This window comes from Gymnodraco acuticeps, unplaced genomic scaffold (assembly GCF_902827175.1).
Source record: "Gymnodraco acuticeps unplaced genomic scaffold, fGymAcu1.1, whole genome shotgun sequence".
In the NCBI taxonomy this organism is placed as follows: Eukaryota; Metazoa; Chordata; class Actinopteri; order Perciformes; family Bathydraconidae; genus Gymnodraco; species Gymnodraco acuticeps.
Genome location: NW_022989890.1, coordinates 2886604 through 2958692, shown reverse-complemented (window position 1 = coordinate 2958692; position 72089 = coordinate 2886604). Strand labels below are relative to the sequence as shown.

The window sequence follows — 72089 nt, the reverse complement described above, 5'->3', positions numbered from 1 at the left end:
AAACATCCTCGAAACCCCCTCATCAGCGGACAGCACAGTGGAGAAGAAGCAAAAGCCCTCCGTGCTTTTTATCCGCTCTCTTACCATTCTTTCATCCCTTCAATGCTCATAATGTCGCTGAGATTAGTGCTGGATGTGTTAACTAAACTTTTCATTTGGCTGAAAGGGAGAAGACTCCTGTTGGACAGAATTACTGCGGGAAAAAATGAAAAGAGAGAATTTTCAATGTGGATGTTTAGAAGATGAAAGGGGGGATGATTCAAAAAGGAATTTCAACAACATTTAAGGATAAACTAAAGAAATAAGTATGTCTTTGTACCAAATTACACACATTCAGAAACATATGCACTTCAGCAGCAGATGTTCCCACTCACCGCTGGCCAAACAGTGCACCACATTAAAGCAATGAGTACGTTTGTAAGATTCCAATACATTTAAATTCAATTTCGCTCGTTGTTCTTGCATTGACAATCTTTGACGCCTGAAAGAAACACATTCTGAAGGAGAACATTCCCCCTTTTTTTGCATTAGACTGCACTTAAGCTGACATGTTTTTTAAGTACACCTTCCAGACACTCCACTCTTCATCACTGTCTGCTGATTCATCATTGTATCTGACTGCTCATTAGACCATCTCTTTTTAAAACTGCTTGACCTGGTATCAACCTCCATCCTCTCTCATATTTTCATTTCTTTCTCCGATTTGCCTCTCTTCTCCAACCCTCCATTTTTGTTCTCTCGGATGCTTTTCTCTTCCTTCTGCCTGAGTAGGTATTTCAGCACCCTTGATTTTAGAGTAATTACACAAATCATGACTCTCCCTGAATGCATCGCTCCCCTCTTTCTGTCAACCCATCACCAAAAGGACCCGGGGCAAAGCAATCAGTCACTTCTTCTCTGCAGGAGGGATTTTAAATCTCCTAAAGTAAAGACAAAAATATGTTTTTATTATTTCAGAGTAATTACATGAGAATAAGTCTCCTGAATGCATCCCCCTTCTTTCTGTCAGACTGACAGTAACAGGACCTGGGGCACAGCAATCACTCGCTAATGCTCTGCAGGAGGGAGTTGCAATCTTTTAAAAGTTTGAAGATTCTTTTTTTTCTCCTCTGCTTTACATTTTCAATCTCTACTTAGTAAGGATCTTCAGCTGAGCATGCATGCCTTTTTTCAGCACCATACTGTGTCACATTCATACGGTTATATAGATTCCCACCTGGGAGTTGCCAAGGGCAACTGCATTCCGCTGAGCAGAACTGCTGGGGATTGCTCATAGGTACTTCAACTAAAGGTGTGTAGAGGGACAGCTAATTTACACCTGACCCAGACTTTCTCACCTGCACCTCCGTTTCAATCCTGACAAGATACATTTAAGCTTAAGTATGCTTTTCATAATTCCCAAGGTTCTGTGGTGAAATAAAAAATGGGAATAATGTAATACATTCTGTTATGTGTGCCATGTGTACAACTCAAGAATATCAAGTGAAGGGCTTTTCACACCAGCCTTTTGACTTACCTTTTTGTGATTCATGTCTGTTGTTCTGCAAGTCCAAGGGCTATGTGAAGTATATCATTGAAGCATCAAAAGCCAGCCTGATCTTATGTTTGATATCCAGCAGGTTAACAATAACAACTTGAGATTCTGAGCAGGTGAGGGACATCTGTGAGTGATGCATTTGGCCCATGGTAGAGGATACAAAAAGAGTCCTGTGAGGGAATTTACAATGAATTCAGAAAACAAATAACAGGCGCTCTGTCACATCTCTTCTAAGGGACACAGCTGAGCTCTCTGGGGTAGAAGCCCACTGCTGCCCCAGCAGAAGGCCTCTCACCAGGGCCTTGATTTAATCACTGCCCAGCAAGGGGAGAGAGCACCCAGGCAACAAAGCTGCCCTCCAACCTTCCATCCTACTGCCATCGCCGCTCCCCGTAGGTCGACCCAGGAGAGGCCATCCCTCACCCTCCACCCTCCAACCCCGGTTGTTTGAAGATGAGAGGAGTGAGCGTGAGGGGAGGGACGGTCGAGAGGAGGAGAGGTAGATGAAACCCCGGTTGTTCTCTTTGAACTGCTAATCACTGTGTTTAAAGTTGACCTCGCTTCCTGTCTATCCTTCTGTGTTTGGCTCATTAAAATATGCACCGTGATAAAGGCTCCAGATGGGAGATCACTATGAAACACGATTCCTCCTTTCCAGTCAACCACATGCATGCCTCACGTTATCCCACAAAGATAACATAATAAGCAGCTTTAAATCACATATCAAGGACTGGTTCCTTTCTGCTGCTCAACCCAAATGCCCAGAGGAATACAGTTTGCATTTTTACAGAGTGATTTTGACTGCCCTGCACACACCTGGCAATAAAGTGTGTGCTTTGGTGATGTCTTGTTAGGTGGCTCTAAAGGCAAACCATGTTTTTGAGTATTGGATTACCCAAAGAATATTCCCTGTACAACTATCATAAACACATTTGTATCAGAGGAAAGGTGCTGTAACAACAACAATATGTACAGACACCTATGTGTATCTTTTTTTTTCATCAACCTTTGTAGTATGCAACCAATTACAATGTTATTAAAAGTAAAATCCAGAAGTAGTGTTAGAAGTTTGACTAAATCTATACCATGCCAGCTCAATCCTTTTCCCTTTTTTTGTGAAGGCATAGCAATGATAGGTTGTTTTTGTAAAGATCTCCATCCTCCCTCAAAGGCCAAAACAATGTAACATATTCAGTTCATCACTCAGGGGGTATTGAATATTAATAAACATTACTGTAAGTATGCCAGAATTAGCCAGGAGGGGCAACCCGATAGCTGAGTGGGTTTGTAAATGCCCTGAGCGACGAGACCTGGGTTTGACTTTTCCTGTCTTTGACTTTTCCTGTCTTTCTCCACTGATGAAGAAAGAAAGGCATACAATTCTCAGAAAATCATATTTAAAAACAATACAGAAAAGCTTTGTAATGACAGACATAAGCAAAGACAGAAATGAGCAACAGACATCTTTTTCCTGTAGTTCTTTCAAACAAATTGTGGATTCTGTTTCAATGTAGATGAACAGAAATGTCAGTTCTTGTCATTTACACATATGTATTTATGTTGTTGTCCCGTCCCTATTTTATGATTTCAGTCAGAATAATGAAAACACATACAAATAAATGTTTATGGGAAGAATGATTGAAAACACACTGTTGTCATTTTTGTCATTTCCAAAAGGTGTATCCATCCATACCAAAATGATGTCGCTATATTCATCCTGTCTGAAGAGCGGTTTGAGATTTTGCTGGTGTTTGAACTGCAGTCCATGTTTACTGCATCTTGATCCAATTTGGCTACATTTGCACTGAGGATACTAGGACTGAACAAGCCCAGAGAGACTGCAGGGAGGAGGGAAGGCTGGGTGTGGAAGGATGACATGATGAGGCGGAGGAGAGAAGGAGAGTAGGGTAGCAGGGGATCAATCAATCAATCGCTCCTGTTGGTTTATATTGACTCTGCAGTCCCACTGGGCTTCCACGGTCAATGTGCTTTCAGGCATTTTGCGCGGGTCGATGAAGGAGCGTGCCTGGCGTAACACTCACCTTTTAGGGATACGTGCATGTTTGTTTGTGTAATATATTAGATGATGTTATGCATAGTGTATCAACAGATTTGTACAATAAATGTGTGTGATGTGGAAAGTGTGACCATTATTGTATGATAAGTAAATACATGTATTAGAAATTACAGCAAATACATCAAGTATCAACATAACCACAGTGTGGCCACTGGGCATCACACTCTGCTATTTGCTGAAAATTGAGCTCTTTTAAAACTGTGTTGACCTTGCTACCAAACTGCATCGTGCCCAAAGGAGACTTCCCATAAACCGACAACAACAAGGTTGGCAGTGGATGATCGACTGTGCTTAACATTCATTCTGTCCGATAAATAGATAGATGAAGGGTTATCTACACCACACGATGCAAATGTGTAATTCTTATCATATTTACAGTGTAGAACCTGTGTAACCCGTTAGACAACACTGAGGTCTTGTTTGAACTACAATGATTACAATCAATAATGATTGCCTTGATCAGTTGATTGGATGTCAGCAGATTTAATGGAACTTTATAGTTTTAGAAATGATGGCAAACATTTTTCTCAAATAGGTCAACCTAAGACATAATGTTGTTGTCTTCACAATTGTAATGCCCTTTGTCTTATGTGTAGAAATATGTTCTAAATGGGTTTGGGTATTATGGATAAGATGTTTTATCATGGTATACGTACATACATTTTCTAGTACAATGATATTGATCCAATGTGATATGGTACATATTCTGGAAAGCCATTAAAGACAATTTATTGTAGCTTTTGGGTAATAAAGTCAATAACATAAATGCAAAATAATGGTAATCAATTACATGTTTGCATACCAATCATTTCTAGTTCTTCATGGTGCACACTATTCATCTCTTTTGAAATCAATTCCAATTTCTTAGTTTTAATACTTATAATGCATGTTTCTTTGCTTTGCAAAATGGATGATGAACAATTACTAGAGAAAGTGGAAGTGAGTAGTAATGTCAGTCATTCAGAAACATCATGACTGTGTTTCCAGAGGAACAGTTTGTAGTTAATAGTACAGTGTATGCCCAATCAAAATCAAATTTGTTGTTGCAAAATAACTTAGGCTGAGGAGTCATTATGGAGCCCATAATGTCCCTTCTTATATTCATTCAGTGAAATATTGTTATGTAACCGCTAACAGAGCGGCAACAGCTAAATCACTGTCACTGGTCAAGGTCAGCATGATCTTCCCTCTCCCACTACACCGATGAGAACATTAAATGAAACACAAATGAAAAGAAAATGTACTTTATGCACAAAAGTATAAAGTATTATCAGTTATCAGTGATCTGTTTGCAAGAGAGAATAGTCAGATGATATCTTGGACATAAAAACGAATAGATGTCAGGCAGTGAGATATTGTTTATTTTGACTGATGGTGCAGGTTTTAGAATATTTGAACGTAATGTAGGTTGATTTAGCTGAACAACTAAATGTAATTCAGATACGATTAAAACTTAATTTTACTTCACTTAAAACTCATCAAATGCTACACCTGGATTAGTTTGTCACTTCACAAGCGCTGGTAGTCAATAATTACTGGACTCTTTCCAGGAAACTCAATTTACACATGTCACCATTAGTTACCGTGACTGATCTTTTTAGAGCATTTTAAATGAATACAAGTCAGCGATGATGTTAGATAACTATTATCCCTGTCTGTCTGATTTGCATAACAGCTGTTTATGTAACTTTACAGACAAGGTCATTTAATATGGACCGCACCGGCTGTCTCTTTTGTAGACCATCTCTTAGCTATCAGTAGCTCATTCGAACACAAAGTAAATAATAACATGACTAGACACACCGGTTTAATTATGACTCACTGTGTCACACTGGTGTGTAACAGTAGAATATATATGTTGCCACAGTCATCTATTTTTTAGTGAATGAGTTTTCATGAACGTGCGTGTTGAGTATTTGTTAGAAAAAAGATTGTAGGACACGTTTTTTTAACCCAACCCGTCATCAATCACCTAAATGATGTGATGCCATGAGCATGTACTGCTGAGTGATGGATGATTGACAACCCATGATTACCTGAGCTGAGGGGTGTTTCTGGTCCTGAGGGTAAACCTCTCCGGGGCTTTTACCTTGTTGGTTCAGATTGCAAGATGACTTGAGATGGACTGAGAGGAAAACACATTTAGATTAGATCAATCTAATAAATCGATATATTTGCAAACAACGTGCATGTCTTATACGAGGTCTCATAACTATCTGTTCACTCTTAATAAGCACGTTATAGTTGAATTCTTAATTTAGAAGTTAGAAAACCTTTCTGAATCATTGAAGGACTGCATTATTCATAACTCTGAAAAGCCAAATAGGGTGCTGAACGGATAAGCGGTGCTTTTAAAAAGTGAAGTTCTATCCACACTCAGTTGGTCACTGACAGCCACCGCACAATGTTCTGCATTTTAAATGTAGTCTATTTTAAGCTTATCAAACACATTTTTGACAATGAAGTTATATTATTATGAACGCTTAACTGTCAAAACTAGTTGTTTGTAGTTAAATGTGCAAGTCATTTGTTTTAGGAAAACACGATTGTTTAAGTCGGAAATGAAACTTTCATATTTGTTCCCCCATGGTCATTAAAACAACAATAAATAGTGACAACTACTTTGTTATCATAGGTAGATTTATGACTTTTTCGTTACATATTTAGCCAGATAGCATACTTGTCCAAAATAGGCTAACTCATATTTTCTGATATCAACCTCAAGTCACCCAAAAGAAGACATTTGTATGTCTTATTTACTGTATATTATTCAGCCTTTTAGAGCTAAGAAAATCTTTTTTTTTTAAATTGATAAAATGTCTTAAGTCCACAGATTTAAAAGCCCACAAGTGGTAAATGTCAGTAGGAAGTGCCATACTTGACAGAGGCATTGTGGAGGTTTGCTCTTAACTTCATACTTTATAAAGTGTACTTTTTCCATCACCCAATTTGCTGAGCATCTCTGACACCGTGACCCTTCTTTTATGAAGAGTCGGAGGAGTGTAAGAGTGGACAACGTTTCTTCGAGCTGGCAGGCCCACTCAATAGACTCAAGGTAATAAAGACGGGATTGAGAGAAAGGCTGAAAACAACGAGAGTTGGATTGAATTGCGCAGTATCAGGTGAACTGGCCAAGAAGTGAAAAGGCTTCTTTTTTTTCTGACGGGTTATTGATCGGCTCAAACTTCCAAAAAGGAACCTGCATTACTTTTAAAAGGAAGAACGGATACTCAAGCAAACGCTCCTCTTTCATCTTCTGTGCTCTTTCCTCTAAACACTTGACATTATTTGAAATCTTTATTGTATTTCAGACAGTCAGAAAAGATGAAGATAAGTGGAGTACACAAAACATAAAGAACTGGCACTGTAAGACAACATAGTTCTTTGGTGATTTCAGGCTGCAGACGTTATTGGGGTGGAGATGGGAGCTGAACATTGTGTCTCTTCATAAAGAAATAAACAAAGCCTGCGGGTTAATACTCTTTTCTTCTAACCATGTTTTGACTGAAGGAAATAAATGTCATACCAACGACATATCTAATAGCCTGATATAGCCTAATCCTGCTGATTTGTTGAGCTTAATATTTGAATGGTACTGGTTATAATGTTGCAAAAGAAGGCTGAAAAATATATGAATAGAGGATCATAATAAAAGGTCTCTATATTATCTCCAAAAATATCAGGCTAGCTTATACCTGTAGCCAGTTAATACTATACACATCCCATATTTTCTCACATGTTCTTTGTCCCTAAGTTAAATTGCAAGTAAATTGCTTTTATCTTTAAAATAAAAAAACATTTCTGACTGACTGAGTTGTTGTTGATCTGTGGTATTTGGTATGTGCTATTTTGTCTTTCTTTCATGTTCTGTATGAAAATCGTCATACTGTAAATATCATTGTCTATGAATAGGTAACGCTCATATCATTATAAAGGATGATGCAAGTAAGACTGATATGAAAGCTTTTCAGGGAGCGGCTGAATGCGGGCCCTGAAAAGACTCATGAGAATGACCATTATTGATCTTTAATATTTGGAGTCATGAAGCTATATTTCCCAAGTGGCAAAGAGAGGATACCAAACTGCCACAAGCTACATGGTTTGTACCGAAGAGACAACGTTATTTATAGTCTAAGCCAAATGAAAAAGCTGGGACCGGCATCATGTCAGTACAGTGGTAGTTGGAAAGGTTAGAACACAGCACTCTGCAAAAACAGCTGGGTGCTGCTTCTCTTGAAGTTTACGGTATATTAAATGTAAATGACGTAACAAAGTTGCCTTAATTAAAAAGAATAACACAATTAATTTAATAGTTAAATTCAATAAATAAATACTTTATTTCATGTAATATTATAATCGTTAAATATGGCATGATTTAATACCGTTTTTTTTAATATGTTACACCAATATGCGTAAGTGTTTGCTGTTTCTTGTGCCTAGGAACTAATGTTTATTCATGCGCTGGTACTGCATGTTTTGTTGATAAACTGGACAACTCAACGTGGGTTGACGTCTTTATTGAAGCTCTGCTGCAGTCACAAGTTATCATTGTGACAAAGTTATTCAGAAAAGGAACTTTAAAGATTAATCTCCTTTCACGACAAGCGGCCAACGAGGTATTTGTTTTATGTTTTCATGTGGGCGTCATGTCCTATTTTCCTTTATATATTTTCATTCATATATGTGTAGCACAATATGCTAATGTGTTTGGCTATGTATACGTGTTATTCGTTGTTGTATTTCTCACGGCGTAACGGAAGAGGGGAGGCTACAAGATTAAAACTCAAAGAAATAAACGCCCGTTTCAAAGAACCGACCTGTGTCTGTGTCATGAAGAGAGCTACAATTGACATGCATTAAGCATATTTTCAACAACCTCAATAACCTCCCACATTAAAACATACAGTACATTCTGTATATGCAATGCACTCTCATATGGTTAAAAAACGTACATGCAGAGAGTCCATTAAAGTTCCATTATAACCTTTCCTGCAGTCCCCATTTGGTCTTCACAAATCCCATTTTCCTCTTGACACATTTCAATTAAGCTGCCTTCGATTTGATGGGTGTGTATGTGGAAGTCTGTCTGTTAAGAATGATAATTGCCTTTTGGCATTACATGTGAAAATAAATGAAGTTGTGAATTTGAAAACATTATCAATTTCTAGTCTTTGGAGAATAAATAAGAACATGTGACACCTTTGACGGTCCTGTCTTAATTCACGCTCAGGTTCCAAACTCAATATAAATACAGTTTTTCCCGCAATTTTGAGGGGTTAAACATGAACATAGAAGATGAGGAAGATGAGGATGTTTCAATATACAGTAGGTGCTCTCCTTCAGAAACCATCAAGAAGGATTTTTTTAAGCAAACAGTAGATACAGAAAGGGGTTTCCTTGTTGCATCATGCGATAAGCAAATTGTGTATTCATGTATTTTTGTTATCTTAAAACTTTAGATAGAAAATGTCCACTCACACAGCCTAAAACCCTCAGGTAAGTCCCAGTGGGATCAGTGTAAACAGTAGAGGCTGGAGTAATACAGTATGTACAAGAGAGTTATCACTGTATGAGTGATGTGAAACTTCTATTTAAGACTGAGCAGTCTATTGGCGCAAGTCCCAGACTACTTTTATTCTTGAGACCTCTGACACCAGGTCGTAGCTTTGGTTATTATTGTTCTACAGTATAAGATTAAACGTGCAATGTCTGATACAACTCGATTTTTGAGCTGCTGTGTAAACTGTTTTCAGTCGAAGAGGTCAGGTTCGCCTTAGCCTATGATTAATGGCACAGGACCAACAAGAAAGTTGAAACGAATTGGATGAAATAACATGAAGTAAGTATAAGCCCAGAAACCTGGTGGTGATATAACGTAGTTTCTAGGTTCTAATGTACTTCTTATTGATGCAGAGAGTGTGTGTGCAGTGGCTCGTTTCTGAGCAGTCAAAGGCATACATTGATAAACATTTGTAAATTCCCCAGCTAAAAACAATCTTAATGAAACGTCCAGGCCTGCAACATAAGGCCTTATTAAAATACCATCAAAGATAGTTGTAATAAAATGCTTGCATGGGTGAATGCGGCTACGTTAGCATACTTTACGAGTTCGGTCTTTGATCACTCGTAAAAAAAAGTCTGCTAAAACATCATCCATCGCCTCTGATTAGAGCTTTGTTTGGCAGAGTTGCATGCATGGAGCGTAAGCAAACCCCACACACACACACACACACACACACACACACACACACACACACACACACACACACACACACACACACACACACACACACCACACACACACACACACACACACACACACACACACACACACACCTCACAAAAACATGTCCTAACTCAACTTATCTCACAACTCATACATAATCAAAACTAACACTCGTTGCAACCCCCTCCCCTCCCCTCCCCTCCCCACTTCCCACCTCCCTCCTTTCTGCTCTCACATCCCAAAATACCAGGCTACTGAACACCAGACTCTCCCTGTAAGCCCCAGGCCAATTAGTGTGGTGTTGCAGCATTGTTATCTGCCAGTCATGGTGGGTTTCTCCTGCCTTCTTTCTGCTCGTGGAAACACAAACCGCTGCTGCTGCTGCCGAGGGGTCAAAGGCGTCATGAGGACATGTATGAGGATGGGAGGAGGAAACTAAAGGGTGTGTGAGCAGTGGGAGGAATCATCCTATTTAAGTTTATAATATTGTGCAGAAGGATTTATCCAGTCAGGCTTTCTTTCTATGCTAGCGTACAAAATGACACACAGCAGAAGGAACAGGTTACTTCCCAGATGAGGGGCCTTCAAAGAGTTATCTTTCTCTCTATCATCATTGCATTACACTACATAGATAATCCTCATGTTCTAGAGGTGATAATGAGACCATGAATAAGGATGGGGGTTAAAGTGGTGGATTAAGCCATTTTAAAAAGCATAATTGAGCCAAGTATGAATAAAGATAGGTTTGATTGTGTGTAGAAAGCAGCATCATATCTCAGACAGCAAAGTATAAAAAACTAAAGTACTTAACAATGCAGTGGTCTCACCAAAATCTCATTTAAAACCCATTTCTTGCCCCTTGCATTTACAGACCAGGTGACACTTGTGCTGTTAAATGTGGGTTTTTATCTTACTAGTGTTTTGTATTGTTTTACGTCATGTATAGAGTTATTCAGTCTGTGGCTTCTGATCTGGTTTCATTGTCTCCTGTTTTACATTTGTTTCATGTCCTGTCTGTTTCTTATATATTTATGCTATGTTTTTATACAGTAGTTGATGTACAGCACTTTGTTCAACTCTGTTGTTTTTAAATGTGCTGTAGAAATAAAGTGGATTGGATTGGATAAAAAAACACTTATAACTAACAAGGTAAAGCAACAGTAGGGAAAGAGAACAGGCAAGATGATTCTCACGCATTCAGAGTGTTATGCCGACAACAATAGCTTCAGCAGTCACCAAGAATAATAATGATGTGTGTAGATAGCTGCTACGATTCCTTTTACTCTGAAGAATAACACCAACAAAATGACTGTGAAACAGAGGAAGTGTGGACTCTGTGGGAAACACTGTGATGGTGTTAACACACGGATGTTGTCGCTGGAAGGTTTAGCGGAAGAGCAATATTTTTTCTTCCTTTGATAATGAAAGGCATACTAAAAAAAGATATACCACATTCAGTGTAAAAATAAGTCATCCAAATATGACAAAATTACACAGACGAGCACAGTTAAGGCACATACAAGCTGATACGACCTCTTATTTAATGAAGTATTTTGTTAATGTAATAGAGATATGAAAAAGTCGTCAGATAGAATAACAATACAAGATAACATGCCTCAGTCAAAGCTCCTCTGCTCTTAGTTTAATGTGATTGTATTCTATCAATCCTTGGTCTCAAAAGCAATGACAGACTTGTTTTTAATTAGTACTTAAGAAGCTCTGATAAAAAAGACGTGGCTTTCATGGGGATTGTCTAATGGAATAACAAGAAAAGAAATATAGCCCAACAACTGTCTAGAATGTAATTCTGATACGAAGCGAACTTGAGTCCCGAAGCTCTTACTTGAACTTTGCTTTGTCAAGAGACATTTGTGCTGCTTAAATTTCACACCCAGGCATTTTCGCAACATGCACAGAGGGTAGAGAAGAAGAATACTGATGATTATTCGTCCGTGCACATGGATCTGATGTAACTGTGGTGTTAAGGACGAGAGACTTTGGAGGAAACTTGCTTTCATGTTGAGAGATGGGATGAGAGTTGATACATTAGAGCTGGCACTTTCTGTTGCCATTGGTGTTATCATGGGTACCTCCCCCTTAAGATACTTTCATCTTTTCTGTTTCTGTTTTCGTGTTTTAAGCATATGCCCACACAAACTCCTAGAGACTTTGATAAACAGAGGCCCACTTGTTCACATCCCCCATCATTGTTGATCAGACGTGCAATCATCCACAACAGAGGCCGACATTAAATCAGAATCAGGACACACGTGGGACAGGAGCGTAGCTGCGTTGTGTGGTTGGGAGTCGGACAAGACGAGGCTACGTTTTCGTCTTGGGAGTGGATGAAAGTTAGAAGAACATTTGCATGTCATTATAAGTAAAAATAAATCGGGTCTGTAAGCTATTTTAGCACAGTCTAAGGATGTATAATCCTTTGTTAAACATGAGTTTGGAATACATTGGCCAAAGTTGCATGAAGTTTAGCATGATCAGGAGGGGTAAGGGAGTCCCAAAGAAGAGGCAGTAGCAGTTTGAAAACATTTGAAAATGACCAAGGGGGAAACGTCAAAGGTGTAGGATGGTACACTTTTACTGCATTCTTCATAAAACAGGAACTGTATGGAAAATGTGATGAATTCCTGTGAGTCTGGGACAATAGCTTTTCCGCTGCAACACTAAGTGATTCATTCATTTCCATATGTTTGACTCCAACATCCCTTCTTTCTTTCTTTAAGTTTAGTTTAGTTTATTTGTTTATAGTGTCGTGGACAATCCCCATTGATCAACTGTCACAAAAAACAGGATATGGTGCAGCTTTAGCAAACATGGCTAATTTCCAGCTGTTGTCCCGACACCTTTAAAATCACAACATATCAAAAGCATTATTTATACAAAAAGGACGAAAGACAAGTAGATAGAGGCGAAAGGATACAAGAGAACAATAAACAACACACGTTACTACATCCAGTACATGTCACATATAGCACATCACAAGTCTCTGTATGTCCTTGTTGGCCCCATCTACAAATCTTGAAACTCATTCACACATGGCATACAAATCCACGAAGGGCCCTCATCCATTCCTGTCGTAGCAGGGTGACTCTAGCGAGTAAACAGAGGGGCTGAGTGTTGGACAGTAATTCTGTTCTGCTGCTGACAATCTCTGGTGGGAGTGGGACTGCAAGTTGCTTTCATTTGTCTGCTTCAGTTCCAATTCTCCCTTAGCTGTCTTAACATACACCTACTCAATAATAAATTGGTCCTGACTTCAGCACAAGTTTCAACTCCTACCACTAGCTCCTGACTCATAGCTCCAGAAACTAATTTGTGCTGATGCCTTCTGATCTCTGAACATGAGCAGCAGGGTGTGTGTTGCTGTTTGCCATAATGGGAGCTAGAGTTGTAACGGGAGTGATGCCGTTGGAGTTACTGGGGCATTCTGCATGCATTTTTATTTGCTATGTATTTCCCTTAATGTTTTTTATATACCTGTGCATATCGTTCTTGAAATATATGTTTGTATGTTCATTTTAATTGTGTTGTTGCTCTCTTTTTATGTGCTGTCTTTCTGCAGCTAAAATCACCCTCTTGGTAAAAAACAGCAATTTGTTCCAACTGTTTTCTAAGATAAAACACTTCTAGTCAAAGTTCAACAGGAAGACAATTATCTTTCTCATTTACTCACCTGGTCTACACCTCTTCATTACCGTTTGTTTGACACATGGGTTACATTCACAAGCTTTTCTGTTTCTTTACTGTCAGTGCAGTGTATGACGCCGTGACCCTCGACTTTAGCACCTATACTTTTGTCAAGGACTCATCAATAACTCCACAGAAGGAGGCCACTTGAAAATGCATGAAAACAACTTGTTGATTGTTATCAGTCCCAATGGTAAAACATTTCCGTGTACTGTGAGTTGCTGTGCTGCCATGGAAAAAAGAGTAATTGCATCCTGGCAGGATATGTCGGAGGTAATGGGTACAGGTGGTAACTGGCTGGAGTTTTTGCTTTCAACACTTTTTTGGCAAACCTTGATGCTTCTCTCCGGAAATGTATTTTCTCAATGGGGGCTGCTTTGTGACACACAGGTGTGCTTGTGTGATGAACAAAATGGCCATAGTATTGTTACTCTTGCTTTGCATCAGTCCTGTTTTTTAGGGACTGTTTAGGGCTCACTGTGAAGATTCCTAAATTGCAGGTCAGTGCATTATGATTATTTGGATATATGATTTCTCAGACTTAGGCTGCCAAAGTCACCAAAATAAACTTTTCTTCACAGTGTGTGGGAGAAATCGGAGGAACATTCCGCTTATTTTAAGCAGAGGTGTAAGAGACCCATGAATAGAAAGCCTCATTACTTTGGTAAATGGGTAAATGCCCTGTGGCCGGTACCACCTACTGTATTCCAGCTGCAGGCGCAAATTGGTCTCCAGGGATTCATAGACAGCTGTGTGTGTGCGTGTCAGAAAGTGTCAGAGCGAGAGATATAACGATTGGCAGAGAAGCAAATACAAAAGAGTGAAGTCAAATAAACAAAAACACATTAACTTGCCAATGACAAAATAAAACACTGACCTCCTGTGTGACTCCCTTCCATCCATGCATGAAGCAAACAGCAGCTCTGTAAGAAAAAAGGATATTTTTCATTAACTTCAAATTTGGAAACCCTTCAATCTCTCTGCAGCACTGTCAGAAATAGTTGGCGAGAAAAGACATGTTACCTCACCGCTCTTTAATTGAGCTCAACTTGTTATAGCATTAATGTCGTGCTGTTAGGTTAGTTGATGAGTCAGCTTTTCCCCTATCCTTAGCATACATCCATATCCATAAGATATCCACGGTTATTTGCTAGCCTTCACAGTAATACAGTACTGTTAAAACAATAGCTGTTGATATACAGCTATGAAGTGAGCTGATTTATTCACATACAATGAAAAGAAAGGAATTCTGATATTTTGAATAAGTCATTGAATATGGTAACGTCTGTCCGTCAATTTGTTTTTTGTCTGTGATCAGCATATCTTGAACTTTTACATTTGGTGTGCACACTTACACTCCCAACAAAAAAAGTCAGTTCAGTTCACTGTCAAAATCAGTTTGACTTTGACAGTGTGAACTCCTGCAAATGCTTAAAATATTCCAAATGAGCCGTTATATTAGTAATAGAACTTGTATTTAATAGATTACAGAACAGTTATAAGAGGCTAAATCATAATTTCCTGAGCCAGCATCATAATCACTTAGTATAGCTAAAGCAAAGTGGATTCCTACATTTTTGTGTTCCTAGAATTATAGCTCCATTGGATAAGGATGGTCTATAAATTAAAACTGAAAAATTAAACAAATTGAATTAAAGACAGTAAATACATTTCTCAGAAAGGCAATAAGTGTAATAAGCTGTTCAGAGATAAAGATTGTCAATGAATATTATCTACATTTAAATATAATAATAACAATAATTATTAAAACAACCATACATAAATACTAATTTAAAAGGTTTATCTTTCACAGTACCTCGAGTTATGAGCAGCAGTGTATCCAAGGAAGTCTTTTGTATATGTTGTATTTTTGCTCTTTGTGCTCTATAAAGTGTTGTTTGGGTTGTCGCAGTGTGTCTGGAAAAATAATTTCTTCACTTGGCCTGGTTAAATGTACGCCGCTCAGTACCAGTTGCTTTTTCTACAGCCGACTCTGATTCTCTGTCAGCCCCGGAAAGTTTGCCACCAAGGTCAGGAAGTACAGTCAGCCTGAGCAGATATATACAGAGACCAACAAAAGGGATGAGAGAGAGAGAGAGAGAGAGAGAGAGAGAGAGAGAGAGAGAGAGAGAGAGAGAGAGAGAGAGAGAGAGAGACCTATTTTCTGTATTAAAAAAAAACGTTCCACTCCTGTGAGCCAGACACAAAGCGGAGCCACCCAAACAGACACACTAAGTCTGTGCTTTTTATGAAAGGTGAAAGAAGTCACATAAAGAAAAGCACAAATAAATACCTACCCACTGGGCCTCAGACATAAACAGCAACTCACACACAAACACACACATTTGTTCTCATCCATGACACTGAGGTGGCCTTCCCCTCCTGAAGTGTGTGTGATGAGTCGAATCATCTTCTGGAGCTGAAGGCCCCAGTCAATGGCAGGAGGCAGTGAGATCACAGCTCAGTTTTCGATACATTTCATTTATTTATCCGTCAACCATAGGCTGGGGGCTACAAAGTAATTGGTACCATTTCCAATATGTAATGGCAAACATTTGTGGACCTCAAGATGGTTCTTAGATAACTGAAATTGAACATTGAATAGATGATTGTTTTTTCACACTATACTGACAATCATGGATAATAATTTAGGTGTGGAATTCATATGAAGGAATAACACGGTTAAAGAGAGCCTCATATTTTATTGAGTGAACTTTTCTGATGTTTTTCTTGATAGTTTTTAATTTAATCTTGAATTAATTAATTTGATTATGCTTCTAAAATGTTTATTTTCATCCTTTAATGTCCGACAATTCACCACTATACTACAAATGCCACTTTATGTAATGAAGGATTTCACTATCATTTATTATTATTTCCTTCGGTAGTGATTACATAGTGATTACATCTATCAACTGTTAAACACGAAAAATAAATGATGCGTCTATGATTGAGAACTTTTAGCAAAAGGTGACAAAATGTATATATTATAGAACACACATTTTTGGACACAAATGTTCATCATTCCAATCGTGTGTTAGGGAAGGACCGACCTTCTATCAACACAATTTGCTTGTAAAAAAGGGTTAGACACCACTGCCCTAAAGCCTAACAAAAACTGAATTAATTCTCTGTGTGCTTTAAGATATAGGTTTTTGCACGCATCTGATCTCAGTGAGAGTTTAGGTGTGTCAGGGTGTGACAGAAGGGCTTGGTGTCAGGTGTGAGTGTGTAATCGGTCGACAACCTCTCATTTCCTTCAACTGTCTGAATGCAAAGTGAAGTTAACAATTAAAGATCGTGATTTCCCAAAAGTAGAAAGCTCAGACTAAATCAATAGCTATTGCCTGAGGGACAACTGCCCCATTTCTTTTAATCTGGCAGACAATTAGGTTGCTTTTATTTTTCTGTTGGCTATTCTATTTGTTAACGTCATGTTGTGGGCCACCATTGGACTGACTGAATACAAAACACTTTCTGTCTAAATGAAATTCCAACACAAACCAACTTACTTTAAAAGCTTTTTGGTAAAATAGTCGGCCGTAATATTGTGATTAAAGAAATACTTTTTAATTTGGCTCTATGCTTGCCAGCTGACAAGCTTTTTGCAATTTGCAATGCCAAGTGGGAGATATCGGAGCCAACATAAATTCCCACACATCCTGCTTGTAATTAGCACTAGGAGGTTGACATGCCCATTTTTTCCCAGTTGGTTTCTCACATTTATGGTAAATTTGATATGACGTGAATGCAGAATCAGCATCAGAGTGAAGATGTCAGCAGAGAGGCTATATCCGAATGCCAGGTTCCTTCATTTCTATTCAATCCACGTCTTAATGGGATTTTTAGGCTGTAATCAGCTTCAGAATTCTTAAGCACTGATATACCTCTGTCAAATATGGATCCAATTTTAGTCTTGTCCTGGGGTTTAAAAGAAGCTTTGAATGTAGAGTAAAATATCGTTTTGAAAATTGTGTTCCTATTCAGTTTCCATTATTACATTTTTGTCAATTAAAATACCTAGACAGTACCCTTATCAAATGTATATGTATCCGATATAAGAACATTACATTACATTACATTGCATTTAGCTGACGCTTTTGTCCAAAGCGACTTACAATAAGTACATTCGACCAGGAAGACACAACCTTGAAGAAAACAGAATCATATAAGTATATCAGGTTTCATAGAGCCAAACATTTCAAGTGCTACTCCACTGGCTTTAGGTAATCCAGTCCTTTATTGGTATAAAAGTGCTTCGTTAATCGTTCTAACGCTCGAAGTGGAGTCGAAAGAGATGAGTTTTCAGTTTGCGCCGGAAGATGTGCAAGCTATCTGCCGTCCTGATGTCAATGGGGAGCTCATTCCACCATCTTGGAGCCAGGACAGCAAACCCACGTGTTTTCGCCGATGGGAACTTGGGTCCCCCTCGCAGCGAGGGCGCAACGAGTCGTTTGGCTGATGCAGAGCGTAGTGCACGCGCTGGGGTGTACGGTTTAACCATGTCCTGGATGTAGGAAGGGCCAGATCCATTCGCAGCACGGTAAGCAAGTACCAGTGTCTTGAAGTGGATTCTAGCAGTTACCGGAAGCCAGTGAAGGGAGCGGAGGAGCGGAGTGGTGTGGGAGAATTTAGGAAGGTTGAAAACCAGACGAGCCGCTGCATTCTGGATGAGAAGAACATCACATTAGTCTACTGACAAATGTGTTTTAAACTGTTTTTAAATGACAGAAAGTGAGTAGTGATCGACAGTGTGTGGTATTTTCTGAGTTTTGTTGGAATTGGTTGTTACTGAAATGTTGGGAACCTTAACAAAGAAGTTACCCTAATGCAAATAAATGTAATGGTACAATGGCCAAACAAAGCACATAACAAACATGATTATTTAAATATATACTTGAATAAGCACAACCAATTGTCCAGTGAAGCCATTTAAAGGACAAATATTTGAAAAATCTAGCCAAGCAGCTGGAACGGAATAAAGGTGGCACACCTTTGCAAATGAAGCATTTCAGTGTTAATGCATATTCAGCCGAGTGATTTAACAAGAGCAGCTTTTGTTATAGGGCTATAGATGGTGCCCTCTCTCTCCCCTGCTCACACAATCTCTCACGTTGCAAACACACACCCGAGAACACACACCTATTCACAAAGACACTTTACTAGCTAGTTGTCCTTGATGTGTCTCATAAAGACAGGCTGAGGAGGCCAGGGTAGTTTCAGGCAGTAAAAGCAGCCTGTGAAATTACATCGCATGTGAATTCACAACAGATGGCTCCGACTGCTTCGTCCTCACTGACACAGGAACGACACTCTGAACGTGAGAGGCACTTTCTGCAGCTACGCTTCCCCGAGTGAGGACATGAAATCTTGTTAAAGACAAGGTTGCATATTGAAAGCTATACTCAACAGATGCTTATTGTGCTGTAAAGTGAAGAATTAGAATAACATTAAATGAATAAAATGACAAGTCCCAGAAGGGGGCAGAATTGGTCCAGAAAAAATAGACGAGGGAGGAGAAATGAATGGGTAGAAAGTATGGATCTGGCTAAACAACAATACAGGAATGTCACATGGTTTGCTTCTAGTCATGATTAGAGGCAGGTGGATTCTATAGATGTTGCTTTTATCTCCATGGTTACCAGTGTTTTTTTTTCTTCTTCAGGCTTTCAACTAAAACATACATTTCTCCTACTAAAGAGTTAGGGAGGGAAGGGGATGGATTATGTCTGTGTTGTTCAATGGATCAGCGGCCTAATTGTTCCTCTGGGGGGTTGGGCCAAAACGGGGAAAAAAGTGAAGGATGGAGAAGAAAGGGGATGGCTGAGATGACACGACAAACCCACTTTACCTAATTATCTTAAGTGAATTAGCTCAGTCATCGCTATTCTGTAGCTGAATATGCATCGGGCAAATAATGATTATGGAGACGATGAAAGCACCTTAATGGCCCAGTCGGGTTTTCAAGCGCCAGTGCTTTTCAGCATGGCCAGAGAAGAAGAAGAACAATAAGAAGAAGCACTTAAACCCTCCAACTGAAGAGGCATGCTGGGTAGAGCTTTAAGGCAAAACAAAAAAACCTTGAATCTCTACAGTACCTTGTACTTTGCAAATGCATATTAGACTAAGTAGAATATTCAGTTTTCATTAAATGAAATGTGGAAAACGTTCACAAATATATAGGATTACTAAAAGAGTAGTAATTGTTCGATATTTGACATTTTAAACATGGTTTTTCGGTAATCACAACAAGAGGAGGCAGTTGCCGTTTATTTTCTAAAAATGTGCAGGTATTGATAGTCCAAATCTATTCCTCTCCTGATGAGCTTAGGCCTGTAGAATTAGGGGGGAACTGTACAATTTCAATTCAATTTAGGCATGATAATCAATAACTCAGGGAGAAACGTAGAAACACAGGCAGAGACAGAAACTATAGCATCATCTCTGTATTGTAATATCTTTGTCCTCCATCAGAGGACTGAGATCACTCTAAACTCGAAAAGCTAAAAGAGACGAGTGAACAATTGTGAAAAGTGTTGGAGAGATTTTTGGACGTGGGAAAAAGGAATCTGAACCTAATGAGCTGATGAATGAGATTTCCTCCTGAAAAGTTGAAAGGAAAAGGTGTCATCTTTTTAGAGGTGAGAGTGTTAGGTTGAATGTGTGAACTTTTGAGGATAAATGAGAAAAGCAGAAGGATATTGCAGACATCTGCCTCTGCTACGAGACCTCATTTATCTATTATTACCTGCATTTGATAACCACCTCTCTCATCCTACCACTCTTCCTTTCTCGGAGTTCAGAAACTCAGGGAGCTTAGAGTAAGGTATCGAGAGAAGCTAAGAAAAAAGTATAAAAGGTAATTCTACTGTGAATGCTAGAGTCATTGATTCCCATGAAAAACTTAATTGACACTGTGCTGGCTTGCTTGTGTACATTTTCGCACTTGAGGAAAATTCTAAAGGCTTTTGAAAATGTGATTCGGATTTGCATTAAGCAGCCATGAGCCTTTTGGTGAGTGCATGTTCTGTGCCAGCAGCAGGGAGATTTAGACAAGGACACCGGTAATGTCAAAACCTAGAATAATAAACTTGCTTTAATTAGATGTTTGTACCCACACAAGGTGTTGTATCGAATGACATCTAAAATTGCTCTTCTTTTCTTTCATTCCTCTGACTGTGTGTCATTATTTAGCTGCAACACAGGTGTTAGCCCCGCAACCCAGTGATATACAGCCTGGAGGTGGCACTTATTAAATATAATGCCATCAAATCAATAGGCTTCTTTACACCAAGGAAGGTTAGACAGGAAGTAGCGCTACTACTAAAAAGAGATACAGAAAAAACACTTATTTCTTTGCTTAATGAGGAAGCATCAACTTCGCTGAAGTGTTTTTGAGCTAAACACTACATTGCCAAAAGGGTTGCTTTATTGTTGATGATTACATTCTCCCTGCAAAGGGCCAAAATAATTAACTAATAAACAATGCAGGTATAATTACAAAACAATGGTAGGGGATACTTTCGCATATGCAGTATCGCGCCTGCCTTGCTATCTTTCCTCAGTGGATAGTCACCTAGTGACCATTTTGGAAAGATAAGCGTCATTAGATGTTGAGTTGAGGAAAAGAAGACTGGAAAAACAACCAAAGAATGTATAGAGCCTTTTGGGATGCAGATCCTAAAGTCCACATCTGTTTGTTGTTTTTCAAACTCAGACTTGCTGAGAGTGTTTTTATGCAGTTTGTGCATTTCGAGTGGATTAGCTTGGGAGGCATTTTGTTTTTAATTGTGCCATCTTATTAGCTCTGAGCCTCCAAAACACACTGACATAATGGCAAATACATTAACTTTTTTTGATGGAACTAAATGGTAGCAAGATTGCCAATTTGAAACAGGAAGCACAAACAAATTACAATTCTGTCTTCACATCATCCGTTTATTGTTTGCATGTGCTTGCTTTTGCTCACTCAAAAGTCGGTTTGCTATCCTGGCTCCAAAATGGTGGAATGAGCTCCCCATTGAAATCAGGACAGCAGAAAGCTTGCACATCTTCCGGCGCAGACTGAAAACTCATCTCTTTCGACTCCACTTTGAGCAATAGAATTACTAACAAAGCACTTATATACTTATATAGCACTTATATACTAACAAAGGACTGGCTTATCAGTTGAGTAGCACTTCAAATGTTTTGGCTCTATGAAACCTGATGTACTTTATGATTCTGTTTTCTTCAAGTTTGTATCTTCTTGGTCGAATGCACTTATTGTAAGTCGCTTTGGATAAAAGCGTCAGCTAAATGCAATGTAATGTAATGTTAGGGGACCTACATTTGCCTTATTGTAGTGAATTTGCATTGTTTGATAATAATCTAGAAGTGTAGGAGTTGTGGAGCCCTAGACATTGCTCCATCTGGTCTTCAATTCATGCAAGGTATAAACACAATCAACATTTTTACACCACTATATAATAAGTCATATTATTTTAATGTAACACAGCGAAAGGGCAATTCACTAAGAATATAAATTCCAATTGCATACACCCTCTATGGTACGTAAGGCTGATCACACATCCTACTGTTCCTTCTGTGTCACTCTTGAAGCTGAGAACCCCGGCAAACCCCAAAAGACAAGTGTATGTGTAAGTGAGTAAGATGATAGCCTTGCTGCCTTGGGGCAAAGTATCTTCAAGTTCCTTGTTTACAAAAACCTTTTTTATGGCAGAAATATCCTTCAACCAGAGACGGATATTACACTGCATATGCAAGACGAACACCGACATGCATGCCCACACACATGCACACATAAATACAAATAGCAAGAGGAACCAAAGGCTGACTTCATAGACTTGCTTCTGCCTGTTGGGATTCAATTAAAGGAACTTAAATGATGTTAGGATGACTGCCTCATAGCGTTATGGGCCCATATTTACACATCTCCTCTTCTTTATTATATTTAATTACAGTTTCAACACATTCCTTAAGAGAGGGGGGATGGGGTGGCACAAAGGGGAGTGGGGGAGAGGACACAAGAGATGGGAATGAACATAGGTAAGAATGATTAATATAGTTCACATTAAAAACACTCAAAGTAAGCGCTTGATTGTTGGTCGCATCATGAGCATTGTTTTAAGACAAGAAAAAAACGCAGCATTTTCCTCCCCCTTTGCTCGAAACCAAAAACAAACCAACCGGGATTCGAAACAAATATGAATCACTTGATACATCATTATTTAAAGCATTGGATTGATATTTTTGTTATTGTGGTACCCTGGAGAAGGTGAGTGTCTCCCCATGTAATGCCAGACTACCTCTCTATTAGTGAAGGACAAGAGCAGAGAGATGAGATGAAGGCATAAAAGGAAGACGGCTTTATAACAACACTGCTGCGTATCTCTTCCATCTCTCCCTCCCCAACACCCCTCTTCCTCTCTTTCAACCTCCCTCGATTCCCCTGGTTGCTTTGTAATGAAGTTATGCCACAGCAGAGTTCTTCTAAGCCCAAGCTGTCTTGAGACAGAAGAGGAATGGTGGGAGCAACAGAGAGGTAGAACTATCAAAGACAACAACCAGGAAAAAGCCTGGGAACAATTTAAGGGGATGGGGAATAAGGGAGGGGGCGGTGATGGAAGTTGAGCTGTGACAACAGGCAAGAATTGAAAAGACATACTCAAGCTCCTCGAGTGTATCTCTCAGATTCAACAAGTAAATTAGTAACTAATGCTAATCAGTGGAATACCCAGCAAGTGTGTCAAAAATAATTGTTGGCTTAATCCTTTCTTCACACAACAAGAAAGTGTCTAATCATGGATGGACACCATTGATGTTACAACCCTAAAATGTGTTAATCTATGTGCTGAAGGGTAATGATTTGAGAAATATTAAGGGGATCTGTTCAAGCAAAGAAAATAAATAATGTTTGTTAAGATTAGAATGTTGTTTTGGAATTGGCACTATAAGTAACACTTGGTAACAAATGGAAGAAATAACCCACGGTTATCAAGGTTCAAGGTTCTTTATTTGTCAAACGAACATAGCTACAGTGTAGTTATGTCGATGAAAATCTTGTGTCACAGGCTTCTCCAACAATGCAACGCAAAACACAGATAAACAGAAAAATATAGTGCAAGTAAAGAGTAAATAGTAAATACAAGAAGAAAATAGTTTAAAAAGGTGAAATAGTGCAATAAGAGTCTATATGCAAGTCATTGAAATATGATATATTAGGTAAATGGATAATTCATTTTTAAGTAGCAGCCAGATGAATATTGTGGATTTTGCTTCAACAGTTCAGGTGTTTAACAGTCTTATTGCCTGTGGGATGAAACTGTCCCCGAGTCTGGTGGTTTAGTCCGGATGCTGCGGTAGCGCCTGCCAGACAGAACAGTTTTGTGGCTGGGGTGATGGGGGTCTTTTATAATCCTGAGGGATTTCTTCCTGAGCCGCTGGGAGTAAATATCCTCCATGGATGGCAGCTCCGTCCTGGAGATGTTCTATGCAGTTTTCACCACCCTCTGTAAAGCCTTACGGTTGAGGGTGGTGCAGCTGCCGTACCAGGCCGTGATGCAGCCAGTCAGGAGGATCCTCTCTATGGTGCACCTGTAGAAGTTGCAGAGTATTCTGGAGTCCATGTTGAACCTCCTCAGCCTGCGGAGGAAGAAGAGCCGCTGTCAAGCTTTTTTGGTGATGGTGGTGGTGTGGAGAGTCCATGTCAGTGTAACCGGTGTGGTTAAGCGGTCTCTGCGTTGTGTTGATAATGGATGAGACCCGAGCCGGCGTAAAGTTGAGACGATCTCTGTTTAATGACTGACAAGACAACAGATAAAACGATCAGCTTTACGTGAATTTCCCTCACAGTGACTCCTCTCACGTGGAACGTTTACAAAAAGGGACACAATTTATAGGGGGGAAAGTCCTCACAACAATAATCTCCTGAGCACAGCGACCACACTTCAGAGCTTCCGCCCACTGATCTCCGACCTTGCCAGGTATTTAACATTCAATAAAATGAAGAACACAGAATAAAATAATATAAAACACAGAATTTGTGTGATTATACAAAATGTAATTAAATAAACCCCACTGCATATTTACATCTGTTACATCAGAGGCCTGTACTACGAAGCTGGTTCAACCTAACCTGGATATGTTTGAGTTAGCCGGTTGGCCTAATCCAAAACATACGCGCTCTAAACGGTACTACGACGCGGGTATCAAGTGGATCACTCAAGCAGCCTGTGTGGCCTATCTAGTTAGGTGCGCGTTCACATGAAAGGGGTGGTATTTGGAGCATTCGACCAATCACAAACATGGACAAGCGTACTGACAGCGCAGCGTCATACTTCCTGAATGAAAAGTCAACTATATAATTAGACAAATATGAAGACGTTAAACTTTAAACATCCATGACTTAAACACTTTATCCAGGATAAAAGCCACATAGCTGCACCTGCAAGGTGAATACAGCTGGTAAAAGAAAAAGCGTTTGAATGCGTACATTAACAGGTTTATGATATCACTGCCCCGTCTAAAACACGAGTGGATCTGACTTTAATTACCTTTGACTCGAGTGTTTCGTCAACTTAATGTGTTGCTTAAAATAATACTTCTGCATACAGTATCACTGTGAGTGTTGCACAGCCAGATACTGCTCGGCTCACTCAGATAAGGAAATATATGATACATTATGATGTGATATGAACAGGGGTGGACTGGGGGGAAAAAGTGGCCCAGGGATTTAATTGACAGACAGGCCCACTTAATGTGCGGCATGTATCGGCCGGCCGGCGACGAAAGTATGTTACTTAACAAAAAACCCTATGCATTTTATGTTATTTTGGACAATTATTCATATAGTAATCACATTACCTGAGCCCTTGAGTTGCCTAGAACAAAATAGTTACGGCATATATTTAGTGATTTTAATGTTAACAGATCATTGATGCAATAACATTTTGACCCAATTTGCCTGACTTGACACATGGAATAAAAATGGGCGTAGGAAGCATCCTCAATGTGGGTGAGACAATTTAACAGGGGGTGTGGGGCAGGTGGTGGACCTCACCTCCTCTAGGGGGGGTCCGGGGGCAAAGCTCCCCCGGGAAGATTTGTTTTAAATGTTGAAGTTAAATGCATCAATCTGGTGCACTTTGAGAGCAAAATTAGGGACTAAATCTATGGCAGTCAGTAGGGGCTTAGACTGTGAGCCGTAGGGTCGCCGGTTCAAGTCCCCGACCAGACCTATTTGGAGTGTGGACTTCTACTTGGAGAGGTCCCAGTTCACCTCCTGCCGTGGTGCCCCTTGAGCAAGGCACCAGACATCCCCCTTTCACTCCCATTGCTCGCGGGCGCTGTACAATAGCTGTCCACTGCTCCTAGTACTAGACTCCTGGTACTAGGATGGTTAAAAGCAGAGAACACATTTCACTGTGTGTGTGGGTGCTGAATGTGGGACCATTAAAGAGGGTGAAATAAGAAGGTATGAGGAGAGTGATAGTTAGGAGGGGGAGGAGGAGGAGGAGGAGGAGGAGGGAGAGGAGGAGGAGGGAGAGGAGGAGGAGGGAGAGGAGGAGGAGGAGAGGAGGAGGAGGGAGAGGAGGAGGAGGAGAGTCTTCTTTCTTCTTCTTCTTCTTCTTTTCTTCTTCTTCTCTTCTTCTTCTCTTCTTCTTCTCTTCTTCTTCTTCTTTCTTCTTCTCTTCTTCTTCTTCTTCTTCACCCATATAAAACAGAACTGTAAACAGATTAACTTTTTCTTTCAACATTTATTTGAACAGCAAGTGGAGGCAAAAGTGACTGCACCCAAAACAATAAACCTGCTAGCTAACTAGCCTAAACTTAGTAACAGAATGTGGGCAACACGTTCTTCTCCACAGCCGCGCGACCTCTGAGTCAGACGTCACTTCCCCCTTTTCTATCCTACGGGTACAGCCGTACAGCCACTCCCCCTGAACCCTGTTGTAACAACATAATACACTTTTTGGGGATGCAGCTTGGGATGTGAGGACATGGCTTAGAAAGGGCGTGTCGCCTTCTGTCCTGCCAGTGTTGGCAGGACATTAATTAAAATGTCGAACTCGGTCTTCATTTTAAGGACATTTCGGCTAGGGATTTAGAGCTATATTTGTTTAAGCACTGGATTGGCAAAACAGGAGAGTGTGTGCACCAGTCTGCCTTGATCTATGTATTCATGTCTGTGACTCTCACAGTATCTGCTGCCCGCAGCTGTTTTATAGAAGGAAAACCTCCTTCACTTCATGAAATCTCTGCAGCACCAGGAGGCAGCGGGAGGGTTAACTCAGCCTCTGAGAAGACGAGCGTGCACCGCCTTTCACGCACCGCCTTTCACGCACCGCCTTCACTGTGTTTACCTTCAGAATCATTAGAAAGGCTAAAGAGCGGTGTGGCTGATGTGCTTTTAACCACACACACACACAACCACACACACACACACACACACACACACACACACACACACACACACACACACACACACACACACACACACACACACACACACACACACGATTTAAACGCAGACTTTTGTTCCTCCATGTTACGTTGTTATTGTTTCACTGAGCGGACCCGCACATTTTTTTCAAACGCTCCCCTTTTTGGTCCATCGCGCGGTTTTGTGCGCTGTGATGATTCGGCTGTACCTTTAGTAATGAATATTAAATGTTGTGAGGAAATCTTTCCACCAATAATTCCAATAAGTAATCCAAAATGTATTCACTTCAGGTTTACGAAAGTAACTGTAATCAGATTACTCGTTTTTCAAATGTAACGCGAGCTGAATACAGTTACTTGATTTTTGTATTCTGATTACGTAACACCGTTACATGTATTCCGTTACAACCCAACCCTGGCCACACCCCACTGGGCTGGGCTGGGCCGGAACACTTACAAATGTGGGCCGGTAGGATTTAGGTAAGCAAAAAAAAAAAAAGGGAGTGGCCGGAACACTTACAAATGTGGGCCGGTAGGATTTAGGCAAAAAAAAGAAATCTTATTTTTTTGTTTTATAAACTTTTTTTTTTTTTTTTTAGGCCCTCCGGCCCACACACCGCACCGGCCCACCGGGGAAACTCCCGGTATTCCCAATGGCCAGTCCACCCCTGGATATGAATGATAATGGGACACATCGACGTCTGCACTCACAGTGCCGCGGACTGTAGGCTACGTAATGTTACTTTGATCTGGTTACTTATGTTGTGGCAGATATTTAATTAAGCTTTTAAAAATAATAGTATAATGATAGTTATAATAGTCCGATTGCTCTGCAGATGGGAGGTGATGTTCTATTTCATTTTCCACGTTCACACAGTCTGTGATTTTGGCCGGCCGTCTTTCCTGCAAACCGCAGTTTTAAACTGTATTTCCTCCGCACACTGAGCTCTGATTGGTCAAGTAGGCGTGGTGCTTTCGCTGAGTTGATCTCTTATCCTGGAACATATCCTGCTTCGGAGCACAGACTAGGTTCCAGGATAAGTCACCATGGAGATCTAGCCCGCTAAAAAGTGGAACCAGCTTCGTAGTACCGGGAAATCCCAGAAGTTATCTTGCAAACGAAATCCTGCTTCGTAGTATACCCCAGGTTAGCCGCACAGCATAAGTTACCATGGAGATCTAGCCTGCTAAAAAGAGAACCAGCTTCGTAGGACCGGGAAACCACGAGTTTTCCCTGAAGTTAGCCGGCTAAGCGAAAATCCTGCTTCGTAGTATACCCCCAGGTCCTCAGTGATGTGGACCCCGAGGAACCCTGAAGCTACTGACTCTCCACGTAGTCCCTGATGGCGATGGGGGGCGTGTCACTCTCTCTGCTGCTCTCCTGTAATCCACAATCAGCTCCTTGGTTTTGCTGATGTTGAGATGGAGGTTGTTATCTGGCACCAAGATGTCAGGTTTTCGACCTCCTCCCTGCACTGGTCTTGTCGCCGGTCGGTGATCTTGCCGATGACGGGTCGTGTCGTCAGCAAACTTCACGATGGTGTTGGAGCTGTGTATGGCCATGCAGTCGTGAGTGAAACAGGGAGTAGAGGAGAGGGCTGAGCACGCAGCCTTGAGGGGCTCCAGTGTTGAGGATCAGGGTGGAGGATCAAAGGAAACATGGGTAATGCCATTAAAAGAGAATACATAAGTGGTATGGCCTATAATGTCACCCGCTCGCACAAACATGCTAATAAGATTCATCAGATGTCTTCCCTTTGTTGGGCCTGTTAGGAACATTTCTTGATACAACATGGTGTCAATGTCATCCCATGCAAGTCAGATGATGTGAGTAGAAGACATCTTCAACAAGCGAGAAGCCAATCACAAAAGTGGTAAGTCTGTGAGTCACTGTGAAACAGACATATAGTGAAGAAAAAAAAAAGACAAGTACTCAGAACTCATTAACATGTCCTCCCGTACAGACACTATCTTTAACAGGATGTTCTGGACAGGTTTCGATATGCTCTAGGGGAAAACGAATACATTAACTTTTACTCAGGAATACACCTAGCCCCTTTTTCGACTTTGTGTTGCTCACAGTAATGGTTGCTTGAATAGATATAGCTGAAGACTTTTCTAAGCAAAGCCTCCGTCAAGTGTATTATAGCATCACTATGCTAGACATCTCCTCAAACGTGTGGGCCAAAGCACATTAGGCTACAAATTGAGGGTTAATATGATAAAAAAATAATGTTAAAGAGTCATTAAAGTGCAAAGGAGCTAAGGTGATGTACTACTATGTATCAGGGGTGGGGAACCTCCGGTCTCCAGGCCGTATACGGCCCGCGAGAACATTTGGTACGCCCCTCGAGGTAATTTATTAACATACGCAAAAAAGAAAAAAATTAAAGAAATCTAGACCGCAAAAAAAATTAAACAAGCGAGTACCTGTTTTTCCTGGCCAAGGTCAGGGTCATTGAACACAACACGAGCCTAACGTGTCATCCTTATATATACAGATGGTGTCATCACGTGGTATACCTCTCGTCTGACAGGGGTGCAGTTCTGACGGAGAGCACCAGAACGTCGCTCCGGCACTTCAGAAACTGCAGTATCCATAAGGAGCCGTACACATGCCGCAGTTTCTGCGTTGGCCTGTTCTTTAGTTGAAAGCCCAGTGGCGATCTGCTCATCTGTCATACTGATCATACAGTCAATAACTTTGTTGTTATTAGCATCTGGTTAGCTAGCTATGCTAACGAATATAAGAAGCTTTTTTCTACAACCAGTGAGGTAAAGGACAATCTTTATATGACCATTATAGTTATAACAAAATAAGAGAATATAGTAAACAGGTATAAAATACTATATGACCGTAAAAAGAGTTAATAAACAAGAATAGAGTTTAAAAGGGAGTGATTTGTAAAATATCCATAAAGAAAAAGAAAATCTGCTTCCAGTTCTGTTTCATATGGGTGTTGAGAGATGTTTCCATAGATCTCTTAATGTTGCTCTCAAAGTGCACCAGATTGATGCTTTTAACTTCAACATTTAAAAACACATCTTCCCGGGGGAGCATGCCCCCAGACCCCCCTAGAGGAGGTTAGGTCCCCCCACCACTTAAATCATGTCCACATGAAACTAATACATTTGCACACATCTTGTGTCCATATCTTTCTGTTTTGGTGGTAATGCCACAACCGTGCACGTGAATGCATGCGCGAGTCATGGTAAGATATCTGGATTAAGAGGTTGCTTTTTCTTTGCACAGAATGAAAGAAAGGCCAAATCAATGGGCTGTGATTTTAGTATTTTTAAGCAGAGGTCAATAATTTGTAGGATGGAGGATGTTGAAAAAATTGAAATGGCCCTTGAGAGGAAAAGGGTTCCCCACCCCTGATGTATATGATCAAACACCCACCAATTTTCGGTCTGTATTTCTTTAAAGTATTTTTGAATCCCTAGGGGAACCGAGTTAGACAGCTTCAGTTCCTTCTGGAAAATGATCCAGGTTGAGGGGGCGAGTAGGAGAAGGTATTTTTGTTAAATACTGTACGGACTGAGGGGATGGAGAGAGTGCTGAAGCCCTGGGAGCAGAGGCTATAGCAGCACCGGTAATATGACATATACGTATAATATAAGTGGGCAGCATTCCAAGGAGATAACATATTACAAGTTCTGCGCATTGATTATATATATCACCAGTTGAATAAAAATGACATTGTGAGTGGGGGGTAATGCATCTCAGAGCTACATGATAGACAGGATAAGTGTTAGTAGAATGTTGCTAGTGTGCTCTGGGAGACAACACCTTGTGGGACCGAAGCCCTTAACTGATCATGATAATTGCATCCTTTTTTGACAACAGATGCTCCTCTGCTCCTTCATTTTAGTGGGGATTAGTGTGGTTTTCTTCCTCTTTGCAGCAAGGACCTTGTGGAGGACCCTTGCTTTCAGTGAGCCGGCATGGTGTTGACTGGAAGCCCAAACTCACAAATGGAGCCAACCTCTTCGGAGGAGTATGTGGGGTCACATATCTGGTCTCCAATGGGCTGCTTAGTCTTTGTCTCAAAGTGATGTTTGGACTGATGCTGCTTCTGCTAAATGTTTGCCTGAGTGGCTTCAAGTGACTGCTCAAATAAACCCTCAGGAGAGACTGACTCATACGTGTAACGGCCCATCCACACAGCGGCGTGCGTCGAAGCTTCCAACGCTTCTGCCCATTCACTTTGAATGGGGTGACGTCACTTTCAGCCGAACTGCATTTTGGGAAGCGACGCGGAGCGTTGCTGGCATTGCTCGCTTCAAAAGTGAGCAATGTTCAAACTTTTGACGCCTCGACGGAGGCGTCAGCCAATCGAATCATATGCCAGTACAAGCTCTAGCCAATCAAACCGCGTCCTTGTGTGTCTGGGGCGGGAGATTCATGTGATTGGTTGTTGGTCAAGCGTCAACGCACGCCGCTGTGTGGACGGGCCGTAAGGGACTTTGACCGAACACTGTGCACCCCCCTTTAGAAGGAGAATGTGGCGCAGCAATGCATGAAGGGAACATAGTCACTCGTAAATCTGACCTCTGTGAGTAGGACAGTCAAAGGACAATAGCGTGACAATAAAATAACTTCAATTGCATAACAACACTACTACATTCTACTCTTCTATTTCTCACATCTGCTTATCTACTTCCTCCTTCACCCCATGGGCAAAGTCTTAGTTGTCATTAGATGAAGCACAAGAAAAGCTGGAGAAAAGTTCCAGGGAGAAAGTCAGTAAGTCACAATGAGGCAGTTCTTCTCCTCCTCTGCTCTCCTCTGGCTTTAGTTGAAATAAGATCAAAGCTTTGAGCTTTTTGGTAGCCTTGGTCAAAGAACATGCCATATATAATAACTTATTAATCAATAATAAATGGTACCTTTGTTGCATGTCAAACCCTATCCCTCCCCAACTCTACACTGCCCTTTGTTAAATAAGCTGTGGTTAAAACAAACCATCTCAATAAGGAGCGCCCATTTAAATTCACATTGTTAAACTCGGCAAAATACAAAAAACAAATGAACACATACGGTACAGAGCGTAGGTAACATGCATGCAAGTACACACACAGATGGCGGCATTTAATAAAGTGGAGAAAACCTATACACACAGACAGTGTGAACAGTCAGAAGTGATTACAGTTTCCTTAATTGCACACAAAAAATTGTGCTTTACTTTTTCACAAAGCCATTTTATTGTTATTGCTGAGGAAGCAAGTTCTACCCCAAGGTTGTTTGATTCCCACTCTCCTTATGCTTGCCTTTAAAACACAATCAAACAAAACTGTTGTACAAAACTGTTGTTTTTAGGGTGCTCAGTGAAACAATGCAATTACTGCTAATGTGGTTTTGTATCCAGCCACAACAACACCTTATGTCAACATGAAACTTTAGACAACATCTAAGCCGGCAGCTCCTCTGTAATTTACAAGTTCTTGACAAAACAAGGACAAATTCTTAGTGAAGTAGAAAGTCAGAAAGCTTAAGTCAAACAAAAGGTCTGTGTTTGTCACATACTATGAAATTAGGAAAACTATGGCAAGACTTTACAAATAGCAGTGCACTAGGTTGAACCTACCTTCCAGCTACGTATCAGACCTACACACTTATACATAAATGCACACAGATAAAAAGAATGAATGTTCAAACCACCTTTGTCCAAGCAACGAACCCAACCTTGCAGACATAAAAGTGCAAGTGGAGAGCGAACATTTTTGACAGACAGAGTCATTGTGCTTCTACTCACTCTCACTCTCTAAGTTTAGAAAGCCCCTTTGCTGTGAAAGCTTCAAGGTTGCTACAGTGGTGATACAAGGGATGGCGATTGATCGAAATAGCCGCTCTAAATTGTATAATGAGTATGAGGTGATGGGATCATGATTTTATTTTCCTCTCTGAGAGCTTATCAACTCATGTTATATTATCTACTCTAGGAGCTAAATCCATCCACTCAAAACTGCTCACCTTTAGAGAGACATGGAAGAGAGAGAGGGACTGACAAAAAGAGACAGAAGCAGAGAATGGGAATTGTACATCTGTGTACAATGTGTGCATATGTTATGAATAATTGGCACAGTTGATATTGTTTATGATGACCCAATGTAGTGTTACACCTCTATGTTTACAACGGCATAAAACATGATACAAACATGACACACATCTTGATGAACAGTTTCACTTTGAAATTCAATTCCCTTTTAAGTATGGCAGGATGATTACAAACCTTTTAATTCATAAATATCAAGTCTTTGGGATATAGATGTGTGTCTATAAGAATAAATGCAAACCTTCTAAGACTCACACATACACACATTTCTATCGACACCGATCCTCCTTTTTTGTGGCCTTCGATGTGACGAAACAACAAAGCTGCTGCGATGACAATTGTTCAAGCTTTGAAGCTAATTTCCAGTTGATGAATTTCCACCGGAGCTGCTTTGTTGTTTGAAAGACTCAAACAGCTAATTATAAGAAACGATAGTCAGAGAAATTTGTTCTACAAATGGCTTTTGTTGAATTGAAATTAATATGCGACAATTTCCCCGTCGCACAAAGTCTTAAATGATAGGTTTTGCTTTCTACATCACACTATTTTGACAATTGTGATTCTGAATTAGCTCTATTTGATTCACTGAACAAATTAAACATTGACTTTAATTAAATGTATTATGTCAACAGGTTCCACATAATTGTATTTGAAAGCAATAGTTTTGTGAACGTATTATTTTGAATTTAAATGTTATATTATTGCTTTCATCTAACCTAATACAATTATGTGTAATTTGTTACATAATACATTTATTTAAGCCAACGTTTTTTTTCCTTCAATGTAGACGGTAAGAGAAACAAGAAAAGATGAGGATGGAGCCAGAGTAGGTACATAGAAAAAGAGTAGGTGAGTAAAAGGGATTCTGAGTGAATGATAGTGAAATAGAAATAGACAGAAGAATAGAAATCAGACAAAGATGGACAGACTAAGATAGAGGGTTTAATGCAAAAATAGGAAGCAAGGATTGATAGAGTAGAGTAACTGAGACGGAGAACGATAGCGACAGAATGCCACGAGCATATGTGAAGAACAGAGAGAGATACAATGAGGAAAGAAACAGAGAGGCAACACAAAACACACAAGGCACCCTCCCTCCCCCTGTCGGGCGAAGAGAGACCAGTGCAAATGAGATCGACTCATTTCCAACACATAGACACAACCACCAACCCCCATCTGTCTTTGACAAACACACCCTCTTACACACACAGGCAAACACACACTAGCAACAGCAACCAGAGATGAAAGGAATCAATAGATTATAAGCAGACATCTGAAGAGTCCAGTCTACTCCTGAGAGGATCAACCATAATTGGTCCAGACAAACAGCCAAAGGACAACAACCGTAACAAAGCGTCCACGCACAACAAATGCAGCAATTAATAAATCGTAACAGGAATAGCAAATTAAATCTATAAACAAATATCGACAGTGCTTTGAACACATCTCATTTATTTGAGGCTTTTTGTTGTGGTCTGCCGGTTTCAGAGACAACAGCATTTGCATATCTAAATGAATGGCCTTCACATCTGCACCATGGGTTTTGATTTTAGAAGCTCGTTAGATGTTGATCGATGAACAATTTCATGTGTTTTATACAGGCTGAAAGGTAGTGATCGAATAAAAAACTGTGGGGCTCGGGATACTTAAACGTGGGATTGAATTCTCTCTACAGTTCTTGTTATTCACATCAAAGGCTGTACGTGTGTTCCACTCTGTGTTTGTGTGCAGATGAAGAGTGGAATAAACAAGTATCTGGTGCATCTAATTGATTCAGTGAATCCGCAGTGATACTGGAGGTGTGACTGAGGACCATGTCCAACGGCACAATGATCCCTTAAGGTAGGGTAGCTCAATCAATCTCTTTAGATCTTCATGCACAAACACAACTGAATAAAGCAATGGGAAAAACGGTGCTGCCGTGTCAAGTGGTGTTTTTGTATGAGATTCAAGGCTTTGCTGCTTCAGTTCTTAAGGCCCTGACACACCAGGCCGATATCGGCTGTTCTCGTAAGTCGGGAGACGAAGCGTGTCCTGTCGCCCAAACTCAATTTGGTGTGTCCCGCACCGTCGACCGTGACACGCCTTATTTGGACTGCCTGTCCCGATGCATGGCCGATTCAACATGTTGAATCGGCCATGCATCGGGTCTGGCAGTCGGACCAAACAATCACTCTGATTGGCTGTTCAGCTAGCGAATCAGTGCATGAGAAGCGAAACGGAAGTGAGGGACGTAAACAAACGATTTAAGAAGGCACACACAGACTGATATTCATTTTCATCTCATCATGGCGATCTGGAATGATGCAAACGAAGACCTGCTCATCACATTGATCCAGGAGAGGCCAGCTCTGTACGACATCACAGAGAAAAGGTACTCGAACCGAGTAGTGAAAACCGGACTCTGGCGAGAGATTGAAACGCAACTTGGTTTCTCGGGTAAGATTACCTTTTTCATCAATTGAGCTCTTTAGCAGATATTGTTGGCTTTTTATTGTGTGCCAGCGTACAGTGACGTTAACGTGAAATGTAATTTGTTATTTCAACATTGTGTTTTGTTGTTATCTTGTTGCTAGCTGTGCAGTTTGTCACTGCATATAGATATGAATTGGACATGCTAACTAGCCACAATGCTTACATCGTTTATTTGTGTGCTTCAGAGAAAGAGCTGAGGAAGAAGTGGGATTCTCTGCGAACCCAGTACACCCCCCAGATAGCAATTACCTTTGGGCCGGATCCGCACGAAAGCCTTTAGATCCGTTTGTAGCTCACACCCTTTTTTTGACTGTGGGCCAGATCCACACTAGATAGAGCTTTCAGCCTAAACATTCCATTTGCAAGCAGCGCAGTATTTTTGCTGGTTTACAGATTTGGCCCAGATCCGTAATACGTATTTGAGCCGCAAGCGCCAGAAATCATTGGAATGGAACAAATCAAAAATAATATGGGGGTGTAATGTCTTCATATATTTCTTTGATTATTGAATTGAAACGTTAAAATAAAATATAACATTGAAAACGAAAAACTTAACACAAAAATAGTCTCCTACACTAATGTGGCATTGTACGATTGAATAAAATATTAAACGATAGATTAATATTTGTTCATTACGCTAATGCCCACTATCCATAATCCAAGTAGCCTACTCTGAGCTTTCACAGCCAACGTTCGCCGGCGGCAAATTCACTCAAGAATGATCAACTCAAGTAAGTATAGCCAACATTTTTGTTCTAATTTTGTATTTGTGGTTGGTATATATGTGTATGTATGCGTCGATTGATACGCAAGTGACTCAAAATGCTGAACTTTTTTGTCAAAACTCTTAGTTGATCATAGTTTAGATAAGCTAACGTTAGCGTTAGCCAGTGGATAGGATAGCCGAGCAAGTTACAGCCTTGAAGAGTTAATATTAATTTAACGGTGGAACAGTATGTCAAGTAAAAAAAAAAAGCAAGATTAATGTATAACTTTAATATTGAACTTTTATTCGAATAGTGACGTTAATGTGAGTGGAGGCATTGTGCTTTTAAAGGCGGGCTCAGATGGCAGGAGAGTGGTTTGCTGAAGACTCAATTTGGCATTAAACTTGGTAACACACAAAATAAGTTTAACTTGTAGTAAACTTAGACGTCGATATAAATGACTTATGCGAGTATGTTTCCATCCCCACATGCGTATTAAATCTTACGTTTCAATTTGTATATTTTATATTTCAAGTATTTGCTTTTTACTGATCTTGGTGGGTATACATTAGCCTGAATGATTCACAACATTACGTTAGTAAATCTTACTTAAAATTAATTTAATTAATTAATTATGATAAATGTGAACCATTACCCAGAAATGTTAAACCACTTATAGCGCTTCTTGATTCGTGTGTTGCTCGTTCACCAAAGTTAAATCTGTCCTGCCCTGTGAAGCCGCCTTTTCTGTGTCATGGAGTCATCGATTTACTTCAGCTTTAAGATTCGCTGTCATGTGTGTCCTTGTAATGTGCTATATGAATAAAAGACTGAACATTTGGAGGGTGTGCTTGTGCATGTGGGGGTTGGGTAATCGAGAAAGGGCATTTGTTCAACTGTCAATTTTACGTATCCTATGGATTCAGCATTTCTTAATATTGTTTGTGCATCAAAACTTGAATGTGTGGCTTTAATTTAATTTTAGTTTAAAAATGTTTGCTTAAATGTGTTTTTTAATTAAACCATCACTTGTATTTATTTTCCAGATGCTGCACACATGATGTCTACTGTTCAAATTAAGGTATAACTTCTTACACACTTAGGATTCAACATTGCAACAATAAATAAAAAAATAAAAAAAATATTTAAATAAATAGTAATATTAATAAATACAGAGGGAGAGAGAGTGAGGGAGAGAGTGCGTGAGTAAGTGAGAGAGAAAGTGTGAAAGAGAGTCAACTTATTTAGTTAGTATAATTAATTGTTGTTAAAAAAATGAACAGATGCAAAACACCCGTGTCTAATTCTGCACTGAGAAGGAGAGCCAGGGTAGAGCTGGGCAGAAGGCTGAGGGATATTGGTGAGGGTGTGCGTGCAGTCATACTACCTCCCAAAGAAACTGCACGATTGCCACCTGATGATGGTGCTTCTACTTGGTTACAACCTGAGGTTCAGCAGTTATATTGGACCCCTTAGCAGCTATGGGCCCTGTATCAGAGGACAGGTGTCAAGGTGATTATGATGACACCAACAGTCTGGGAGCAATCTCTGACTGTGAGGAACCTGAGAACCTCAACAGTCGCCTATCCAACTGGGCCTTAAACTATGGGGTTTCCCATATTGCAATTACTGCTCTCTTGGCCAATTTAACAATTTATCACCCTGAGTTGCCAAGGGATGCAAGAACCCTGTTACGGACCAGAACAGTGTATACTGTGAAGGAGCTATGTAATGGTCTCTATCATTACTTTGGCATTGTGTCAGCCCTTAGTAAGACACTGTGTCAGTGGAAGGACAAATTGGTAGATGGTTGTTGTTTAAGACTTCAGGTTGGTATAGACGGTCTGCCACTCTTCAAGAGTTCAAATGTGCAGCTATGGCCAATTTTGGGTCTTCTAGTTGGTGTTCCAATGAAGGAGCCAGTGGTGATACGACTTTTTTCCGGTACAAAGAAACCTGATTCCTCTCGGACACTCCTGGAAGACTTTGTCTGTGAGCTTAAAGAACTACAGGAAGGTTTTAATTATGAGGGGAAAAGGTTCACTATGAGACTTCATTCGGTCATATGTGACACACCTGCCCGTGCTTTTATTAAAAACATAAAATCCTTCAATGGCTATCATGGATGTGATAAGTGTAATCAGAACGGGGTATATATCAATAATCGCATGACCTTCCCCTTCCTGAATAGTGTGGATAGGACAGATGAGGCCTTCCTAAGACAGGACGATGAAGAGCACCACCTGGGTCCGCATGGCTTTGTGGGTCTAGATGTTGGACTGGTCTCCCAGTTCCCACTAGACTATATGCATCTGGTGTGCTTGGGTGTTGTCAGACGGCTCATTCATCTCTGGACCAAAGGCCCATTAACTGTGCGACTTCCCTGTAGAGATATTAATAAAATCTCAGATCATCTAGTTAACCTTAAACAATATATCCCTAGGGAATTTGCACGTAAGCCACGGCCACTCAAGGAAGTGGATAGGTGGAAGGCTACTGAATTTCGGCAATTTCTCTTGTATACTGGGCCTGTGGTGTTGCGTGACGTGTTGAATTCAGCCCTTTATTCTAATTTCATGCTGTTATCCACGGCCATTTCCATACTGGTGACTCCTTCTCTGACTGCTACACACAGCGATTTCGCAAACAGCCTGCTGCATGCATTTGTCAGCCATTTTGGTGGTCTGTATGGAAAGGATCTAATTGTTTACAACATACATGGCTTAAGTCATCTAGCCAATGATGCAAAAAAGTTTGGCAGCTTAGATCAAATATCTGCATTTCCCTTTGAAAATTACCTGTGCAAAATCAAAAGCTTTGTCCGCAAACCGTCATATCCCCTTGCCCAAATTATTCGACGGCTGTCAGAGGAACGCTCATTTGACCATGAGCCTATCCTGAAACCCCTGTTTAAAAAAAAACATTCTCGAGGTCCTGTACCTGCTGGCACAAGTGTTATCAATCAATATGATGAAATACAATTAGAAAAATATACAATACAAACCAAATCAAAAAACAATATTTTCATGATAAGGGGCAATGTCTGCAGCATTATGAATATCATTGAGTGCCAGGATGACATGTATGTGGCATACAAGCAATATGAGGACACTACACCGTTTTTTACGTATCCTATGGATTCAACATTCCTTAATATTGTTTGTGCATCAAATCTTGGATGTGGCACTAAATTTAGCAAACTTTCCAAAATGTACCAGAAATGTGTGGCTTTACCCTACATGGACAAGCTAGTGATCATTCCCTTGTGTCACACAAAGGACTAGGGAATCAAAGATCTTTCCAAGTTTATTTTTTAAACAATTTTGAATCCGTTTTTTTAACAACTTTTTTTTCAATTTGTTACTTTTTGTATAGAAGTTTTGTGGAGTCGTTTTCACCGAAGAGAACACAGTGAATTTGGTGGCATCAAACTGGTACGTCGATGGCAAATGCTGGTGGCCAAATGATGCTACTGATGACAAGATTAGCAAGGCCATCAGGCGATTCGAGGAGCCGGGCCCTGGGTGGAGGTCATACAGTGCTCGTTTGATTTTTGAAAGAGGTAAAAAATTTAAATTCAGATGTTTACCAGGGATGATTAAGATGTTGGGTGATAACTGTCATGTTCTTTCATCAAACTAGATGACTTAATTGAAGCAACACAAAAATTAAAGGAGTATTTGAATAATGGCACTGCTGGTCTGAAGCGGAGGACCAGCCCCGAAAACGAAAACGGAGGGAAAAAAAGTATGCACACAATAGTTACAGTTATTGGTTATAATAGAACTATTGTTTCTTGTCACTCAAATATTACAACCTACGAATCAGACACTGACTCTGAGCCGGTGGCCCAAAAAACGAGGGGTGTTATTTCCGCAAAATGCGGCGACGTTACCCTTCATCCCACCACCCTGCTTCAGTAAGTCTAACTATGATGAGTCCACTATTGGTGGCACTCCAGTGTTTTTTTTTAATTAGTTTCATTGCCGTATGTTGATATATTTTCATACGTTCTATTAGCTGTAAATTCTCAGGACCACCAACGACCACCACCACAACAACCCTGCATCTGTAAGTTTACCTTTCATGGCTCCTTTAATGGTGGCCGCTCATGGCTCCACACACACTCACGTTTCGTTTCTATATGTTGATATGTTTCTATATGTTCCATTAGCTGCCAGTTCTCATGACCAACACCACCTAAACGACATCAGCTGGAACACAAGGCGTCTGGGGTCTGTGGGTGAGACATTAACTGGTAAGAAGTTTCATCCTAATGTAACAGGTTCATAAATGTATGTATAAAATATATATAAAGATGTGTGTGTATGCACCCACACACACACTTATATGCCAGTTTATTAGGTGCATCTAGGGAAAGCTAATGCAGTCTATTACAACAGTCCTGCAATAAATACCCCTTCCTGATCTTTGTTGAAAGAGTTTAAGAGAGATGGCGATTCAACTGTATGTTATTGCTGTTGATGTATTTATCTTATACACTTATATATGTTGATTACTTTGTGCTGTGCCACTGCAAGTCCTATTCCTGCCTATTGCCAACACTGCCTCTCTTTTTCTCGCTTTCCGTTGATGTCCACCATCTATTAGGCAATGGCATTTTCACAGTTACTCCACCTGAAAGACATCCACCATTTATGAGTCCAGATTTCAGTTACCCTGAATTGTCCACATTATAATCTGCTAATCACTATTGATTTGCCTTTTGCCAAATAGCCAGCGACGGTCGGGACCAAGGAGGCAGGGGTCATTTCACACAATTAATGGGGCCCACAATACCCAGAAATGAGCATGTCTTCAGGCCCACATTTAGGGTTGGGGGTGATAGTGGCCCGATTCCCTGCACAGGTAAGACAAATCGTGATAGTATTGTATCTTGAGTTGCTCTGCGAATCCAACCCACACACATTTCCCCTATACTAGTATATTTTGAATGGTTAGGCTAAGTTTTTAATTTAGGAGTGATATCAAAATTCTATTAACTGGCTAAGCATTATATGGTCTTGCCCTATCAAATATCTTTATTTTTCCACATTATTTCAGCTGCAGAGCTGCATGGCCTGTTGCTGCTAGAAAATATTAAGCAGCAGGTCAACCAGTTAGCAGGAACTTTAAACATTTTGATGGCGAAAGTAGGATCAGGCCTGCATGCCCCAACCTACGAGATGCCCGAAGAGTTCGAATTCCCCCTCGACAGCGATGGGGAATTGGAGCGTTTCGAAGAGTGGCTCCGCAACCCTCTAAACGAAAGAATGAAGACAAATCTTGTAAGTATTTTTATGGGACATGTTTTCATATGCTCAATACAAAATGTTAGCCTTGTTTGTCTTTGAGTTTGTTGCAGTAATGTTGACATGTATATTCAGTTCAGTTTCCATTCTCCACCTAGGCGACTTCGCTCTCCTTTGTTGGAGGGGTGGACACTAAGAGGGTTGTTACCTGCACCGTGGCACGCAGGATCACTTGGAAGGGAGTAAACGGCAAAAGGGCCTTCAATAAAATGGCCATGAAAATCGTTCTTTTCCGTAAGTGTCTTTCCAAATGTTTATTTCATCATAATGGTGTAAAAAGAATTAGATTGGCCTAGTTGAATTAGATTGCATTCACTCAATTTCCATCTTCTCATTTAACAGACACTTCTATCCTACAGGTAAAGTTTAAGCAACAGTTTGTTCTCTTGGAACTGAATCTATTACACTCCCTTAGCCTGTCAATCACTACCTTGTAAGTCTTTCACTTTCTATGTGTTTGCATGTGCTGCAAAGTTTTTCTATTTGTTTTTACACTACGCCCATCATTGGCGGGCCAGGGGTTTATGGTTAGGCCTTCAATGACGATTAATGTTTTATAGGACTAAAAAACAATTGTATCGTTTTAGCATTTAAACGCACACTTTTCAAGCATTTTGACACAACATTTAAAACTCGGTAGCCATACCAAGTTTAATCAAACACAAACCAAGTTTTACATTTTGCAACATGTTGCACATACAAATGTACGGAAGCCTGTTGCTGCCTAGCCAGAAAGAAACCCTGAACAGGATCACAATATTACATGGAAAGTGTATTGTTATAACAAGATGTTTATCATGTGATAACAATATATTTTTCACGTTATAAAGTTAAAATGTTAAAACGTGAAAAACATCACTTTGTATGTTATAACGTGATACTGATCTTTTTTTTTCCTGGCGTGGCAGCCATAAGCTTTAATACAAATGCGCTGCTCGACAGAACGCTGCATGTATTCTTATTTAATTTCGCCATCGGGTGTTACTCAAATGATTGGCAGGTGCTAATATGAATAATAATGTTGAATGTTGGTGTCGTAAATTATTTTGTAAGACATATCCTTTACCCATCCTGTAGCCTTCCTCCAGTTACGCTTCGATGCTAACTCTGCCTAGCAGGCCTTGGCCGTATTCTCCATGTGTGCGTGACAGTATCAAGGTAGCCAAGCCTTTCTGTTATACAATTCGCGGTTGCTTGTGATTGACTGATTAACTGCTCGTGCCTTTTTGGCATCACATTAGATGATTGGCTTAATTTGTGCGTGTCATGTGTTGCAACGGTCAGCAATTGGCTGCTCTACTGCACTGACTGGGAAATGTTCTATCGCCCCAGAAGAGAGGGGATGAACAGGAAGCTAATTTCTTTCAATAACTATTTGTTTATTTTAAAACTATTCATACATTTTTATTTATTTTTAAAACACTGATGGAAAGTGTTTTTTTTTTTTTTACAAACAAAGCAAGAAGGAAAACGAGGAAGGAAGGATAATGAGAAAGAAAACAGACATTTACAGTAAACTAACATATTATGTATGAATGCAATATTTGTCTTAATTTTTGCTTAGCAGGCCCCTGACTGTCCGCCACTGACGCCTACTCTGAATGCCACCTCTATGGTCTCTGTCCCCATTGCATGTGCAGCATGTCTTAACGTTACATTCACCCACTGGCTGTCACTGGTCTCTGTTGGCCATTGCTAAATCACCTTTCTTTGTAGATGGCACTACAGTCTAGCAGTATTAGAACAGTGTAAGAACTTATTTTGTGTGTTTGTTTTACAATAGGTGCAGTGCGCAAATGCGCTATAACGAGTGCAGCGATGGATGCAGACATATCCCAGCATACCATTCGCTGGTTTAACCTGGCAAGCGACAGGGAAGGGGGCCGCCAGGAGAGACAGGAGAGGAGATGTCAAAGCCAGGATACACTGCCCGTCCCCGATCGACAATATTAATTATTTTATCGTTTTTGTTTTTAAGTTTACAGTTCATGTTTTAATAAAGTTTCATGTTCACGTATACAGCAAACATCTCAACGTGTATATTGTTATTTTATGTTTCTGATACCTTGAGTAAAGTAAGTGTCTGAAGTAAATACCACCACCATGATAGTTAGTTTGTTTGCTATGGTCACAGCACATTACCTAATGCCAAACATAATCTGAGGATTTACTTGGTAAACTGCAGACGTGTTAAACACCATCACATGTTGTTCATCATTTACACAGTTCCTCCTTAATTTCGCTTGCCTAGCTCTAAGCTATTGAAAAGTACTTAAAGATCAAATGCAAAGGTTTTTTTTATAATTGCCAGTAAAATCGAAATCATATAGCTACAACACTATCTAAGATATTGCAGTATTAAAATCGGAGATAATATGCGTCTGGCAATGCGCAATATTTATTTTGTTCAACCCCCAACACCAAGTCCGACGATTTATTTTCTCAGCCGCTCCTCCGCAAGATGGCGTCGCGTGACGTCACAGTGGCCAAACAAACAAACAAACCTTGGCTTATCGCTCACAGCTGCTTCCACCGATAGTACAACTTAGTTTCGTTATCATGTCTGATTCTGAGTAGACTATAGACTAAAAGCTTTAGGAATCCAAACTATAACATATAATAAGTAGCCTACCCTGTATCAAGATTGATGCAAAACAAGTGACGTTTGACCTTTTTAGAGAGGTTTAGAAAAATAAAGTCCAGGCGGACTCACCACTGGGTAATTTGGGAACCATCACAACCAAACACAATGCTAACAGTGAGACTCTGAATTAGCCCCGAGCGAAAAATGCTAACCTATTACTGCACCGAAATCACTCCTAGCTCCTTTATTACTTATCCTAGCTCCACATCCAACACATTGTTTATGATCGTAAAGACACAGCATCTAACGGTGCCCACCTCTATAAGCACCCACTCGGCTGAAATAAATGAAAGCATGGCGGAGGGCTTTTTTGATGCATAGGCCTAATGAAGTGGTTAGAAGAATGTTGGGTTTTCTAAGTGCTCACAGTCACTTTTAATTGCGCGGGGGGCATTTTTAAATTGGGCCAGGAGGAATAATAGTGGATTTAATCCCTATCATAATGCATATTGTTCACACTTTTCCGTTATGAGTGGAGGAGCGATGAATGAGCTGCAGATAAACTACAATGCTAACAGTGAATTAGCCCCGAGCGAAAAATGCTAACCTTTTACTGCACCGAAATCCCTCCTAGCGCCCTTATTACTTATAGCTCCACATCCAACAGATTGTTTATGATCGTAAAGACACAGAATCTAACGGTGCCCACCTCTATAAGCAATAAAACTGCAATTCCGTTATCTGCTGTGCTCCGTGCGCTTTGAAATCTAATCAAAAGTTGTTTACCTCAATTATTTGGCGTTTCTGCATCGCCCGGCTCTTTCGTTCTTTCAGTGGTTTCTTGTGCTGAAATATGGAGGGGACGGCTCCGGGTTTCAGCCTCCGACGTGCTATTAATGCTTCTCCACCAACAGACTTCATGATAGCAGGATCAACGTCGTATGCATCACACGCAAAGTGGTCAGAACACAACTTGCTCCATTTTGTCGGTTGCCATTCAACACGATTCACTAAAAAAATCAATTTTTTGCGGATGATTTGGTCTTTGGGAAATGCATGTAAAACTCTCCCAGATCCTGCACCGTTCGTACAACAAAAAGCTCAACAATAACCCATGTTAATTCAGTTTTTTCGAAAAACATGTGACCGAGACTGCCGAGTCGGGATATTTGGTCCAGAGACTGTTTGGCCACTATTACGTCACGCGCGCGGAGGCTGCTGGGAATTACATGTCAGAAATTCAGACGGCTTTGGGTCGAGTTTTGGATCAATAAAAAGCTTTTCTTTGGGTGTATTATCTCGATTTAAATAACATAAAAAATACAGGCAGTCTTAAAAACAACATTTCTATAAAAATGTAGCATATTTGGAAGCTTTGCATTTGATCTTTAACGTTTATGAATGTACCTCCTTCATTTGACTGGTCCACTAACTTTAGATGAAAAGTTAAATGGCGACACTTCCATGAAGACTTAAATATAGCCAATATTAGCAAGGTTTAATGTGTTTAAATGCCGAAGATAAGGCAAAAATTGAAGTTGGCAGTAGTCTGGTAAACAGCCGTATCGCGTCTGGTAAGCGGATCCGTATCGCATCTGGAACGCGGAGAACCATATTGAAACGGAGCTGGACCAGTGCTGGCCCATATCTGCCGCAGATCCGTTTTGCGGATCCGATCCAGTTTCGGGCCGATGTGCGTTTGGACAACGGACCGAGTCCGTTTGGCGGATCCGGGCCAGATCGTCTGCTAGGTGCGGCCCAGATCCGGCCCAGTGTCTCTTTGTTATCTGGGCCGGTACAGGAGACATGCCCCTTCGGGTAGTTGTGGAGCACCAAAGACGGGCAGACAGCAGTGGATCATAACCAGGCTGCAGTTTGCACACGCTATTTGTTGTTGTTTATATCACGCAGTCTGTTCTTCTTCTCTGTTTTCCGGTTGTTGCCTATTTTTAATGAATAATACACACTACCGCCGCCTGCTGGTAAGGAGAGTTATTGCCACTCACGCACTGAAGTCTTTGCGGTGTGTTCCCGTGCGACACATGGCCAAGACGCAGGAGAACACCGCGACGCAACAGCCGACGTCGGCGTCGGCGAGTCCTCTGGTGACTGCTTGGTGTGTCAGGGCCTTTAGATCTGAAACAGTGAGACAAACCAATGTTAATTGTGTCTCTTGTATTTTGAAATGACCATGAACAAAGACTTATTTTTTGTAAAACTTGATCGTTTTTATGTGCACCATTTCAGCTAAAATAGGAAGAGAAAAGAAAAATGGCAGGTTACAAAAAGTAGATCGATCAAAAGCTGAATCATTGAGGAACATTAGGGAGGTGCAAAAGAAACAGAAAACAAAAGTATAAACTACAGAAGCAATACAAGAACAACACAGGAAGAAAGACAGGAAAGTATAGATACGCATATTGCGTGTCCACAGTCAGTGCTTCATTCCTTTTCACTAGAGCCGCTCGAGGTTAAGGTTTGATATGACATTACAAATAAGACTTCTGTTTTTGGCACCCTATCTGCCTTGGGGAGAGAGCCGTTCACATTCACAGATATGTTACTGTTTTTTAAGTTGAGGGAATGACTCAACCCCTCAGTTATTCGGATACCAACAGTGACATGACCAATTCTCCCAAAGACACGGTCACTCACACTTATTTAACTTGCTTGGTCTACGAACCACATTGTGTATTCAAGCAAGTCGATCGAGACATAAATACAGAAATGTAGTCAACCAATTGAGTGCTGTGAACGCTTTGACTACTATCCGCAAAATAAACCAAGCATGTAAAAGGTTATATTTTCAGTTATTTGGTTTGACATCACAGTTAGTGATGTTACGTATTGCGCTGAGGCTTCGGAGCGTGTGTCGAGTAATCCCCGAAGCTTTTTGTGAAGCATGTATCGAGGCTTGTATCGTTTTGGGCCAGTGACGTCATCGATGACAAACGAAGCCTCGCTGCCTGTCAATACCACGTGACTGCTTCAGGAAGCCATTCAGATCGGTTGAACCGTTGAACCACAACGCTCATAATACCCATGGATGTATAACAAGAACCATATTACCCCTCCTGTACCCGGGCCCGGTGACACGATGGAATCAAGAGAGCTCAGACCCTCACTTATATAGAGGTCGGAACATGTCATAAGTATAAATAGATACAAGCATAAATAAATGTAGGAATAAAAACATCAATAAAAACATGAATAAATACAGGAATACATATGTTGCAGTATTTTCAGGGAACTTTAGTGTGTGTGCTGTGGCTCAGCTGGAAAACAGTTGACTCATGACCGCAGGGTCCCTGGTTCAACGACTGAACAATACGTCTTTTTTGTTGTTTATAAAAGCTACAGCTAAAGGAGATAATGTAGTTAACAAATGTATTCTTTGATATGGTTTAGCCTTTCTCAGGCTACAACATGGTTAAGTTTATGAATATTATTAAGGAATACAAATCCCTCTTTGCAATGTGTACCAGCCTCCTTAGGCTTTTCAATCACAATCATTAAACTGGAATAAATACAATATTGTTAACATGAAAATATGATTTTATGTTCGTTGTTTAGAGTTATTCTAAGGCTTTACTCAATGGGAACTCTGTATGAGATGATGGAGCACACTGTTGAGATGTCCAATCTGCCTGTTTTACACACTTTGACCAACAGGGGGGTTTGTGTTCAAATGAAGCCCATGATGACGCCTCATGAGATGAACCCTTTTGCGAACCAATTGGCTGGAAAGCTTCAAAGCTTCATAAGGCTTCATCTCGCCATCACTAATCACAGTTATACCCATATACTTTTTGACACCGACATTTTTGGCCGGTTGATTGCACACAATGGAAGGTGGTAAATGTAAGGTGCTAACCTCTTCCTCTCAGTGTCTTGTAGCTCACCTCATGGTAAATGTCTGAGCAGCTGAATCACAACTGCCTAAGTGGCTCCAGTGATTGGACTGGTCCATTCTTGTTAAACCAGAGGTGTGTTCTTGATGAACACTTAATCAAAGCCCCCCTCCCACCTTTTAAAGAAGAGCCATGTCTTCTCTCCCCTGCAATTAACTATGTCTCTTGAGAGAGGAGGACTCACCATGTTTTCTAAACGTTCTGTGTTAATTAAGTTAAGCTCTAGAGTGTTTGTGTTAATAAAATCAACCTTTGTTTTCACTGATTCTGTTTGTAGGGCCAATCCTAAACAATGTGAATCATTTGCATTAATAAAATCCCTGTTCTTCCAGTTTTAAATTGTACTTTGTCCTTCAGTCAGCTTTGAAAAAAGTCTGTGTTTTAAAAAATATGCTTTTGTGGAATGACAGCTATACAAAATGTGGCAGGTTTCTATAAACAGCTGATATAATACCTTGTATCCCTGTCTGATACCCTCTTATATTTTCATATAGGACTATATATATATATGGAAATACATATTTGTATTGTTTTATTTGACAGAGCACCCCCCTTCTCACCTGTGCCTCCAAGCAGCAGTGAGATACGTCGAACACAAATTGCAAGAGATGCCTTTGACACTTAGCGGACACAATAGGAAAAGATGGGGAGAAATAAAATGACAGCCAATACAGTGGCATGTTCCACGTAGGAACAATCTATAATAACTGGCAGCAGTGTCATTGAGCGACAGAGAGCTCTTACATTACATTACATTACATTGCATTTAGCTGACGCTTTTATCCAAAGCGACTTACAATAAGTGCGTTCGTCCAACAAAATACAACTTGAAGAAAACAGAATCATAAAAGTACATCAGGTTTCATAGAGCAAAAACATTTCAAGTGCTACTCAACTGGCTTTAGAAAAGCCAGTCCTTTATTAGTATAAAAGTGCTTCGTTAATAGTTCTATCGCTCGAAGTGGAGTCGAAAGAGATGAGTTTTCAGTTTGCGCCGGAAGATGTGCAAGCTATCTGCCGTCCTGATGTCAATGGGGAGCTCATTCCACCATCCTGGAGCCAGGACAGCAAACCCACGTGTTTTCGCCGTTGGGAACTTGGGTCCCCCTCGCAGCGAGGGCGCAGCGAGTCGTTTGGCTGATGCAGAGCGTAGTGCACGCGCTGGGGTGTACGGTTTAACCATGTCCTGGATGTACGAAGGGCCAGATCCATTCGCAGCATGGTAAGCAAGTACCAGTGTCTTGAAGTGGATTCTAGCAGTTACCGGAAGCCAGTGAAGCGAGCGTAGGAGCGGAGTAGTGTGGGAAAATTTAGGAAGGTTGAAGACCAGACGAGCTGCTGCATTCTGGATGAGCTGCAGAGGTCGGATGGCACATGCAGGTAGACCAGCCAGGAGGGAGTTGCAGTAGTCTAGGCGTGAGATGACGAGAGCCTGGACCAGAACCTGAGTCGCTTTCTGTGTCAGCTGGGGACGTATCTTCCTGATGTTGTAAAGCGTGTATCTGCAGCAACGGGTTGTAGCAGCGATGTTTGCAGTGAAGGACAGGTTGTTGTCTAGGGTCACACCCAGATTCCTTGCAGTCTGAGTCGGGGAAACAACTGAGGTGCCGATGTTGATTGTTAGGTCAAGAGTGGGACAATCTTTTTCCCGGAAGGAAGAGCAGCTCAGTCTTGTCAAGGTTGAGTTTGAGGTGATGAGCAGACATCCACTGAGAGATGTCAGCTAGACAAGCAGAGATGCGTGCGACGACCTGGGTCTCTGAGCGGGGAAAGGACAGAATTAATTGGGTGTCATCAGCGTAGTAGTGGTAAGAAAAACCATGCGGGCTAATGACTGATCCGAGCGAGTTTGTGTACAGGGAGAAGAGGAGGGGACCAAGAACAGAGCCCTGAGGGACCCCTGTAGTTAATTGACAAGGGTCGGACTCAGACCCTCTCCAAGTCACCCTGTAGGTACGGTCTTTCAGGTATGAGGTGAGGAGGGAAAGTGCAGAGCCTGAAACTCCAAGTTTTTGGAGAGTGCGAAGGAGGATCTGATGATTCACCGTGTCGAATGCAGCAGACAGGTCCAACAGGATGATGACAGAGGAGAGGGATGCAGTTTTGGCAGTGTGCAGTTCCTCCGTGACAGCAATGAGAGCAGTTTCTGTGGAGTGACCTGCCTTGAAACCAGACTGGTGCGGATCCAGAAGGTTGTTCTGATTGAGATAACAGGAGAGTTGTTTAAAGACAGCGCGTTCAAGTGATTTAGACAGGAACGGGAGGAGAGAGACAGGCCTGTAGTTTATAACATCAGACGGGTTGAGAGTGGGTTTCTTTAGGAGAGGGTTTACTCTTGCCTCCTTGAGACTGTTTGGAAAGTGACCAGAAGTTAGAGAAGTGTTGATGAAATGGGTGAGAAACGGTAGAATATCAGGAGCGATAGTCTGAAGGAGGTTTGAAGGGATAGGGTCCAGAGGACAGGTGGTAGGGCGGGCAGAGGTAATGAGGGTAAGAACCTCACTTGGAGAGAGAGGGGAAAAGGAGGTAAGTGTGTTGGTGGAAGGAGGGTCTGGTGACCCAGCGGTGAGTAAAGGTGAGTCAGAAAAAGAAGAGCGAATATCATCAACCTTTTTTTCAAAGTGGGTAACAAAGTCGCTTGACAGAAGTGAGGAGGGGGGAGGAGCTTTTGGAGGGTCCAAGAGGGTGGAGAAGATGGAAAATAGTTTTTTAGGATTGGAATAGGAAGATTGGATCTTATCTTGAAAGAAAGTGCTTTTTGCCTGAGAGATCGAAGCAGAGAAAGAGGAGAGGAGAGCTTGATAGGTTAGGAGGTCGTCACGGTGTTTGGATTTCCACCATTTCCGCTCTGCTGCCCTAAGGACGGTTCTATTAGCACGCAGTGCATCATTTAGCCAGGGAGCAGGAGGGGACTGACGAGCCTGCCGAGATGTGAGAGGACAGAGCGAAGTCCAGAGTGGATGAGAGAGTAGAGAGGAGAGTTTCTGCAGCAGAGTTTGGAGGCAGGAGTTGGAACGAGTCAGAGGAAGGGAGGGCTGAGAGCACCGACGAGGCAAAGGTAGAGGGGGAGAGGGAGCGAAGGTTACAGCGGACAAGTGCAGGATGAGAAGAGATTAGTTTGTTATGTTTGGAAAGGGATAGAGAGAATTAAATGAAGAAGTGATCGGATGTGTGGAGCGGGTTTACAGAGAGGTTAGAAGTAGCGCAGTTCCTTGAGAATATGAGATCAAGGACATTGCCAGCTTTATGAGTCGGTGGGGACGGAGACAGTGAGAAAGCAAAGGCGGTTAACAGAGATGTTAGTTCGTCTATCTTCCCCCGTCTGGAGGTTGAAGTCTCCGAGAAGTACAGCGGGAGGGCCAGTTTCAGGGATGTGTGAGAAGAGATTATCTAATTCCTCCAAGAAGTCCCCCAAGGCGCCTGGTGGACGGTAGAGAACAACAATGGTTAGCTGTATAGGATGGGTTACTGTGACGGCATGGAATTCAAAGGTGGAAGGAGTGAAGTTAGGTAGCTTGAAGAGGGAAAAGCTCCATTTGGGAGAGAGCAGGAGACCAGTGCCACCTCCTCTGCCAGTGGGTCTGGGTGTATGGGAGAAGGAATATGCTGTGGAGAGAGCTGCTGGGGTGGATGTGTTGGATGGAGTAATCCAGGTCTCAGTGAGAGCAAGGAAATCCAGAGACTGCAGGGAGGCGTAGCCAGAGATGAAGTCAGCCTTAGGAACAGCTGACTGGCAGTTCCACAGGCCACCTGAAATTAGATGTTGGATCTCAGTGGAGCACGTGGGATAGATGAGAGCAGGCCGGTTATATCGATTACGAGATATACGGGGCCAGTGATAATTGCGAGAAGACACATGAACAGGAATGGAGAAAATACACATGATTATAGCATGAGGGGCTAAACAACCAAATAAAAATGAAACTAAATAAAAAACACCAGCAATACTTAGCTCAATCAAAGTAGGATTTGCCTCCCTCGTGACTCCCACAGGACTCTAATGTCTTTGTCAGTCTTACTCCCACAGGACTCTAATGTCTTTGTCAGTCTTAGCCTGTCTGAAGCTGACGCTCCAGGAAAGTGCTACCTAAAATGGACACCTGATTGCTGAGTTCTCACAGCTGTGGGGCAATGTCCTTTTAATTAGTTAACTCTCTGCAGCTGGTGGCCCTCAAAAGGAAATCTAGACTGGCTTCGTCCTGATGTGTTATTGTCTTTTAAGTCAATTACATTAAACCCTAAGTTATAAAGTTCTGAGTTTAACCCTTAATACAGTTACACCTACTCAATAAAGCTCTTAGTATTCTACAAATGTTTAAATCAAAGTTAACCCTAGTAGTCAGTTAGATCACTTTTAAGGTTTCAGTCAAATGACTTTTCCCAAGTTTCTGTCTGACAGATGCTGTAGCGGTTTTGAGTTTTTAAAAACACAATTCCAGTCAGATCAACTACAGAGCATTGATACAGAGTACACACACTGAAACAGAGAAGTCTACAAACACAGTGTTACTCACACAATTCTAGAAGTCTCCAGTAGCTTTCTTGTCAAAAACTAGTTGCACACTGGCAGGTCAGTGCTTAAGATGAGATTTAAATACAGTTTCTGTTGGGGGAGTTTCCTCAGATTATTATCTTGTCAGATGTGTTGACTTTGGCTTCTTCATTAAATGTGATCAATGATAACTTGAATGGGATTGTGATCAAGACCAGTTGGAGTTGCTAAACATTTTTTACTTCTGACATTTCTAATGACATGTTGAGACAAACTCAATGAACCGATGAAGATCATTAGATACGAACAAAAGCCCCAGCTATTAGTGAAGCTATCAACAATGTTACCTGTGGTATCTCCATGCAGCACACATTCTCCGGTTCAGAAGGCATCGTGGCGCAATTTACACATGTACACCTGTAGAAAGAAGTCAATAACTGAGCTTTTAAAAACACATGAAACTGCACACATTGCTGACAACTGAGGTGTTGTTGGAGTTATTCAATTCAATTCAATTCAAAACCTTTATTTATCCAGGTAAAATCCCATTGAGATCAATGATCTCTTTTTCAAGGGAGACCTGCAGCAGTAGGTTCCACAAGAAGACATAAAAACATAAACAACAGAACAACAAAAGGACATCATACAGCAAAATGTACAGGGATTACAATTTACATATCTAACCACATGTACAGCTACCAACAGCATCTGATTTTGTAGCATCCAACCGAGCTTTAAAATCATGTAGTGGTACTAGCTTGGTAATTTTCCATTCTTTTTGCAGACTGTTCCATGTTAGTGGAGCTGCACATCTAAAAGCATTCTTCCCTAAACAGTCCTAGCACTTGGCACATTTAATAAAACCACAGCATGCGATCTCAGGCAATACGTACTTTCAATTCGCAGAGAGATTAGGGAGCAGATATAAGATGGTAGTTTATCCAACATGGCTTTGTAAATGAAAAAGTACCAGTGACTGAGCCTCCGTACAGTAAGTGATGGCATAACCGCCTTGGTATACAGGGTACAGTGATGCGTAAGTGCTTTACAATTTGTCAAAAATCTCAGTGCACTGTGATACGCAGCATCTAACTTGCTCAGGTAATTGGCAGGTGCATTCATATATAACAAATCACCATAATCCAGCACAGGTAAAAAGGTCACAGTGACTAGCCTTTTCCTGGCCTCAAGCGAGAAACAGGACTTATTTCTGTAAAAGAAACCTAGCCTAACCCTCAGCTTTTTAAGCAGGTTATTGACATGAAGTTTAAAAGTGAGACAGTCATCAAGCCAGATACCCAAGTATTTGTAACAGGTAACCACTTCAAGTTGTATTCCTTGCGCAGTTACAATATCCAAAGTAGTCTCTGGTGTATTTTTAGCTTTAGCTTTCGAAAAGTGCATTACCTTGGTTTTATCCGCATTTAAAAGAAGCTTAAGCTAAGTTATACTTTTTATCACCCTAAGTTATTGAACTTTCCAACGGTTGTTGCACGAAGTTGGAAGAAAAGGACTGTAAACTATTAATAAACGCAATGAGGCCATTGTATATATGCTGAAAATATGAATGTCTCCCTTTATAAATATATATATGTATCGCTGTTTTTGCGTTACAAGCTCTAAGTTATAAACTGTACACATTGCATTCTTGCTAATTAGCCAAAATATGAACGGAATAAGTAGCAAGCATCGTAACGGAGTAAAATAAATAGGGACAACAGCTTGTCAACTAACCATTCAGAAACGTCCTGCTGCAACCGAGATGTTTGCACCTCCACCAAAACCTCCGCTGCTTCAGGGTCAGTCTCTGGATCAAATTGATAATATGCTTGAACACATGCATTGCTCTGAGATGACATGTTTATTCCACACTCGTAATCACAGCAAGCATGGTAACGTGACTCTCGCCGGCTCATGCCCCCCTCTTCTGCAGGGGGGGGGTGGTCAGCTGCTGCTCAGAATTTTCAAAGACAGGCTTGGAATAGAGCGAAAATGAGCGAAACGAGGCATGGCTAAAAAATGATCTGTTTGGTATTTTGAAAAATAAAATGTATAAATATACCTTATATAGGTATGGTCATACACTATATCATTTAAATATAGCATGATAGATCAGTTTTCTCAATTATGTACACAGATTTCCTGAAAATCATGATTGTAATCTGACAATGATGAAAACATGAACATAGTTTGCCTCCCATGACTGTAAACAGCATATTATTTATTCATTGATTTTGCCAACGCTACTGACAACACTCACAGAAATGACGAAGAGCACAAACAAAGAGATGTTCTGTACTGTTATGAACTTGCTTCCCATGAGAGCATCGTATCTGTGTATAATACCAACAAAAACATACACCCATAAATAAACATGAATCTTGAGACATTCTTGTCCAAATTGGGCAAATATTATGGAAACCCTAATAAAAGCGTAAGTGTTGAAACAATGTCCCTTGGAGTAAAACTGCTGAAATTGTTGAGTAGCGCTGAGGAATACACTTCTTTAAGTTATTTGTAGGCAAACATTAATAAGCAGATTAAGATAAGAAAAAAGTATTTTAAAAAAAAATTAATTTGACAACATTTATTTTCACAACTTCAACAGTGTTCAGTGAGAGTGTAAAACAATACACGTTTAAACTGTTTAAACAGGAAACAAGATACATGTTTACCGTTGTCATTTTTAATAAAGTTTTTTTCAAATGTAACCTGTCGTAATAAAGTAAGAGGGGCGGGGTCGTAGAGGAGCCACATGCAAATCGAGGTAAAGTAAACGCCATGACGCACTGAGAATATCATTTCGGATCACGCAGAGTCATATGACCCCGTGATTTATTGCAATCTGCAGAAGGTAAATACCATACACTATATATATAAATACATGATAAATAAATACATGTGTTTAAGTTTGTGTGTAATTGTTTGTACCTTAGAGTCTATGGTTTGTTGGCTACTGTGAAAGTTGTGATGGTGATCGCGTTGAGCTTTTCAACACGCGAGCATTCGTTTGTTTACACACTGGAAATTACCACATGTTTACCATTCCAACAACAGTAACAAGGCAGTGTATGTTTAATGTTTTGCATACAAAAACAACACAATCTAAAGATACAAAAAAATAACGTAATAAAAAAATCACAAATCAAATGAATAAGGCAACTTTTTTTTTTTTTTTACAGTTTGAGCAAAGTGTGTTTGTGCAGTTTGTTAGGACCGTTTGTTTGTTTCTTTATATTGGATTTGCTAAGAATAAATAGAAGATAATTTATATTTTCTTGAAAAGCAAAAGGTCATAGCATTTTCAGTGTGAGGAATAAAGAGACTTTAGACTTCATTTTACAATGACCTAATTAACTTGATAATAACACCTGTGGATAATGCCTATTTTCAGAGACACCTCAAGCCCCTTATTTAAAGCACACACACAAAACTACCATTTGCATATCTCTCAGTGTGGTGGAAACCGATGTCCCCATAATGTGAATAACCTAAGGTAAACCTAACTTATCGTCTATGAACTTTTGGTTGATTAAAGTGACTGAGAATACATTTGACTCATTGAACAGAAATCTCCACTTGGACCCTGTAAAGATGTCTTCACCTGCTATACTTTAACACAGGGGCCATGATGGACTGTGGCGTCATCCAACCATCCCTCCCCCATCCTCCACTTGTTTCTTCACCATGCTTCAAGAGGCATTTCCATTGAATTGTGAGTACAAATTATCACTGCGCATGCATTTTATTATGGTAGCTTGCACTGGTAGGTAGACACTGCTTTTGTGTTGCAGAATGAGGATATACTTGTGAGCAGTTTTTTTTTTTTTTTTTCTTTGTGAGTGCATTGTGGCGTGTTACCACTAAGTGGAATAGTGTGGAAGACCTATGCATGCCTATGCTTGCACAGGCAGGTATAGAACTTCAATGGGAAGCTTTAACCAGACAACAGACTATTGTTTTATATGGCCTTATCAAGTTACTGAATAAAGGTAGGTGTATGATAGTTGGAATTGTAGCTTAGCAAGTATACATTTTGACAACCTCAGTCTCTTGAGTACTGCCAAATCCTTGACATTCACAGCCGTTTAATTATCATGCAGCATGTCCTCACTGAATAACATGTCTGTTGTAAAGGAGAGCAGCACTGCAACACTAGCAGATTGCTTCATTTGAATACAATGAATGAATGAAAGAATGAATTAAACAATCAGTGAAGCGAATGACGTCACCCACTAAATATATGAAAACATTTAGATGGCAAGCAGAGCAAAAAATATGATTTTTGGCATAGGCTTGGCCTGTACCACAGGGATACTTGTTAAGCTAACTTTAATAAGAGGGAAATATATGTTGATACATTCAGAGGTTATGGGTTTGCTGTAAGAAAAAGTACCACGTTGTTTTAGTTCCTAATGCTGTACCTCTACTTGATCCACTTCTCACTACTCATTGAGTCCTCACATTATTTTAAAATTAAGAATACACTCTAACCTCTCTCAACTGTTTGATACAAATCACACAGCATTATAGTGTTGTCTTTGCGGTTTTGTGGGACATGACTACTGTACTGACTTTGCTTTTTAAGTGTGTCCTTAGAGATTCTTCTTCAAAACTTAGACACACCATGTAACCTTTGTTTTGTTTCACTCTACACTCGTGATGTGAAGGTTAGGGAGGGAATCATTTCAATGATCCGGAAATATTACTTTGACGCCGTGTGAATATGGGGTTTATTAACCTTGTCATTACAGTTTTCATATTTGCTATGATTTCTCCGGTCAGGATAATGGTAAATGTAGCCTATGTAATGGAAAAGAGAGGTAAGCTGTAAAACCACTGATCCTTTTAACCTTTCCTATCTCCGGCAAATTACATTGATCAAAGGAAAAGACCATGTGCTTATGCATTTGCAAAGGAACACGTTGAGAAAAATGAATATAGACAGAGCTATTTACTCATTACCCCTCAGTGCCAGAACTCTGAAAGCCCTTTCATGATAATACCTCCTTCTTCCTGTCCACTTCAATCCTCCACCTTCCCTGGTTTACTTGCTCAGTCGCCCGTCTCTTCATCCTCCCACCACCTGCCCTCTATTCACTCTTTTCTCAGGGAGACGTTTAAAGAACTCCTCTGAAATACTAAGCAGTCTACTTAAAAGGAAAATACTTTTCTGCGTCTGCCATTATGTTTCATATAAAGCCTAGTACTTAAGATGTTTTCTATGCTTCCATGACGACTTGGACCGCGCTTATTAAAGTCCCTTTCTTTCTCTTGAAGAATACTGTGAAGCCACGCATGCACACACATGAAAGTGCATGCCTTACGCATTGAAATGAGCGTAACATGTTTGCTATTGTTGTTGTACGCTATATGTAAGGTACACGTTGTACATAAGCATCAGAGGCTGAACTCTATAGTCTTGTGTATGCACTTTTACAAACAACCCAAGCTCAATGGGGGGGGGGTGATAAGGGCACAGATAACTGAACACACAGCTTTACGTGTTTGTTCATGTGCGTATCGGCAAGTTTAAATGTGAGTTTGGGTTATTTTGAATTAAACATCCATTCTCTTACCTCAAGCTCTCTGTCTCTGAATGATGAATTTGTTTTTTCCCTCCCATTACTATTTTGTATTTTCAAAGGGCCTTTTCTGTTTCAGGATTAACTGCAAATGTGTTTACAGTTAGATTAGCTCTCCTGTCACATTTGCTCTCTGTGATTAAGTGGCTTAGTCTGTGTGTATGTGTGTGTGTTTGCAATATGCTGTGGTGTGTGTGTTCTTTGGAGAAGGTTTAGTTGATTTAGTGGCAGTGGAGCAGAATGCAGACCAGCCGGGGCAAGCAGGAGCTCAGAAAATTCTGTAGTGGTGACACAAAAGATAACCATTTAGTTATTGTCATGTCCCTTGCTATTTTCACAGCTTTTTCAAAAGAACTACAACAAATTAAACACAGCTTTGGTTTGGGTCTGCCCACAGGAGGTGAATAAGCAAGGGATGGAGTAAAGCTCCCTCTTTTCCTGGAAGAGGAGAAGGGGGGAAAGCACAGAGGCTGCTGCGATGGGGAGATAACAGCAGTGACCCTGAGTTAATTGGCAATTAGAGAGCTGCCAGTGTTATTGTTAAAGGCTATAATTAGGATTTCTCGCATAAGTGTGTGTGCTTGTGCGAGGTCTGTGTCAACGACATGATCAAGAATAGGATGTCTGTTTTCTTTTTTCTACATGACCCTGTTTGTTTTGTCATTTGTGCACACCAATGGTTCGGTTTTAACTTTTAACTTTCGCCATCTTTTTGGTCGTGGCACCAGCACAGACATTTATTTAAACTGTGATAATTTGTGCTTTCTCTGAGGGGTTAGAGTTACACCACCGACTATAGAATGTGTTGTTTTTATATAATTGTATCCGTATGCCCGGTATATAGGCTATTTATAGTATTTCACTTGTTGTTCATTTTGCACTATAGTAGTAGTTCATTTACACAGGAGTACTAAATAGGCTTTTTAAAGTGGTTTATGGACAATTTTTCTGATGATTTCACAGAAAACATGCTTATTCTTATAATATAGCTATGGTGATACCTTATGTCCTATATTGTGATTTTGCTTAAATACTTGCCCTGTATAGAGAAGTTTACAACAATAACATGCAGGTTTCCACCTCTTGCATATATACAGTAGTGTGTGTACGTGTGTGTGTTTAGCTGAAATTTGTTTCTGATTGCATTAGGTCATTTTTCCAAATTGCAGTGCTAGAAAGGGATGAAGAAGAAGGAGTAGAAAAGGGAATGTGTAAAGAGAGAGAGCAGTGCCCCCACTTTGAAATCTATCTTTCCAACGATAGATTTCCTACTGAGACCCCCAGGCTTTGTCCTCCGTTCAGCCTCCGCTGTATGTGCATTTGTGTGTGTATGACAGGTAGAGAGTCAGTGGTTTTAGTCCTGCTATCAGCCTCTGGTGTCAGTCCAGTCTCCTATCACCCCCCTGCACACTCCCTCCTTACTCCCCACATGGTGTCAGAAGGCCCCTCAGGATGGTCCATGAACCTCTCAGCACTGGCTTTTGGAGAACTGAGTTGGAAGCTCCCGCTTAGTGCCAGAATCACACCAATAAAAGCACAGCTGCCACGTCAAAATCTGAAGCATGAATACACTACCCCAGCAAGAGATGGAAATACACCGTGTGGGCATTGCATCTGTAAATAGCCTACTCTGTCAGTGTCCACTACCTCTTCTTTCACTCTACAAACCTACGCATCCTTCGGGCACAGTAATGTACAGTGAGACCATAATATTGCTGTTTATTTGAACATTTATTGCCTCAGTTCTCCATTCTGCACTTGTCTGCCATCATGTCACATTTAGAGGCCTTAGCTTTTTCAAGAATATACTGAACTCGTAGTGGCTCTGTTCACTACAAAGGCTTTTTTTCATATTAAGTCTTTAAAGAAGACTTTATGTCCAGCCTCCATGCCATTTCTTAGTTTATCTTATTTCAAAGAGTGCTATTTCAGAGAAGTTTCACAAGTTAAGGGCTGAAATAGCCGCCATCCCAGTTAGCACTGAAAAATCCCTTGGTAAATGACCAGATCTTCTGGTGGAATAAGACCTTTAAATTAAAAGGTTCTAACCCTTCAGTTCTTACACTGTTATGTGGGATACAGAGCCTCATGTATTATTCTTAAAATCTTCCTTAATTACAGTGAGAAATGCATTGAAATGTATAACTACTAATCATCAAATTCTCAGTCATCTATTAGATATTCACTGATATTTATATTTAATCTGAGTTAGACATGCATCAGTCCACATTCATTATAACTATCAGCTTCTGAGTCCAAAACACTAACTAGCTCAGGAAACCCTTTTGGCAAATGAAATAAAAGAATCACCGGCATCACATAAGTACAATGTAAAGCACACATTTACAGCCTTGTTTTTGAATATTAATATGCTTGCCTGGTTCTTTTGTATTGCTCTCCCCCCCACAGATGTTTGTACTTAAGTTTCATTTTTTTTTTTTAGTAGATATAATGTTTTGAGTTCCTTTCAAGCTGTATCTATAAAGCATTTTGAAAACTCTTTGAAAAGTGCCTACAAAGCATGTGCAAGTGCCCGCACATGCACACACTCAAGCATGATACAAAGACAAGCTGTTGGCAAATGAATAACACTATAATCTATATTGTATTGTTATTCTGCAAGGTAGTAATAAGAGCGGGACAGAACCGATGTATTCACCACTTCTAAAGCGTCAAATGCTGGGTGCAGTGATATTTAAAACCATTTCACTTAGAAACTACATTGTTTTCCTGAGCACCTTCAAGTATGACCAAACACCACCTTACATTTCGACCAGCGGTTCCCAACCTCTTTCAACTCAGGGCTCACTTAAGAATCTAAAAATGTTTCGTGGCCCACATTCAACCATAAACAATACGGAGGCTAAATAAAGTTATCAGACTACTTTTTATTTTAATTAGAAAAGGAGCTGGCTAGCAGTAACAAACAGACATTTGTATTACACGGTTTAGTTTAATACTCGATTATGATTGGTTAATTCAGAACATGTGACACGTTGTTAATCCAGTAGTACAGACCGCTGTCAAGGACTGTAATGACCAGTGCTAAGGAGAATCAAGAAAGAAAAAGGAAAAGAGGTTCAAATAAAAAAATAAATCTTAATAATGAATTAACACATCACATCATAATGTTTTGCAAATAATTTGGCGGCCCACTTGCAATACCTTCGCGGACCACTAGGGGGCCCACAGGTTGGGCACCGCTGATTTAGACAATATGACTTTTAAAAATCTGTAAACAAGCTGTTGCAGTGGTTAACAATGGGTAGTAATGCACCCCACACTCTGCTTGTACCTTTAGGAAGCTGTTCTCTATCACCACTTCCCCTTTTCTCTGTATTTTTCAGCTTGTTTGAAGAAAAGGTTGATGACATTCGAGCACTTATCCCCAACCATGACCCTTCTCCACTCTCCCACAAACTTTTTTAACCTCACTGATTATACTCCTCTCACTCCACTCAGTCCCGGTTGGGTTTTGAGACGGATGTCCTCCAGCTCACCTCAACCAGAGACTTGATTGCACTTTTCACAGCCCCTTGTCCAAATCCATGTCTCTTCTCCGCTGCACTGTAATGTTTTATGGTTGATTTGGCTCCCCCCAATTCTCTCCTCTGCACTTCTTATCTGATCAAGTATCCTCTAGAAGCTTCCATCTTAAACTCCTAACTGCTGGAAACTGAAAGCTGTCCACCTTCAATACAATGTGAAAACAAGGTGATACTTTATTGATCTTGCAGGGGCAGAAAGAGGTTAGATCGCAGCAAGGCGCCAGAAGTTTGAAGGGATTTCAAGTCTTTGTAAGGACCAGGGGCGGATCTAGACAAATATTCATGGGGTGGCAAGAGGGTGGCAGGAGATTTTGAGGGGTGGCATCCCCTGACAGAAGTATATGCTGATTGAAATCGCAATCATATCAATCAATTAGGGGTGTAACGGTACACGTACCCGTACTGAAATTATCCGGTACGGGCCCTTCGGTTCGGTACACACGTGTACCGAACGAATATAGCGTTAAACGTAAAAAATTGAGAACAACTTTCTGGAAGTAATCTCAGGTATATATCATAGAGCGACCAAGTCATTTAATTGGACGAGAGGCATACTATGAGAGCTGGTCACAGGGATGCGTTCAAATGTAGTCAGTAATTTGAGGAACTGTCGAAATGGCGAACGCAGATAAAGTTGAGCTGAAAATCCTCCAGCATCATTGAAGTCTCCGGTTTGGGAACATTTTGGTTTCGCAGTTACGTACAAGGATGAAGGACAAAGACAGGTGGACCGAACCAAAGCTGTTTGTCGACATTGTTCAACTAACATTGGTTACGCGGCTGGCAATACATCACACTCATTTGAAAAGGCATCACCCAAACGTGAATATCACCGGTACCAAAAGAAAAAAGACTGAAGTGCAAACCCAACTCCCACTGCATGTAAGCCTCCACCACTCGAGAACAAGTTCAGACCGAGCCAAAGCTATTACAAACGCCAAGTATACTTATGTTGCCATGTTAGCAAAGCGCTACCTCGCTGTGTCTGCTACCTCTGTCCCTAGAGAGGGTGTTCTCCACAGCAGGAGACATTGTTAGTGCCAGCAGATCTGCCCTTTCAGCAAGCAATGTGGACAAGTTCATCTTTCTTTAGAACAACATGAAAATACAATGAAAAGCAAGTCCTAATGTCAAGCTGGCTGCTTAGGTACTAGTTCAGTTCAAATACAGATTATTTCAGTTCATCGAAATGCTGCACCTTAATGTTTATTTTACTATATTTTGTATTTATTTGAATACATTAGTCAGTTTAATAATAATAAAAACAAAATATTTAATGTTTTGTGATTTTTTTTCTGCTGTACCGAAAACGTACCGAACCGAACCGTGACCTAAAAACCGAGGTACGTACCGAACCGAATTGTTTGTGAACCGTTACACCCCTACAATCAATGTTAACTTGGAAAGCCACAATATTAATATTTTAACTCAATCACATAGGTGATATTATTGTGGCACATCAGTAAAGCCTTAAATATAAATATATAAGGTGGCAGACGTAATTTAATGAATTTTAACTGAACAATAACTGAATGAGTTTGTTTCACTCTTAGACCAGCAGGGGTACCAAATCTATGCAGACTGCTGTAATAAGTACATTAATTAACTGTCTCATCGATGTTTGTCTGAATGAATATGATAATATTAACAATCATATTATTCCTATCAGCTGTCAATCACTGTTAATAAATAATAATAATAATAGATTTAATTTGTTAGCGTTTTTACAGGTGCTCAAAGACGCTTTACAGATATAGTGAAGAACTGTTATGATTCACATATTCATTTAGTATTGAATAAACTATATTTTTTGGAGGAGTTAATGATGAATGTTCATCAAGATGCTTGCTCACCCTCCTTCAAATTTGAAAAACAAGTAATTATATCATTATTGATATACAGTTACAACCTTGACTTTACATCAGAAAGAACAAACATTAAAGAAGTGACTAACTGCATCAGTTAGGGTTAACAAAACGTGTATTCAGCTAAAACATATACATCGCTGCAGTTATTATCCAGTGGAAGGTCCTACTTACTTACTTACTGGCCTAGTTAAATCAAAGTGGTTACTTTCTGTTGGCTGGGCAGTGTAGTTCTCATTCATAACACTCCGTTCGATGTCTCACTATGGGATGCGCCTCATCGCGGAGCAAACAGAAGCATCAATCTCATTACGCCAATCCTGATTGGCTGGTGATCTTGACGTCAGCGTCAGGGAATTCACCCCCTATAAGTAGCTTGCGCCACGACGCATGCGTCATTCAAACACCTCTTCTCGCTTCAGAGCACATCTCTATAGTAGCCGGACAAGCTTAACGGTCCACAGACTGAACCCAAATAACCATTTCGGTCGACGGGCGCCCGTCGGCTACTCCTTCTGCTTCGCAGGAAGACGGTAATACTAACGCCAGTTAGTATTGAAATCGACCTCGCCGTTCTCTTTCCCCGGAAAGTAAGGTAGGTCTGATTTTTTCAAGCTAGCGTTAGCTCGCTCCCTCACTATCGACACCACGGTAGCGAGGAAGCTTTTTCTTTTATCTTCCCCACGGAGGAGGAAAGGATTAAAGGAGCATACTGTCACACCAGTCAGTATTCTCCGGGAATAAAATACCCACACCGTCCTTTTCTCCGGATTAAGGACAGGGTGGTAACACCTTTTTCTCCCAACCTACCTGTTGAGAGCGGGTCCTCTCCACGCCACGAGGCGAACAAGATGGACGCCTCTCTCCCTCACACCAGAGGAGTCAGGGACTCGGTGGCTCGACTCTGTGGCTGCGGGTTGAAGATCTCGGGCACAGACACACACCAGGTCTGCTCGTCCTGCCTCGGGCTGGAACACGCCCGAGGCGCTATCGACAACCCCGGCTCGTGCGGACATTGTGTCCGCTTCACCGTGAAGAGCCTCCGCCGACGGCTAGCGCGCCAAGCTAGCCTGTCGGAGCAGGACCCCCCCATGTCCACTGACCTGCCGGCCGGCAGTCAAGACGCGGGGGCGTCCGCCGCAGAGAGTGAACCCCTCTCCGTGTCGGTCTGGGGCTCATTATCTGCGATGGCTGCAGAACCGGAATCCCGCGCCCTGGCAGGCCGGGACCCGGTGACGGCAAGACACGCGGGAACGGGACCCCACGCTTTACCGAGCTGGGGCTCCCGGTTAGACCTCACCATGGTCTCACCCGCGGAGGATGTCCTCGAGCTGGACTACGAAGAGGACACCTCGGTGTTCCTCCTGTCCGAGTCGGATGAACATGAAGAGGACATCTTCATGTCATCGGCTCAGGCTGCAAAGCCTGGAGCGAGGGCTGCTCTCCCGGGCGATAGCACACCAGCTTCGCCCTGTCTGAGCATGGACCTGCAGGCCGTGTGTAAACGCGCCGCGGCCAGACTCGACATCCCGTGGCCTGAAATGGCCAAGGAGACCTCCAGGTCCCGCTACGAAGGGAAACATTTTCCCCAAGCAGCGCGGACAAAGAGGTAACTCCTTCCGGTCTTCCCGGAGATGTTGGATGAGGTGTCGGTCTCGTGGAGAGACCGGCCCTTCAGCAACAAGGTCCCAATCCAGGGTGCCTCCTCCCTAGACTGTGACGGAATGGAGAAGCTCGGCCTGCTCCGCATACCGCCTATGGGACCGCTGGTAGCGGCCCACCTCCTACCGAGGATGGGCCCGTCACCAAGCAGGAACCCCACGCTGCGAGCAAAGTCGGACCGATTTCAGTCGACAATGATTGAACGGTCCTACAAAGCCGCAGCGTTGTCCGCCAGGGCCCTGAATGTGTCCTCGCTGCTAACCGCTTACCAAGCGGAGCTCTGCGAGGACCTGTCGGGTAACCCGGGGGCAGCCACTCTGGACGAGATGGCAGCGGTCACGGACATTTGTCTTCGTGTCCAACGCTGCGCTGTCCAAGGCAATGGGGATCATGGTGGTGCAGGAAAGAGCGAGATGGCTCAACCTCACCAACCTCCCAGACCGGGAAAAGGAGGATGTGCTGGATATGCCCATCGTTCCCGAGATAATTTTCGGCTCCGCTCTTGCTTCCATGCAAAGGAGGTGTGAGTCGAAAAAGAAGGAGGACGAGGCACTCCACCTCTGCCTCCCTCGAAGGGTCCAGCCGCTGCCTTCGCAGCAGCAGTCCTTCGCCCAAGCTGCCTCGAACCCTGCTCGGTTTAAAACACCGAAAACGCAGAGGTCGCAGCCCGCCCCGAGTCCCCAGCCCAGGCTGGAGACAAGGGCGAGCTGGCCTAGAAAATCTCCGGTTCCGGCTGCAGCTCAGGCGCAGCCAACCCAGAATTTCGGCCAGCAGTCGAGGAAGAAGAAGCGAGCGGCGAGACAGCCCCTCCTTCTCCCCTCTGTGACAGAGCTGGAAGTCCACGGTTCCCCAGCTCTAAATGTGTTCCCGCCGCCTCGAGAGATGCCTCAACACCATCCTCAAGTCTGCACAAACACATGTCACACATTTGTTGACTTTTTCTGTCATAAAACATTTGCCGCTGACGCATCCAGGCTTCAGGCCGAGGGCGCAGCTCAAAAAAATGATAAGAAAAACAATAAAACCAATAAACAGCCCATCAACTGTTCCCCTTCTGAGAGCAGCTACGGCATCTCTCAAAAGGCGGATTACAGTCGGGTCTGTGAAGGCACCACCGCCACGCGCATGCGCAGTGCCGGCTGGGGCTTTAAAGGCACCACCGCCACGCGCATGCGCAGTGCCGGCTGGGGTTGTGAAGGCACCACCATCATGCGCATGCGCAGTGTTGGTGGGGATTGTCGAAAAGGGGAAACCACTGTGTTCAGACACTAGAGGGCCCCATAACACAACAAATAGAGACTCAGAGGGGAAGAGACGTGACATCTCCACTGGCTCTAAGGAGCATGCAGTGGAAGATGCTCACATCATCTGCTTGGGTTTTCAAGACAGTAACACGGGGCTACAGACTCCAATTCGCTGTCACCCCCCCTCGCTTCTCGGGCATTCTGCATTCGCAGGCCCGAGGAGAGTCAGCCCATATTCTGGAGAGAGAGATTCTCTCTCTCCTAGAAAAGATGGCTATATCTATTGTACCCGCCGAGCAGAGTCAGGGCGGCTTCTATTCCAAGTACTTCCTCGTTCCCAAACGGGGAGGGAACGGAATTCGGCCAATACTTGATTTGAGGGCTCTGAACAAATATCTAAAAAGATATAAGTTCAGAATGCTCACTCACACATCTCTGCTGCGGCTCGTGCGACAAGACGACTGGTTTACATCAGTCGACCTGAAAGATGCGTATTTTCACATCCGAGTATATTACCCACACAAGAAATATCTGAGATTCGCATTTCAGGGGATCTGTTATGAATACAGAGTACTCCCCTTCGGTCTGTCTCTCAGTCCAAGGGTGTTTGTACGATGTACGGAAGCCGCGATAGCCCCGTTAAGACAACAGGGTATTCGCCTGGCGACCTACCTGGACGACTGGCTGCTTCTCGCACAGTCGGAGCAGGAGGCTGTTACGCAGACAAATGTCCTCGTAAAGCACCTGCTCAACCTGGGTTTCATAATAAACACAGAGAAGAGCATGTTGTGCCCCGCACACACTATACTCTTCCTGGGTTTACGCCTGAACTCGGTGCCCTTTTCAGCTCGCTTGTCAGCGGAAAGAGTGAAAGCTTTCAGAGCTTGTCTCGCTCTTTTCCAGCTGCGCAAACATGTTCTCTTCAGATCATGCCTGCGATTGCTTGGGCTCATGGCGTCAGCCATCCTGGTCGTACGACTGGGACGCTTACACATGAGGGAGTTTCAGCGCTGGGTGGCCGCCCTAAAACTAAACCCCAGAGTGATTGTTACTGTGAAATGCGTAATGGCACTGCGCCACTGGCTGCACCCGACTTTTCTAGTACGAGGTGTGCCTATGGGTGCTGTCCTTTCACGGAAAGTGGTCACCACGGACGCATGTCTGACAGGTTGGGGAGGTATTTATGAAGGTCGCCCGGTGAGGGGTCTCTGGAGCAGAGACCTCCAGCGGGCGCACATACATTACCTGGAGCTTTTGGCGGTGTTTCTCACCCTAAAACGCTTTCTGCCTTTCCTCAGGGGACATCACGTCCTCGTGAGGACAGACAATACGACCACAATATCGTATATTAACCGCCAAGGGGGTTTGCGTTCTCTCCAGTTACACACACTGGCGCGCAAACTGATCCTATGGAGCGGTAGACGTCTCCTCTCTCTGAGAGCAACGCACGTACCGGGAGTGATGAACCTCGGGGCAGATCTACTGTCCAGAGGTATACCACTTTATGCAGACTGGACTCTACATCCAAGGATTGTGAGCCAGCTGTGGGTGCGTTACGATTGGCCCCCGGGCCTTCTGTACGCGTTCCCACCCCTGGCTCTGATACCCCCAACTCTGACTAGAGTGAGAGAGCAACGCCACACACTTATCCTGATAGCTCCGCACTGGCCAGCTATGTAGTGGCTAGCGGAGATATATCAGCTGCTGTGCGGGCAGCCATGGCAGCTCCCACTACGCAGAGACATACTGTCCCAAGCGGGGGGGGCGATCTTTCACCCACACCCAGAGCGCTTGGCTCTATGGGCCTGGCCCGTGAGTGGTACAATCTGAATACAGTGTGACATGAAGCTGACCCTGGCAGCTGCCAAGCGAGCCAGTGGCACTCATGCGCTATCTGTACAGTCTTCATGCACTCAGTTCGCCCCAGGGCAATCATAGTGTGGTTGAAGCCCAACCCTGCCTTTATCTTAAGGCGGTTGGTTCAGGTACCACATTTGACATTGAGGCATCCTCCCCGCCACTGTATTCCTCCGGGGAACAGCGGCCGGATTTGCCGTGTCCAGCCCGTGCTTTACGCACGTACAGGGACAGATCAAGGGTGCTTTGTCATAATGACCAACCCCTTGTGTCCTGGGCTAACCCTTATAAGGGCAAGCCTGTTACTAAGCAACGGCTCTCCCACTGGTTTGTGGAAGCAATTGCTTTGGGGCCCATACGAGTCAGAGTTCGCAGGCACCCTCGGGTCCGCGAGCTCTTTCGACTCAGGGTCTGGCTGCATCCTGGGCTCTGTCCAGGATGTCTCCCATCCAAGACATTGGTGCAGCGGCGAGCTGGTCCTCGCCGCTCACTTTTGTCCGCCTCTTAACAGGCTGGACGTTCTGCTCCCAGTGTGACTCAAGCAGTGCTGGGCACCTGGTTGAGTCAGAGCTCTACCTGTTAAGTTCTGGTTGGTTTGGTGATTTTCGAGATAAGCTCGTCTGACAATACGGGAGCTACAATTTCCCATAGTGAGACATCGAACGGAGTGTTATGAATGAGAACTATAGGTTACTTACGTAACCCCAGTTCTCAGAGTAATATGAAGTGAGATGTCTCACCAGACGGCCCTCCTTGCTATGGTGAAGCGAGAAGAGGTGCTTATTTTGAATGACACATGCGTCGTGGCGCAAGCTACTTATAGGGGGTGAATTCCCTGACGCTGACGTCAAGATCACCAGCCAATCAGGATTGGCGTAATGAGATTGATGCTTCTGTTTGCTCCGCGATGAGGCGCATCCCATAGTGAGACATCTCACTTCATGTTACTCTGAGAACTGGGGTTACGTAAGTAACCTATAGTTTTACACACCGTCTTATTTTACTTTCTCAGGACTTAAAACTGTTTTTTGGGGGCAGACCCCCTCAAAGAAAAAAATATATACACGCATACAAGGTCATCATCTTAACAGTTTGTTATTCTCATCGAGTCATCCGTGAGCAGAGCATCAAGTTGGCATGCCTATTACAGCTGAATGCGGCGATTACTATTTTGTTCAGCAAAACGCCTCACAAATGTATTAAGATCAACAGCTGTAGTGCGTTTTGATTCAATGCTGAGTACAGCCAAACTTGACATTCTCTTCTCTGTCATTGGAGACCGCAACTACCTCATTCCTTCAGTGCTTGGGTCCGAATGCTTCTCGTTTTGCGCCGTCCCCCCGGTCAAGTGAATTCGCCACCAATCATATTTCCACTCTCGCGCCAGGACCGGGGGAGGGGTTACATGACGTGCATCTTGTGCAGCATTCACTTGCACTCGGACATTAGAGACTTTCTCTCATAAATGTCCGATGAGCCACAACTTTTCTTTCAAAACAAAGATGCCAACTGGGGTGGCAGCTGGGGTGGCAAGGCTATTGTTTAGGGTGGCAGTTGCCACCCCATGCCACCCAGGTAGATCCGCCCCTGGTAAAGACCCTTGAGTAAAATGGAAGCTGGAATTTACTTTATACTATTCCGTTCCTAGCCTATATCCTCTGATGTATCCTACAATACTGAAGTAAAAGCATATCGCTAAATTGCTTAATGCTAAAGGGAACTAAACACAGCGGCTCATTCTTTTTCCTTTTTGATATTTGATTAAGAGGAAACAGTCTAAATTCAAAGCCAGCTATACTTTGCATGGAAGTGATAATACACAGTGAATTATCTTTTTATTTGACACCTTGCTTTACTGTTAATAGTTAACAGAAAGAAAGTACAGCTTTGTAAGCTTGTTAACACCCGTCAGCAGATTGCCACTCATTTCTAAACATTTTATTGTGAACAAACTCTGACAAGTTATAATGAGCTTGATGAGCATATATTCTAATTTCTTCTTTCTAATAATCTACTTTCACATTTCTTTACATGTATTAAATTATATTTGGTAGCTGTTTTACTGCCATAATTAATTTGCAACTTCAAAGTTAGTAGACTTTAACAGCTCCAAGAGAAGCCTTAAGTTGTGTCCTTGGGCAAGACACTTCACCCGAATGTGCTCCTATGGGTATTGTCCACAGCACATGTATGATATCAATGTGTACTTGTAAAGCGCCTTGATGACTTTGAGGTGTGGCGCAGTGCGCTGTGCATTGATTATCTGATCAAGGGGGCGAAATTCGCCGCCGCTGCGTCTGTAAAGCCGTTGTGTCCTTGGGCAAGACACTTCACCTGAATTTGCTCCTGTGGGTATTGTCCACAGTACATGACCATTACATGTATGTGTAATGTATATTTGTAAGGAGCGCTTTGAGAGTCATTGAAAAAGCGCTATAATAAATATAAGGATTATTAAGACTGAAGAGGCCATGGACTCTGGCTTTGCTCCGATCCCTTTGAATCTCATGCCTTGTGGAAACAGGAAGATATAGTCAGCAAATGTAGGTGCTGTACTTGCTTGCACAGCTCTCACTGGGTTTATTTTGTGCTATGTTAGTGTAAAAGATACAACCAATGCCCCCCAAATGATACTACAATCCCAAAATATTAAAACACAAGAATGTATGTTTGTCTGTGTTACAGGATATCATTATTGTTTATTGATTTAATTCTGGTACAGATTTAAAATGAAAGACTAGCATGGTTAACGCAGAGTAAACAATATGTAACCTGGGTAATAAAACAACTATCAGATATCATACAGTCTCTAAATGTTCCTTTACTTTTCCTTATTCCTTCATTCCCAATCCTGCCCTACTCTTCCACTGCATGCTACACCCCTGACATTGGGGTTGTGTGTCTTTCCTGTCACTTTTCACAAAATAAACTCAGTAAAATAGAGCTGCCAAGAGAACAAGCTCTGCTCTCCACCACCATCTATACTTATACACAGACAACAGCTCATCCACATGCTAAAAACATTCATTGGCATTGATAGTGGAATGGTTGAAATCTTCCCTATGCAAACATGGGCCTCATGTTCCAAGAAAACAAGTTGCTTTGGATGAGTGGGCTCGTGATTTTAAAGTTGGAAAGATGAACAGATAAAAAAAGAGTTTTAAACATTCAGAACCCATGAGTTTGCAGAGAATCGAGCAGGAGCGCAGAGATGGATCATAGGCCTACTATAATCTGAACGACCTGGACACATATAAGCACAGAGAATCAATTTATTTGGCTTGGTTTGTTTGTCTTTCTCAGCCCCTAGAGACAATGTGTTGCACACCTGCAGCAATCTTACATCATTCGAACGGCATCATCAGTCAGACAGGAGAGAAAACGGCACGACAAGGAAGCATTATCTAGCTGGAGGATAATGAATGTAAAGCTGGGGGAAAGTTAGGTGAGGGTGTGCTGAACATAAGGTGGGAGTGAGGTTTGCCTGGGGATTCAAAATGAAGAGCCTGAAGAGAAAAAAACCTACAGATAAAACCGGAGAGAGGAGGAGACCCATGAGAAACTGAGAGGGAGTGATGGAATAAAGCACGAGTGGTTAGCTATACTCAATGTGTGCCTTCAGCCATGACAAGAACAAGATTATGCTTCTTGGTTTTCTATTACATCATGCACACAGCTCTGTATCTTCAAATCTTGGACTTTGTTTCTAACCACTGGCATGTACAAGTTAGAAGTCTGTGTTTTCAAATGTGAAAACATGTTGGAATGGAAAAAAAATGGGAAAATTGTTGTTGCACCTTTTT

At 41.6% G+C, this 72089-nt stretch overlaps 1 protein-coding gene across 2 annotated transcripts; it reads left to right on the top strand.

Annotated features, from left to right (window-relative positions):
* The first annotated feature begins 36163 nt into the window (after nt 1-36163).
* LOC117536841 lies at nt 36164-43445 on the top strand. 2 transcript variants are annotated; one of them, XM_034201926.1, is made up of 11 exons: nt 36164-36250; nt 37273-37307; nt 39602-39788; nt 39869-39973; nt 40247-40297; nt 40401-40484; nt 40964-41095; nt 41291-41514; nt 41637-41772; nt 41881-41897; nt 43322-43445. In XM_034201926.1, exons 1-11 carry the CDS (start codon nt 36238-36240, stop codon nt 43343-43345), a joined length of 1008 nt encoding a protein of 335 aa, XP_034057817.1. In that variant the 5' UTR covers nt 36164-36237; the 3' UTR covers nt 43346-43445. The 2 variants fall into 2 exon arrangements, with proteins under 2 accessions (XP_034057817.1, XP_034057806.1); XM_034201915.1 differs by having other exon boundaries at nt 43103-43437.
* Nucleotides 43446-72089: the final 28644 nt, after the last annotated feature.

Coding starts and splice junctions, on each gene's coding strand:
- LOC117536841 (XM_034201915.1), top strand. Junction 39,789..39,868: donor TCGTTTGATTTTTGAAAGAG/GTAAAAAATTTA, acceptor TCATCAAACTAG/ATGACTTAATTGAAGCAACA. Junction 40,298..40,400: donor ACCACAACAACCCTGCATCT/GTAAGTTTACCT, acceptor ATGTTCCATTAG/CTGCCAGTTCTCATGACCAA.